General features: G+C 40.6%; 1 protein-coding gene across 14 annotated transcripts; it reads left to right on the top strand.

Annotated features, from left to right (window-relative positions):
• Window positions 1–16,981: 16,981 nt before the first annotated feature.
• Window positions 16,982–54,507, top strand: UAP1 (UDP-N-acetylglucosamine pyrophosphorylase 1). 14 transcript variants are annotated; one of them, XR_010152035.1, is made up of 12 exons: window positions 16,995–17,324; window positions 21,564–21,900; window positions 31,401–31,605; window positions 34,051–34,226; window positions 35,910–36,082; window positions 42,101–42,294; window positions 43,319–43,459; window positions 44,957–45,145; window positions 47,384–47,431; window positions 50,869–50,986; window positions 52,463–52,529; window positions 53,941–54,507. XR_010152035.1 is itself a non-coding variant. In XM_063795967.1 (12 exons), exons 3-12 carry the CDS (start codon window positions 21,621–21,623, stop codon window positions 54,031–54,033), a joined length of 1,569 nt encoding a protein of 522 aa, XP_063652037.1. In that variant the 5' UTR covers window positions 17,417–17,556; window positions 18,020–18,131; window positions 21,564–21,620; the 3' UTR covers window positions 54,034–54,507. The 14 variants fall into 14 exon arrangements, 8 of the variants coding, with proteins under 8 accessions (XP_001174297.2, XP_009435034.1, XP_016786673.1 ...); XR_010152034.1 differs by having other exon boundaries at window positions 47,381–47,431; XM_063795967.1 differs by lacking the exons at window positions 16,995–17,324; window positions 50,869–50,986 and adding exons at window positions 17,417–17,556; window positions 18,020–18,131 and having other exon boundaries at window positions 47,381–47,431.
• The last annotated feature ends 710 nt before the right edge of the window (window positions 54,508–55,217 follow it).

Genomic DNA, 55,217 nt, shown 5'->3' with positions numbered 1-55,217 from the left:
CCCCACCCCTCAGTTGTCCACACCCAAATCCCTGGAACCAAGGAACATGTTGCATTACATAGCAAAAGGGACTTTGCAGATCCAGCTAAGGTTATGAACTTTAAGATAGGCAGGTGATCCTGGATTATCCCTGGTGATGGGGATGTGGGGAACATTCAGTTACAGGAGCCCCTAAAGCAGAGAACTTTTTCTTTTTCTTTTTTTTTTTTTTTTTTTTTTGAGATGGAGTCTCACTCTTGTTGCCAGGTTAGAGTGCAATGGCACGATCTCGGCTCACCGCAACCTCCACCGCCTCCTGGGTTCAAGCAATTCTCCTACCTCAGCCTCCCAAGTAGCTGGAATTACAGGCATGCGCCCCCATGCCTGGCTAATTTTTTTTGTATTTTTAGTAGAGACAGGGTTTCTTCATGTTGGGCCAGGCTGGTCTCGAACTCTAGACCTCATGTCATCTGCTTGCCTTGGCCTCCCAAAGTTCTGGGATCACAGGCGTGAGCCACCTCACCCGGCAAAGCAGAGAACTTTTATGGCCGGCCGTGGTGGCTCATGCCTGTGATCCCAACACTTTGGGAGGCTAAGGGTGGAGGATCATGAGGTTGGGAGTTCGAGACCAGACTGGCCAATATGATGAAACCTCGTCTCTCCTAAAAATACAAAAATTAGCCAGGTGTGTTGGCGCATGCCTGTAGTCCCAGCTGTTCAGGAGGCTGAGGCAGAGTAGTTGCTTGAACCTGGGAGGCGGAGGTTGCAGTGAGCCAAGATTACGCTACTGCACTCCAGCCTGGGCAGCAGAGCATGACTCCGTCTCAAAAAAATAAAAATAACTGGAGTCTCTCTGACTCCAGCTGGAGTCAGAGAGAGGTGGCAGAAGGGAAAGTCAGAGATTCAAATCATGAGAAGAACTCTACTTGCCATTGTTGGAAGAGGCCACATGCAAAGCATGAAAATAAATGTGGGCACCCTCTAAGAGCAAAGCCTGGCCCTGGCCTGATGGCAGCAAGGAAACAGGGACCTCAAGAAACTGAATATGGCCAACAAGTTGAACAAGTCTGGACGTGTATTCTTCCCCAGGGCTCCATTAAGGAGCACAGCCGTCTGCCAACACCTCGATTTAAGCATTTTCTTTTCCTTTTTTCTTTTTTCTTTTTTTTTTTTTTTTTTGAGACAGAGTCTTGCTCTGTTGCCCAGGCTGAAGTGCAGTGGCGCAATCTTGGCTCGCTGCAACCTCCACCTCCCGGGTTCAAGCTATTCTCCTGCCTCAGCCTCCCAAGTAGCTGGAATTACAGGCGCCTGTCACTACACCCAGCTAATTTTGTATTTTTAGTGGAGACAGGGTTTCACCATGTTGGCCAAGCTGGTCTCAAACTCCTGACCTCAGGTGATCCACCCACCTCGGCCTCCCAAAGTGCTGGGATTATAGGCGTCAGCCACTGCGTCCAGCTGATTTTTGCCTTTTTGTACCCTAAGTAAAGGACCCAATTGAACTTACCCAGCTTCCTGATCCAGAGAAACTGTGATATAACAAATTTGTGTGGCTTGAAGCCACTACGTTTGTAGTATTTGTTACAGCATCCATGTAAAATGAATACATCCATCCATAGAACAAAGAGATTTTATAACATTTCTATCTGACAATACCTAATTCGTGATTTCATTAGCTCTTTATCTGTCAGAGATGTTGAAGAAATGATTCATGCATTGGTTGGGAGGTAGGATATGATGACTTAGAAAGTTTCTTCCAGGGGCCCGGCGCAGTGGGTCGCGCCTGTAATCTCAGCACTTTGGGAGGCCGAGGAGGGCAGATCACGAGGTCAAGAGATCGAGACCCTCCTGGCCAACATGGAGAAACCCCGTCTCTACTAAAAATACAAAATAAGTTCAAACAATTCTCCTGCCTCAGCCTCCCGAGTAGCTGGGACTACAGGTGCATGGCACCATGTCCAGCTAATTTTTTGTATTTGTAGTAGAGATGGGGTTTCACCATATTGGCCAGGATGGTCTCCATTTCTTTACCTCGTGCTCCACCTGCCTCAGCCTCCCAAAGAGCTGGGATTACAGGTGTGAGCCATTGTGCCTGGCCCATTATTGTCTTTTTGAGATGTTACTCTGCAATATTTATCTAAATGGGTGCTGGACAGAGTATTTACTATTTTGGAAAATAAATGGTTGGATATATGAATTCAGTGATTAAGAGTATGAAATTTGTAGTAAGAGAGATGTGTTCATATTCAAAATCTGCCACAGTTGAGACCTTGAAAAAGCTACTTAACATTTCTCAGCCTCAGTTTATTGAACTATAAGATGAAAATAATATCAGGGCAGGGTATGGTGGCTCATGCCTGTAATCCTAGCACTTTGGGAGGCTGAGGCAGGTAGATCAGGAGCTTGAGACCAACCTAGCCAACATGATGAAACCCTGTCTTTACTAAAAGGACAAAAATTAGCCGGGTGTGTTGGCGCACACCTGTAGTCCTAGCTACTTAGATGGCTGAGGCAAGAGAATCGCTTGAACCCAGGAGGCGGAGGTTGCAGTGAGCTGAGATCACACTCCTGCACACTGCACTCCAGCCTGCGTGACAGAGCAAGACTCTGTCTAAAACAAACAAACAAACAAACAAACAAACAAAATAATTATTAGAAAATTAACTTTTGTGATAAAAAAATTTAAGCACACAATTGAAAATATTTTACATTGTTAATTTAAATATAGGCTTTCCTTATTCTAATAATTATCCAAATCAGCTATAATCAGGTGCTGTATCAAAGAGTCACTCCAGCCTGGGCAACAAAGCAATACCTTTCTCTACAAAAAATAAAAAAAATAAAAATTAGCCAGGCGTGGTGGCATGCACCTGGAGTCTCAGCTACTTGGGAGGGTGAGGTGGGAGGATCACTTGAGCCCAGGAGTTTGAGGCTGCAGTGAGCTGTAATTGAGTCACTGCACTCTGACATGGGCGATATAGAACAAGAAAAAAAAATTCACAACTGCCATTTGGAAAGTTCCATTTACTGTATATTTTCATATTCCTAAATTGCTTTTTAGCAGTTTACTATTGTGTACTAAATTGTGACCTAAAGTCATGTTTTTTATGGCTAATAATAAATAACAATTTTAGACAGTTATTTAAACAAAATGGCTACCTCCAAACAATCACAACTTTTTTTTAGGAGTTACAGTAGAACCGCATAAAACCTAATATTAATGGAATAATGTTAAATGATAAATAAATAAAGGACAAAGTGATTTTTAAAAATACAAACAAATGCTGGGTGCTGTGGCTCACGCCTGTAATCCCAGCACTTTGGGAGGCTGAGGTAGGCAGATCACGAGGTCAAGAGATCAAGACCATCCTGACCAACATGGTGAAACCCTGTCTCTACTAAAATTACAAATATTAGCTGGGTGTGGTGGCATGCACCTGTAGTCCCAGCTACTTGGGAGGCTGAGGTAGGAGAATTGCTTGAACCTGGGAGGCGGAGGTTGCAGTGAGCCGAGATCACGCCACTGCACTCCAGCCTGGCAACAGAGAGAGATTCTGTCTCAAAAACAAACAAACAAACACCATATATAAAAAAAAAATCTGTAGATTTCCATCATGATGTAATTTAATGAGATAATCTGGTGAGGAAAAGAAAAAAGTCTGTATGTTTATTTCAATCAAAAGGATTTATTTTATTCTTGGGTGGCCTGTTTATATTTTATCATGCATTCATTTTAACTGTTGAGAATACAGTGCAATGAAATATATTCCGTCAAAAGAAGAATCTAAATTGTCTCTTTAAAACAGCCTTCCGATCATGACAAATCTAGTCAGAAGTTACTTCAGTGAGATGCCAGAAAGGTCTGGGCTCATGAGCAAACCCCAGGGCATCTTTTCAAAAACTTGTGGGTGAGAAATGAGCTCAACTGGGGCAGGGTGTGGTGTGCTACGTGAAGTCAAGACTTCAGAGAAGACACTGTTCCTCTCTCTCCCTGGGGAGGAACACTGCCAAGGATAGTAAATAGTCTTTTAAAAGTACTTAGACTTTCAACTCTATAAGGAAAAATACTAGCTTTAATAGGAATTGTTTTATGTGCCAGGCCCAAAAGGTGATTTCCTTCCTTTCTTCCTTATTCCCCTCCTTTCTTCCTTATTCCCCCTCCCTCCTTCCCTTCTTTCTCTCCTTTGTATGTTTCGAATTTTAATGTTTATAATATCGTAAAATTAAAAAATAATCTATTTTTTTCTTTTGAAAATCCTAAAAGCTTCAGGTCTTTAACTGATTTTTTTTTTTTTTTTTTTTTGCTTTTAATCTTTCTTTCATCACAAAAAGGAAAATAAAAAAGGAGTCTCAAGTAACACCAGCTTGGCTACTAAGGGACCCTTTGTGCCCCTGCTGGGTCAGCAAGGCCAATCAGAACAGTTTTATCACATAAGGGGCTGGTATTGTAGGAGGTGCAGGCCTGTCATATTAACTGTCTGTATTTTGTCCTACTTTATAGGCAGAGAAGACAAAATGGTGGCTTTTAAAAACCCTTCAGGGGATCTGGCACAGTGGCTAACACCTGTAATCCCAGCACTTTGGGAGGCTGAGGTTGCAGTGAGTCGAGATCACACCACTGGACTCCAGCCTGGGCAACAGAGTGAGACTCTGTTTCAAAAAAAAAAAAAAAAAAAAAAAAACAAGAAAAAGAAAAACCCTTCAAGGACTCCTCACTGCCCTCAGGACAAATTCTAAGTTCCAGTGTGGCTGGAGTCTGGTGAACCAGGGCAGGCTATGGAGAACATAAAAGGGAGAAGTTAGAGAAGGAGCAGGCCAGGTGGAGTGGGACAGCATAGATGACCTTGTGGGTCATTTGATGATTTTGCATTTTATTCTGGTTGAGACAGGAAGCCATCAGAGCGTTTTGAGCACAAGAGTACTATAAATCCACAGATCATCATTCTGGCTGTTGTATTGAGAATGGCTTTAAGAAGGGCAAGGGGGCCAGGTGTGGTCGTTGACGCCTGTAATCCCAGCACTTTGGGAGGCTGAAGCTGGAAGATCACTTGAGCCCAAGAGTTCGAAACCAGCCTGGGCAACAGTGAGACCCCATCTCAATTTAAAAAAAAAAAAGGAAGAAAGAAAAGAAAAGATAAAAACAAGGGCAAGGGTAGCAGCAAGACTGGTTTGGAGGCCGTTATGTAATCCAGGTAAGAAATGATGATGGGAGAAAGTGATAGTGAGAACTGGTCAGATTCTAGATGTACTTTGAAGATAGAGCCTATGGGATTTGCTGTAGATTGGATCTGGTATGAGAAAAAGGAGTGAAGGATGATCCTAAGATTTTTTTTTTTTTTTTTTTTGAGACGTAGTCTCGCTCTCTCGCCCATGCTGGAGTGCAGTGGCGCAATCTCAGCTCAGTGCAAGCTCCGCCTCCCGGGTTCACGCCATTCTCCTGCCTCAGCCTCCCCAGCAGCTGGGACTACAGGCACACACTGCCACGCCCAGCTAATTTTTTAATTTTTAGTAGAGACGGGGTTTCTCTGTGTTAGCCAGGATGATCTCAATCTCCTGACCTTGTGATCCGCCCGCCTCGGCCTCCCAAAGTGCTGGGATTACAGGCGTGAGCCACCGCGCCCGGTCGACTCTAAGATTTTTGGCCTGAGAAACCATAGAGATAGGGAAGACTGAGGGAGGGAAGCAGGTAGTTTTGGAGGTGTATAGGAATCATTTGGGAATTCAGTTAAAGACATGTTAATTGTATAAGTAAGTATTCAAGGCCGGGCATGGTGGTTTACACTTGTAATCCCAGCACTTAGAGAGGATGAGGCAGGTGGATCACTTGAGACCAGCCTGGGCAACATGGCGAAACCCCGTCTCAATTAAATTTTAAAAAATTAAATAATTCAAGCCCCAGAACGATGTCCTTGAGTGGGCATGAAAGGATGGGATCTAGCACACAGGTAGAGGGGTTGAACCATGGACAGTTTATCCTAAGCACATAGAGATAAGATAAAAATATGGGTGCAGATACAAGTACATGGGAGGGTGTGATGGTGAGAACTTGTAAAAGTTCTCTTCTGATTGCTTTTGTTTTCTCAATGAAAGAAGCAAGGTTATCTGTTGAGAGTGAGCATGGGGGAGAAGATTATAGAGGCCTGAGGAAAAAGAAAAAGATGTGAAATAGTCATCTAGGAGGATGGTAAAATGATATTTCTCTAGACTAGAGAAATATAGCATATTATATTTCTGTGGTGTTCATGAATTTAAAGTCAGACCAGTCAGCATGATTGCACATTTTTCTCCAATATGTTCATCTACCTGAGTATTCTCGTTCAGGGTCTCTCACAAGGTTGCAATCAAGGTGTTGTTGGCCCAGGGCTTACCTGGGTTTTCTGCTTCAAGGTCCCACCAGACTGCAGTCAAGATGTCAGCTTCACTGCATTCTCACCTGGAGGCTTGACTGGAGAAGACTCCAATTCCAAGCTCCCTCTGTTTCCTCGCATTTGCAGGATTGCAAATTTCAGGGTTTTGTTGTTGTTGTTTTCTTATTGTTTGTTTGTGTTTTTGTTGGCTGGAGGCCACTCTCAGCTCCTAGAAGCTGCATGCAGTTCTCTGCCATGTGGTCCTCCACAGGCCATTCACAACATGGCAGCTAGTTTCCTCAAGGCCAGCCGAATTGTGAAAATAGTTTGTTGGCAAGAAGGAGTCTTACACAATGTAACATGATCTTGGGAGTGACATCTACTCACCTTTGTCAAATAGCATAAAGTGTTCAGGGGAGTGAGTATCTCCTTTTCCATATTCTGTTAGAAGCAAGTCACAGGTCCTGCCTGCACTCAAGGAGAGGGGTTACACAAACCCCCTCCAAATGCACACCATTCTATTCTCAATACCTGACACTCACAAGGCCAAACTTAGCAAATATATGTGTGTGTGTGTGTTTGTGTATACACACACATACAGGATTTGTTTTATGTGCCAGGCCCAAAAGGTGATTTCCTTCCTTCCTTCCTTATTCCCTCTCTCCCTCCCTCCCTCCTTCCCTCCTTCCCTTCTTTCTCTCCTTTCTTTCTATCATGAAGTTTTGTATATATATATACACACTCACACACACATATTTGCTAAGTTTAGCTTTGTGAGTGTATATATATATATATATACACACACACACACACACACATATATAGGTGTATATATATGTATATAGTGAGATGGAGTCTTGCTCGGTCGCCTAGGCTGGAGGGCAGTGGCACTATCTCGGCTCACTGCAGCCTCTGCCTCCCGGGTTCAAGCAATTCTCCTGCCTCAGCCTCCCAAATAGCTGGGACTACAGGCACCTGCCACCACGCCTGGCTAATTTTTGTATTTTCGGTAGAGACGGGGTTTTACCCTGTTGGCCAGCCTGGTTTCGAACTCCTGACCTCAAGTGATCTGCTCACCTCGAAGTTCTGGGATTATAGACGTGAGCCACTGCACCCAGCCAACAAATATAATTTTTTAAACAAAAACTTACAGAGCTCTTATTCTGTGTCAGAAACTGCTCTAAACACTTTATAAATATTAATCTTCACAGCAACTCTAGTCGGTAGGTCTTATTATTAAGTAGGTCTTATTTCTTTTTCTACTTTAATTTTTTTTTTTTTTTTTTTAGAGACGGGGTCTCACTATGTTGCCCAGGCTAGCTCTCGGATTCCTGGGCTCAAGCAATTCTCCTGCCTCGGCCTACCGAAGTGCTGGGATTATGGGTGTGAGCCACCACGCCAGGCCTGATAGGTTTTATTTATGACTGCATTTGGGAATCAAGGCATGGAGACATCAGTTAACTTGTTGAAGGTCATAGTAACTGCAGAGCCAAGACTCCAACTCTTGTAGTCTGGCTTCAGAGTTCATATTCTTACCTATTATGTTAAGCAGTTAATGACAAATTAAATGAATAAATAAATGCTTTGGGGGGACACAGGAAATAATTACCCAGCAGCTCTGAGAACCCAAGGAAGTTTTGAAACCACACTTTTGTAATTCAATTTTTTTCTTTTTTTGTTTTTGTAATTCAATTTTGATGTCAAGCCAGTTAGCACTGCCAGAGACTTTTGTTGCAACATCGGTTCTTTCTTCCACTAATATTCAGTAACACAGGCCAAGGGGAGATATGAGGTCTGGAGCAAAAAATGTTGAGGAAGTTTTTGCTGTGCCTAAGATATTACCTGGAAAATAGAAACAAAGTTAATTTGTTGTCTATTCATAAAGAAGGAATAGGTGACCAGGAGATATCTCCAACAAAAATAACTTGTGGTATATCGTATGTGTGAGAAGGATAAGAGATAAAATGCACAATAAATTCAGACATGTTCACTTAGAGTAGAGCTGAAAAACTATATTATGAAAATTGTATTCTGAGAAATCATCCACATCTGAGAAACCATCTTGTGGAAGGTCAATAGCCCAGCAGAGATGGATGGCTGAACAATGACCAAATAGGTGGAGAGGCAGGTTTAGAATAAAGTATGCTGCCCTTCTGGTTTCAATGTAGGTCAGATGCCATTCTAGGCTAGGTTTTTGAGGAATTTCCTTTGCAGAGAGTAACACTGTGTGGCTGCCTGCATTAGAAAGATCCAGCCAAGGCCGGGTGTGGTGGCTCACGCCTGTAATCTCAACACTTTGGGAGGCCAAGGTGGGTGGATCGCTGGAGGCCAGGAGTTCGAGACCAGCCTGGGCAACATGGTGAAACAGTCTCTACTAAAAATACAAAAAATTAACTGGGCGTGGTGGCAGGCGCCTGTAATCCCAGCTACTTGAGAGGCTAAGACAGGAAAATTCCTTGAATCTGGGAGGCAGAATTTGCAGTGAGCTGAGACTGTGCCACTGCACTCCAGCCTGGGTGACAAAGTGAAACTCCATCTCAAAAAAAAAAAAAAAAAAAAAAAGAAAGATTCAGCCAAGTGGGCTCTCAAGAGTATGCATTAAGTATTTGACCTAGGACTCATAATGGTTACAAGCCATTTAGTTTTAAGAGAAGAAAATATATTGGAATAATTGATTATGGTGGTTGAGGTTTTTAATGACTGGATTATTTTTACACTCATTACCTTCAGAGGATCTCTGTTATGTGGCAATAGATTGACTTCTGATCCTCCTGTTTTTTCTTAACTACTTGTTCTTTCCTTTAGTTAATCTCTTAACTTATGAGAAATTTTGTCTCCTTATCTATGAATTAAGGGAGGTGAACCAGGTAATTTCCAGTCAACAACACAGGAATAAAATTTCAAGTCCACTCCTCCACACTATAAAGACCATACCTCAGTGTGGAATCCTGTGGTTGTGTACCTCCTGTAATTATCACACATTGATACTCTCAATTTTTATTTCTTTTCCTTTTTTTTTTTTTGAGACAGAGTCTGGCTCTGTTGCCCAGGCTGGAGTGCAGTGGTACAATCACGGCTCACTGCAGCCTCAAACTCCTGGGCTCAAGTGATCTTCCCACCTCAGCCTCTGGAGTAGCTGGGACCACAGGCATGTGCCATCATGCCTGGCTAATTTTTGTATTTTTTGTAGAGGCAGGGTTTTGCCATGTTGCCCAGGCAGGCCTCAAACTCCTGAGCTCCAGCGATTGGCCCGCCTTGACCTCCCAAAGTGCTGGGATTACAGGTATGAGCCACTGTACCTGGCACACCAATACTTTCTTGCCCACTTTCTCTCCTGTTCATTCCATTTTGTTATTTATGTGATTCTTAGGTTATAATCAGTTTTGAGAGGTGGTACGTTTACTCATCTTTGTATATCATCCCCAGCATCCCACACACTGTAGATGCACAAATATTTTTCTGACAACTTAACCCTCTGAAGGACAGCATATACTTTTGGAGGGTGTGGGAAACACTGGGTAAAAAAAATAAATTTGTCATTTAATAGAGTGTACTCATCATTCCACAGAATTTCACAACACACTTTGAAGTACAGAAAATTTATAGGGTGGAAGAAGTGGTAAGCTAAGTCAGCATGATCTCTTGGGAGAATGAAGTAGTCATGTCCTAGGAAACTGTCAACAGGAAAGTCAAAACCCTAATCCCACCCCACCCGTTTATTTGAAGGCTCTCAGAAACAGTGACCTCATGAATGCTCAGGCCTTGCCTTGAACAGAGCCTTGAGTTGAGCCAGACTTTCTCCTGGTGTGTTGTCTATACTGCTGGGAAATAATTCGGACATTTGCAGAAGTTCAGTGGACTAGCTGAGGCCATTGCACTCAGGACAATGGAGGGAAGGCTCCTCTAGTGTATACTTGCTAATACCAGCCTACTGTTAAAAAATCTTGGTGGGGCAAGGCACAGTGGCTCACGCCTGTAATCCCAGCACTTTGGAAGGCAGAGGTGAGTGGATTACTTAAGGCCAGGAGTTCGTGGCCAGCCGGACAACATGGCAAAACGCACGTTTTCTACTAAAAATACAAAAATTAGTCACACATGGTGGCACATGTCTGTAACCCCAGTTACTTGGGAGGCTGAGGCATGAGAATCACTTGAACCCGGGAGGTGGAGGTTGCAGTGAGCTGAGATCATGCCACTGCACTCCAGCCTGGGCAAGAGATGGAGACCCTGTCTCAAAAACAAAACAAAACAAAACAAAAACAAAAAACCCTGGGTGATGGATCATTACTGGTTGTACTAAGCAAGAGAGTGTGGCCAGACTGGCACATATCTGTCATGACTTCAGAGAAGAACAATCAAGGAAGCAGCTTTTTAAGTTGTTAGCATGCCTGCTCTTCTGAAATTAAAAAAAAATTCTCCTAATTATAAAACAATTTCCTCTGTAGCATATTTAGAAAATAACCCCTCAAAATCATCCAAAAGAATATAAAAATCACCATAATTCTATCATCCCTAAAAGACAAAACACAAAACCTACTCTTGTATGTCTTGAATTTTTTAATTTGTTTGTAGTAATGGCCCACTTAAAACATCTCTCCTGTAATCGTGGTATGATTGTTTGTTTGTTTGTTTTTTTGAGACAGAGTTTCACTCTTGTTGCCCAGGCTGGAGTGCAATGGTGCAATCTTGGCTCACTGCAACCTCCGCCTCCTGGGTTCAAGCAACTCTCCTGCCTCAGTCTCCTAAGTAGCTGGGATTACAGGTGCTCACCACCACTCCTGGCTAATTTTTTGTATTTAGTAGAGACGGGGTTTCACCATGTTGGTCGGGTTGGTCTCGAACTCCTGACCTCAGGTGATCCACCCACTTTGGCCTCCCAAAGTGCTGGATTACAAGTGTGAGCCACCTAGCCCAGCCTGATTCCATATTTTTAATAGAGGACTATTCTATTTCACTTTTTTCTTTCTTTCCTTCTGTCTTTCATTTATTCACCTGACATTTATTTATTATTTATTTTATTTTAATTTAATTTAATTTAATTTAATTTTTTTTTTTTTTTTGAGACAGAGTCTCGCTCTGTCACCTGGGCTGGAGTGCAATGGCACCATCTCAGCTCACTGCAACCTCCACCTCCCGAGTTCAAGTGATTCTCCTGCCTCAGCCTCCTGATTAGCTGGGATTACAGGCGCGCACCACCACGCCCAGCTAATTTTTGTATTTTTAGTAGAGACAGGGTTTCACCATGTTGGTCAGGCTGGTCTCGAACTCCTGACCTTGAATTCACCTAATATTTATTGAATAGCTACTGTGTGCTAGGTTTTTTCTCTTTTAATTCTCTTTCCAACTCCATATTTCAATTTTGTAGATAAGGAAACTGAAGTTCAGGGAATTTAGGTGATTTTTTTCCAGGTCTCACCGCTTCTATATACCTGTTTTATTTTATTTTATTTTATTTTTGAGATGTGGGTCTCACTCTGTCGTCCAGGCTGGAGTGCCGTGGTGTAATCTGGGCTCACTGCAACCTCTGCCTCCCAGACTCAAGTGATTCTCCTGCCTCAGCCTCATGAGTAGCTGGGACCAGAGGTGCACACCAGCACACCAGCTAATTTTTTGTATTTTTGGTAGAGACAGGGTTTCTCCATGTTGCTTAGGCTGGTCTTGACCTCCTGGGCTCTGGCAATCCACCTGCCTCGGCCTCCCAAAGTGCTTGGATTACAGGTGTGAGTCATCGTGCCCGGCTCTATCTATCTATCTCTCTGTCTATCTATCTATCTAGTAGATGAAATATTATCTTTTGGAAAACCAAGCTGAGATCATAATACACTGCTAAAAATACATACATTTTGGTAAATATTCCATTTTGGTGTTTCAAATTTTACAGCTTATTTAATAGCAACCCTTAAGTAGATATCTCACTTTTTTTTTTTTTTGAGACAGAGTTTTGCTCTTGTTGCCCAGGCTGGAGTGCAATGGTGCCATCTCAGCTCACCGCCACCTCTGCCTCCCGGGTTCAAGTGATTCTCCTGCCTCAGCCTCCAAAGTAGCTGGGATTACAGGCATGTGCCACCATATCCGGCTAATTTTGTATTTGTAGTAGAGACAGGGTTTCTCCACGTTGGTAGGCTGGTCTCAAACTCCTGACCTCATGTGATCTGCCCGCCTCCGCCTCCCAAAGTGCTGGGATTACAGGCCTGAGCCACCACGCCTGGCCAGATGTCTTACTTTCTAAGTTCTCAACCTGAGTACAAATTCCTTAGTCTTTTTCATTAAGGAGGCAGCAGGAGTTAGAGAAGGTGATGGTGTTACAAGGGGGGAAACACATGAAGGCCTCTATCCCCAAGGCTGCTTATCAAAAGGCAGCCTCCCATGAGGAGTGAGGCTGTCCCTTGCCTCCTGCCTCTTTCCCAAAGCTTCTGGCTGTCCTTTTGGGAAACCTCTTCATTCCTTCATCCTTTCCCTCCTCTGAGCTCTGAAATCCTTTATTTGTGCATTCACTATGGCGCTTATGACTCTCTGCATTGAAAAAGAAACCTCTTCTATCTCTATTATTGCACTATAAGCCCTTAAGGACACAGAATCTTTTGATTCCCTAGAATGTCTATCACAAAGTCTAGCACAGAGCAGCCAAATAAACATATTTTGAGCAAACATCAGCTTGTTCTTTTTTGAATGCTGACAACACGCCAGTTTGCGCTTAAGAGAATAGTTCAACTTCAGAGACATCCATATATAAACATGGAGGGATTTCAGGCAATGCCCGCTCTGTACAGCTTTCTGTGCTCTTCATCTAAGCCTCCACTGTATCCAACTAAAAGGCTGAGAATCACAGAAAAACATTTTCCTATCATTATTCCCGTACTAAGGAGGCACAGTTGCCACCATAAACAGCACTTACCGGTGGCATTTACAGCTTCTCAGGTGATGTGGCATTCTGACCAGATGCCAGAAGGCTTGCGACATGGTACAGATATGCTGTTCTGTACACTGTCACACCTTTCCTGGATCATTTTCCTTCAGAGCTGTGTGCTCTCTGGGTTAAAGATTTTCTTTTGTGTTGGACTGGTAATGAACAACTCCACTGTTGGTTGTATTTTAAAATTTTATGTAATTTCAATCTTACTTGAAGAACAGTATAAAGAAGTTCTAAATACCCTTTAAATTAACTAATTGTGTTTTCCTCCATTTACTTTACTATTATTTCCTTTGCCTCCCAAATTTCTTTCTTGCCTACCCCCATGTATTTATGCACATATATTTCTTTCTGAGCCTTTTATTTATTTATTTTTTGAGACAGGGTCTCACTCTGTCACCCATACTGCAGTGTAGTGGCATGATCACAGCTCACTGCAGCCTCAACCTCCTGGACTAAAGCGATCCTCCTGCTTCAGCCTTGGGAGTAGCTGGGTCCACAGGCACATACCACCATGCCCGGCTAATTTTTGTGTTTTTTAATAAAGATGGGGTTTTGCCATGTTGCCCAGGCTAGTCTCAAATTCCTAGGCTCAAGTGATCCTCTCGCCTTGGCCTCCCAAAGTGTTGGGCTTACAGGCGTGAGCCATCGCTCCTGATCTTTCTGAGCCATTTAAGAATTACAGACATCATATTCTTTTACCCCTAAATATTTTAGTATGTCTTTCCTAGGAACATAAACATTCTTTTACATAACCACAGCACAATGACCAAAATCAATTTATTTAGTCATTTGTTCACATCCGCAACACACATGAAATAGCTCCAGAATTTTTTCATTTGATCAAGTATCTTGTGTGGCTTTCAGGCATCTTTTATAACTCTCCTTACACAGATTTTGCACATTTTGCGCTAAATTTATACTTAATTTTTTTTATTGCTGTTATAAATGGGATTTTCTCCACCATCGTGTCTTCTAAATGTTATAATGTGTGTATATGAGAGCTATTGATTTCTATATGTTCATTTTATAACTTGCTACCTTACTGATATGGTTTGTCTCTGTGTCCCCACCCAAATCTCACCTTGAATTGTAATAATCTTCATGTGTCAAGGGCCAGACCAGGTGGAGATAATTGAATCACTGGGGTGGTTTCTGCCATAGTGTTCTTGTGATAGTGAGTTCTCATTAGATCTGTTTTTTTTTTTTTTTTTTTTTTTTTTTTGAGACAGTCTCGCTCTGTCACCCAGGCTGGAGTGCAGTGGTGAAATCTAGGCTCACTGCAACCTCCGCCTCCCAGGTTTAAGCGATTCTCCTGCCTCAACCTCCTAAGTAGCTGGGACTACAGGTGCGTGCCACCACACCCAGCTAATTTTTGTATTTTTAATAGAGACAGGGTTTCACTATGTTGGCCAGGCTGATCTCAAACTCTTGACCTCGTGATTTGCCCGCCTCAGCCTCCAAACTGCTGGGATTACAGGCGTGAGCCACCGCGCCTGGCAGATATGATGGTTTTGTAAGGGGCTTCCCCCTTTGCTCAGCACTCATTCTCTCTCCTGCTGCCCTGTGAAGAGGTGCCTTCCACCAGGATAGTAAGTTGCCTGAGGCCTCTGCAGCCATGCAGAACTGTGAGTCAATTAAACCTCTTTTCTTTATAAATTACCCAGTCTTGGGTATCTCTTGATAGCAGTGTGAAAACGGACTAATACACTAACCAAAATTTTTCTGTGGTTTGTTAGTCTTATTGTTGACTCTCAAGGGTTTTCCAGGTATTCTCTCTTGTCATTTGCAAGTCGAAGTAGTTTTACGACTTTTTAAAATTCTTAAAAAATAATTTTTTAATTCTTATATATTTTTTCTAATTTATAAGCCTCTTAGGATTTCTGTTGTCTAACTTCATTAGCTGATACCTTTGGTGTAATGTCAAAAAATCATAGGTAGTGTGAACATCGTTGCCTTGTTTTCTTCAATCAGCTCTTAAAAGACCATGTATATAAAAAGTATTTCGAAGGACAGAAATAACTCTAGTGTTAGACATTTCTGGACATTTAGCTGGCAAGATGAGATTACGGCCCCTCTTATGCCTAGTAACCAGAATAACAAACAAATGAAACGTCAGCAAAAAAGGGTAAAAGTACAAATTTGATTTTATAGTAGTTCATTAAAAACATTGAGCTGGACCTCAGTTCTATCTTTTTTCTTTAAAGGATTGCTAACTAATAATTTTGCTCTTTACTCAGTCATTCATCTACGACTTATAGAATGCCTATAATATTCCAGACATTATCTTAGGTTCTTTCTCATTTTTTACTATACCCATGTGAAATAGGTATTAGCTTCATTTCATAAAAGGACATTGGAGTTTGGAGTGGTTAAATGACTTACCCAAAGTCACACAGTTAGTAAGCGTAGACTGATTTTGAATCTGGGTCTCCTAGTTTGAATTAATAAGTACTCAATAATAAATAATAACAAAAGGTTATTTAGTGTTTACTGTTTTACATACTTCATTTATATCGATTGGTTTAATACAACCACCAAATGGCATTTTCATCTTTATTGTCTGTTTTTTATAGATGAGAAAACTGATAGCACAAGTAGCTTGCCAAAGATCACAAGCAATAAAGCTGAAATTGTCTTCAGATCCCATGATTAAGAAACCAATCACTACACTATAAACCAATCACTACACTATTCTTCTTTCAAAGAAACGAAGGAAGTTCTAGGATCATGAGAGATGGAGAGTATTCAATCTCCTGAATGTAAATCTACCAGCATTACTTACCAAGTTTAAGTTTTTCTGTTGTTACTTGAGGCAGTGGGTGATTATGCAATTGGTAAAGGGAATGAAAAGGCCTTTGCACCCAAAAAAGTAGAAGAAAGGCGCCTGAATCTCTTTATGATAGGTGGTATGTTAAATCTAGGTATTTTCGTATTTCAACGTATTTCACTTCTTGCAAAAGCTGCAAAATGCAACACAACTTTAAATGTAAACATAGCTTCCAAGGGCACAGTGCTGAACATATAATAACCTGTGTGTGCACACCCACACTAGGTTATGTAACAGGACTGTAAACACTGGTCCTGGAATGGCCTGGGAGGTCATCTAGGTCCTCCACCATCTTTCTGCAGAGTACTGAGGCCTAGCGACGTTAAGTCTGCAAACTCACAAAGATGACCCCGGGCTTATACTACCTTAGGTTACCTAATACCTTTGCTTGCATTTCCTCTCTCCTTTCCTGTCTGTTTGTGCAAAAGAAAAAGGGCCTGGCTTCGCCTTCTTGGGAGCCAAAACACAACCAAACAGAGAGCGAGTTTGGAGCCCGGCCAGGCATCTTGTGAACTGCACACAAAATAACTAGCCCAAGGTCAGAGAGCGCGCCAGGCCCGCCCTGAAAGTTTCTCCGCAGGAAAATCCGCCGCCCTTTCCCAACCACCCGCGTGGGTGGCTCGGAAATCCGCCACCCTGGGGACACAGCTCCCTGCCCATCTCTGTGGCCCGCTTGTGCCCCGTGCCGCTGGGCCGACTAAGAGCCTTGGGCTCGCACCTCCCAGTACAACCTAGGGACGTCAGGGGTCCTGGGACCCACGAGCCGCTCTCTGCCGGCCGGCTCCTGGCCCCTCCTAGCAGACCCAACTGACATCCTTCACCCTCAGTTAGTGCGCAGGAGGGACCCGGACGCCAGCCGACTGCGCTCCAGGACCATCCCCATTGGCCCAGAGAATGAGTGACGCACTAGGCCCCGCCCAGCCCCGGCGGGTTACTCCTTTCACGCCCGGCCCCCATCTCTAGCCCCGCCCCGGCGCCCCGGGCCGCGGCCGCCTCCGCGTCCGCGTCGTCGTCTGCGCTCCCGGCGCTGACGTGTCTGGGCGGTCGGCTTCCACTCCTCCAGGCGCCGGCAGCCACTAGTCGTGGCGAGAGGGGCGGGGTGGCCGGGGCTGGCGCTCCCCTTGGCCCCCGCTCCCGGCCCGCCCCGCCGCCGCGGCCCCCCGGATGAGGGTATATATTCGGAGCGGGCGCGGGACGCCGATGAGTGGCCGCGCGGAAGGAGCTGGAGACGGGCGTAGCTGCGGTCGCGCCGAGAAAGGTGAGGGGCTCCCAGCCCAGCCAGAAGACGGCGGGGCTCGGGACCCGGGCGGGCGGAGGGCCTGGCCCCACCGCCCACAGGGCCACGCGCTCAGACGTGGACACGCGTCGCACGAACGTGCACAGCGCGGGCAGCCGAGCACACGCCGAGGAGCCTCCCGCTCGCCCGCACACACACACCCCAGCCCGTGCGCCCCGCAGTCGCACCCCATCCTCCGCCACCCCGCGAGAGGGTGTGTGGGCTGGGCAGCCGGGTGGATGGCGGGGCCAGGGATGGAATGAGCGCGCCCCAGATGGACTGGGGGCGTTGTGGGAGGAGGTCTGGGCCAGTGTCTGAGTCCGAGGGGGTCGTGTAGGCGTGTGGGGTTGGGAGTGGGGCCTCTCCCGGGTGGGCAGTAGAGACCTCGAGGCTCTCAGGCTAGGGCCTTGTGGACAGTTATACCAAGTGTGGGGGCCTGTAGTGGGACAGGAGATCGTTGGCACTGTCAGGTGGAAGCGAGTTGGTGTGTCTTGAATATATGAGGAAAAGAATTGAGAGGTCTGACAAAGACAGGGGATACATTTGGAGGACAGGACAGTGGGACAAAACCTGTCTGCTTGCCACTTTTTTCTTTCTTTTTTTTGGTTTGGTTTGCCATGATACTGGTAGTGAGAGAGAATTGAAATTTCTGGGTTTCCCCTCTCCTGGCCAAGCAGAAGGATGGTATTGGAGGGCTGAGCACACGTATGCTGAACATATGGCTGCTTGAACTTTGGCCTGTCGCTGTGCTACACTTACTTCTACATGGTTTATGAAATCTGAAATCAGGTAATAGGATTATGATCATATGTGTGTGTCATTTGGTATTGCAAAAGTTTAAGGACTTTTAGGTGAAATTCACTGGGTGTGGATCCAAGAGTTCGCCGGAAACTCAAGACAGTTGTCTATTCCTTCACGGTTAGTCAGTTGGCTCACTTAGCTGGAGCAAAGAAAGACTTCATAGGCTGTGCTGCCAAGCATTTATAGGATTCAGTTGGTGGTTATGTCTCAACTCTGGTACTGTTTTTCAAAAGCTTTAAGAGGTTTACTTATTCATTTCGAGGGCATACGTATACCAGCAGAGATAGGGGCTGGGTGGGGGAAGCCAGAAAAGGAGGGAGAAATACTGGATTTCTTTAATACTGGTATTTAAATTCTAATAAAAATATATTTGATAATGGTAGATTATTACCAAATTTGTCATATATTTTGATGCAGATGGATTAGGCTGTGGGCATGTACCAAGTTTTGTCATAATTTCTCGAGCAGATTTTCAACTTTTTCAGATTTCGGTTGTCAAAATAAAAATCCATATCTTTTAACTCTTCTGTTAATTGCTGCTTACCATTACACACACATGCCTCTAAACATCGTTAATGGGAAACATGCTACTATTTTTGTGGCATGAAGGTGCTTATATCTGCCTCAAATAAATATAATAGATGAATTGTGCTTGTCCAAAACTCAAGTATGGTCGTTACATTATGAACATTATACAACATGTAGATGAACACATGTTACCAGTGGTTTAGGCCCAGATATCAAAGTTTAACCTATGAGGTACCCTTTTTTTTTTTATTTTTATTTTTGAGACGGAGAGTCTCACTCTGTTGCCAGGCTGGAGTTCAGTGGCGTGATGTCGGCTTACTACAACCTCCGCCTCCCCGGTTCAAGCGATTCTCCTGCCTCAGCCTCCTGAGTAGCTGGGACTACAGGCGCGTGCCACCATGCCCAGCTAATTTTTGTATTTTTAGTAGAGATGGGGTTTCACCATGTTGGCCAGGATGGTCTCCATCTCTTGACCTCATGATCCGCCCGCCTCGGCCTCCCAAAGTGCTGGAATTACAGGCGTGAGCCACCGTGCCCGGCCCTATGAGGTATCTTATTTGCATGGATTCATTTTCCCAAGTGTCTGAAGGTGGAGGAGTATCTAATGATCTTTTAGGAAAAGTTTGGTTTATATCTTAAAATGTTGTAGTAATATGTTTGTGTATGCCTTTTATCAGACAGAGCACTCTTTACTCTTGACTATCTTGAAGGCATGTGAGAAAGGTTGGTTGTCTTATATTCATGAGGAAATCTATGCACAGGGAGGTAAAAATGATTGCATAGAATCAAATGATAGAGAAGGACCAAGAACAGGGACTTACTATTCTTTGGTTATCTGGTTCCTTGCTGATCTTCCTACTACGATGTACTCCCTTAAATCAGAGGCAAAGCAGGAGCATAACTAAGGTCTTGGGAAAAACTACATTCCTTGGAAAATAGTTTAATATAAATCTGTTCCTCTCAAGTGTCTTTTTTAATGTGATTTTTTAAAATTAAAAAATAATAGCATCATGACTCTTGAAACCTATATAAATCAATAGGAATGCCTTTTAATACCATAATGAACATTGAAAGCTGAGTGTTGTTATTACCACCTCAGGGAACACACAGATGTAGGTTCTCTAGACCTGAGCTTGTAAATGGTGTTTGATGTTTAATGATCCTGGTGAGGTAGATACTATTATTAATCTCATTTTACAGATAAGATAACCGAGGCATGGGGAAATTAAGTGGCTCAGCTTAGCCTAGAATTGTGCTCTGAACTACCATGTGTATTACTTTTCACTGTTCTTATAGGAAGAGAAGATAAGTGTCTTTAGTACCTACTTTTAACCTCTGTCCCTCACATCGAAGCAATTATAATGCAGTGATGATTCTTTACAGTGACCCTCAAATTTATTCCTCTCACTCTCATTTTCTCTGCCACTAATCTGGTTCAGACCTTTGGTATTTCATACCTGCAGTTGTCTTTTAACTTCTTTTCCTGCTTCTAGTTGTCCCTCCTTACAATCTATTGTATGCCATTGCTCCTTTCTCTCATCTCTTTAAAGCATGGTAACACTGCCCTGTTTGAGAATCTACTGTTCGCTTTCTATTACTTATTCTCTGAAGTCTAAATTCTTTTGGTTAGTTTTCAGGCTTTTCACGATCTAGCCCTACCCCAGGCCATTTTATATCATTTGTCATACGTTAACCTTCTTACTGCTTTCCATCCCACACATGCTTGCTCATCATGGCCACCAGGCTCTGCTTGTTTCCTAATCTTTTATTTTTTTGAGATAGAATTTCCTGTCGCCGAGGCTGGAGTGACATGATTACGCCTCATTGTAGCCTCGACCTTCCAAATTCAGGTGTTCCTCCCACCTCAGCCTTCCGAGTAGCTGGGACTACAGGCATATGTTACCACATCTGGCTAATTTTTGTGTTTTTTGTAGGGGTGGGGTTTTGCCATATTGCCCAGGCTAGTCTTGAACTCCTGAGCCCAGGCCTGTGCTGGGATTACAGGTGTGAGCTACCATGCCTGGCCTCTAATCTTATCTATGTAGTCTGCCCAACCCTTAACACATGGCTAGATTGTGCCTGTTTGTGAACTTTCTAGACAGCACCTATCTCCTGTTGCATTTGTCTATATTGGGCAAGTAGATTAAATATTTCCTCATTTTCTTATTTTTTAGCACTATGAAGTTTAACATTTTACTATATTATCACAGAATATAGCTTTTTAGAAAACATTTGTCTTATTCACTGATTGTTATATGTGTATTGCTTGTCTCTTTAAGGAGGATCCAAGTTTTTAGTGAGTAGAGAAAATAGATGTGTTATTGCTTCTTTGCAGAAGTTGCTAATGAAATGAAATGTATTTTTCCTTATTATAGGTTGTTCTGTCTTCCTGAATATTTCATTATACTGACTACAACAACACATAATAGTATTTCTATCATTAGAGATACAAGGAAAACATTTAAATATTAAGCAGTCAGGTGTTCTTTCAGTGGTAGCATAGTGGTCAGAGGACTAATACAGAGACAACTAAGCGTGGTAGAGAGTGTGAACCATGTCATCAGGCTGCCTGGGTTCCTGTCCCAGCTCCACTCACTGGTTAGTTTACTTAGCCTCTCTGCCTGTCTTCTCAGCTGTAAAAGAGTGGTAATAATAGTGCCTATGCCATAGTGTTGTTGAAAATTAAACAAGACCATGAAGGTAAAGTACTTAGAAGTGCCTGGTACATATTATTGTCTTACAGGTTTGATCTCTTACAAATATTGAGTGACGGAAAAGCAGAAGTTAATTTTTTTAACATCGTTTTGAAATATTCTTATTTTTAGAGGGGAAAAAAGCCCTCAATTTTGGAGGTTGGATTTTGACATGTCATTAATTACTTTTCTCTTTTAGGTTTACAGGTACATACATTACACCCCTATTTCTACAAAGCTTGGCTATTAGAGCATTATGAACATTAATGACCTCAAAGTCACGTTGTCCAAAGCTGGGCAAGAGCACCTACTACGTTTCTGGAATGAGCTTGAAGAAGCCCAACAGGTAGAACTTTATGCAGAGCTCCAGGCCATGAACTTTGAGGAGCTGAACTTCTTTTTCCAAAAGGCCATTGAAGGTTTTAACCAGTCTTCTCACCAAAAGAATGTGGATGCACGAATGGAACCTGTGCCTCGAGAGGTATTAGGCAGTGCTACAAGGGATCAAGATCAGCTCCAGGCCTGGGAAAGTGAAGGTACTGGGCATGTACATATTTCTTACTGAAGTTTATTTGAGATATACTAAAATTGTTCAGGTAGCTGGATCATGTCACTAATATTTTGATTCATACTACATTAAACCAGGTGACCTAGCAGAAAGTGACAAAATTGTCTTTTTATTTTTGATGCTCCATTTAAGGCTTCTCTCACTCAAGTCTTAATTTGCCTCCAGTCTCTTTCCCTCCTCAATTTCCATACTTCTGCTAGATGTCTTTTCCTGAAGCACAAGTTAAATACTTAAGTTTAAGCTGGCTTAATTTTTTTTTTTTTTTTTAAGACAGAGTCTCACTCTGTTGCCCAGGCTGGAGTGCAGTGGGGCGATCTCTGCTTACTGCAACCTCCACCTCCTGGGCTCAAGTGATTCTCCTGCCTCAGCCTCCCAAGTAGCTGGGATTATAGGCATGCACTACCACGCCTGGCTAATTTTTGTATTTTTAGTATAGATCGGATTTCGCCATGTTGGCCAGCGTGGTCTTGAACTCCTGACCTCAAGTGATTTCGCCTGCCTTGGCCTCCCAAAGTGTTGGGGTTACAGGTGTGAGCCACTGCACCCAGCCCAGCTGGCTTAATCTTTAAACCTGCCCTAACCTGATCCTAACCCATATTACCAATCAACATTTTAGCTGAACCAAATAATTCACCTTTCCCTGAACATGATACCATGCCTTCCCTGCTTTTGCTCATGTTTATCCTTAGCTTGATGTGCCCTTTGCCCTTTCTCTACCTAGCTAGGTCACCTTGTACGGTCATTTCTTGGAGTTGTGCAGTGCAGTAGTTCTGCCAGTTGGGGAACTTACACTCATTCATTAAGGTTTACCACACATAATATTTTATCTGTGACCTTTTCTTTTGTGTCCCAAGTTAGAATTAGTTGTTCATGCTTTTATTTCATTCTAGCTTATCATAAGAGTTCTTCCTCAATAAATTGTAAATTCTTGAAGAACAGCCCATGTACTAGTTGTCTCTGCATGTTACGTAGCATTTAGAACAAGAGTTTTATAGTTATAAGTTGATCAATAAGTGTTTGTTGAATTGCCCCAATGCTTTTCATTCTAAAGCATGTAAAAAAATCTGTCCCCTTAACCTAATACTAATTTGTGCTTTTGAGAATGGCAAAATAGCTCAACTGTAGCTTTTGGTGGAGTTGAAAGCTGTGTTTTTTATAATCTATTACTCCTCTGTAAGTAAAATGTTGACTAAATATTGTAGCTGATTCCCTCAGTGTTGGTACGTGATCCTTGTCAAATCTGGGCCTCATTTTCTCAACTGTGAATGAGAACTTGGGCAAATACTTTCCTTAGCTTTTTAAAAGACATTATTTTATTGCAAAAATAATATTGAAATAACAGATTGCCCATAATCTCATCAAAGCTATATTTTTATTTGCTCACATTACCACCCAGTACTTGATTGTGTACATATTTTTTTGTTTCTTTGTGGTTTTTTTTGAGACAGCCTCGCTTTGTTGCCCAGGCTGGAGTGCAGTGGTGTGATCCTCACTCACTACAACTTCGCCTCTTAGGCTTAAGCAATACTCCTGCCTCAGCTTCCCGAGTAGCTGGGATTACAGGTGCGTACCACCATGCCCGGCTAAGTTTTTGGTATTTTTAGTAGAGATGGGGTTTCACCATGTTGGCCAGACTGGTCTCGAACTCCTGACCTCAAGTGATCCGCCCACCTGGGCTTCTCCAAGTACTGCGATTACAGGTATGAGCCACTGTGCCCGGGCAGATTGTATATATATTTGATTTCATAGATGTGTAGTAATACTATACATACAATCTTATAGTCTATATTTACAACATGGCTATTTTTATTTTGTTTTCCACTCTTTGGCATCCCCTTACCCCCTGTAAAAAGAAAGATTACTGGCATTATCAACCTGCTGTATACCTCTCTCTGTCTTTCTCCAGGCTGACAAATTTACTGATTTTCAAAGGGTGTTCCAAAGAACCCAAGGGTTTTCACTGTTGGGGAAGCTGCCTCTTATAGGGAGGGAGGGAGCAGATACTAAACTGGTAGGTCTCCAACCCCTTTATCCTCTACTATGAGTAGTTCTGCCTTTTTCTGTTCTGTGTGTTTGATCTTTACATGAGGTTTTATTTAAAAGAGTTTAGAAGTTTAAAAACAGTTTGAAAATAATTGGATCTTCTTCAAGGAGGTGCTTTTCAGATGTAAAATGCTTGGTAGTAGCTAACCTAGCTTTTTGCTTAGGATAGGGCTCTGCCACTAAGATGTGAGAGAATGATGCCTAGGTATGTCCTTGTGAATGAAGAGTTTCAGTGATACCATGACTTCTATTACTTTGGATTCACCAATCCTTCCCTTCTTCCCTGGGTTTCAAAAAGGCTACTATTCCAAACCAAAAGCCACACAGGCCTTTCTTTACCCTCTAGTATCCCAGTTGCCTATATTTTTCCTGGGGATTTTAAGGGGATGAAGTCTTAGTAGTAACTCTTATGGAAAGTCAAAACTTTGACCTTGTGTAATGGGGAACATAAGCCACAATTAAGGTATCCTACAATTTGAGTCTTCTTTATGGCCTTTTTGTTGGACTATGTGGAGCTAGTCTACATTTATGACTTTTCATGTAAACTAAAATCCGGAACTATTAGAACCAAGTATAGCATAACACGGTGCAAACTTCCTTTTGGCTTAGTGTCAAAGGAAAGATATTTATCTGTAGCTTAAACAGTAAGGGTGGAGAAGGAGACTTTATGTTGACATTATATCCTTTTCACTTAGCCAGAAACTACCGTGTGTCTGCAAATTCATAACAAAATGAAGTTTCTGCAGTAAGTTATCAAAGGGAAGAGAAGCCATTGTGAAGATCATGGCATTGTATTTCAGGTAGTAGGAAGATCCTGGTAATTGTATCAGGGACAGTTTTTACTTCCCCACACCCCCACCTCCTCAGAATGGGGGAATGAAAGCATTGTCCAGTAATTGCAAAGTATCTGGTGGTTATTCAGATGATAATGGACATTTTTACAACTAGAGTGGAAAATTATTTATTTCTGAAGGTCGAATATAAGTGACCACTGTACTCCTTGTTGAAGAGAGATCTTGCTTTATTTCTTGAAGTTTTCTGGGCAGTTGTAGAAAATGGAATGTAAAGGAGCAACTAGAAAATCTTTATTTTACAAAGCTGAGATCTTGAAAGAGAAGTAATTATAAGCTTTGAGAATGCTGTGTTAGTAAAGATACACTGGGAAAACCTGTTTGCTTGATAAAAATTCCCATTCTTTATTAAAACAAATGCATGCTTATTTGAACACAGATCTACCAATTTTATATTATAATATCTAATTAGTATTCAGTCTTAGCCTTTTTTGCCTATGAGACATTTTCCTATTAATCATAATGGTGCTTCTCTACCATATAGCACTATAGTAAAGTAAGTGGATTATTTAGAAGTAATGCATTCTTAACATTATCTCCTCTACATTTTTTGAAATCTAGGGTATTGGTGTTTTTAATAGATTTGTTTTATTTTAAAAGTAATACAGCTGGGCATGGTGGCTCATGCCTGTAATCCCAGCACTTTGGGAGGCCAAGGCAGGAGGATCATGAGGTCAGGAGATCGAGACCATCCTGGCTAACACGGTGAAACCCCGTCTGTACTAAAAATACAAAAAATTAGCCGGGTGTGGTGGCAGGTGCTTGTAGTCCCAGCTACTCGGGAGGCTGAGGCAGGAGGATGGTGTAAACCCAGGAGGCGGAGCTTGCAGTGAGCCAAGATCGCGCCACTGTACTCCAGCCTGGTCGACAGAGCGAGACTCCGTCTCAAAAAAAAAAAAAAACATACTTATTTTAGAGAAACTGGAAAATACTAAAAATTACAAGGGAAAAAATACTAATCTCTGTGATTCCACCATACAGAGATACTCACTAGTAATATTTTACAGTCTTTTCTTTCACACACACACATATGCATATATTGGGATTGTGTATAGTTTTGTAGCCTGCACAAGAATTTATCATGAAAAATGTCAAGGATATTTTGAAACAAATATTTAGTGGCAAATTTAGTATAGTGAACCCCCACATAAGCCCCCTTGATTAAAAATTATGAAAGTTTTGCTCCTTTTGCTTTCTCTCTCCCTCTTTTTTTTCCCCCTTTGCTGCAGTATTTTAAGGCAAATCCCAAACATCATGTTATTTTTATCCTCATATAGTTTGGTATCTATGTCTAAATATATGGGCGTTTTCTTACTAATCACATGCCATTATTATACCTAATGAAATTCATCTAATGTAATCTCTGCTATCAAAAACTGGTTCAGATAGAGATTTTCCTGATTAGTCTGCTTTTTGTGCTTACTATTTTGGGGAAATATTGTAGTTTCAGCTACAACGTGATTAAAAATTAAAGACTTAAATTATTCTCTCTAACTTTCTTGGATAGCTTTCCTTTATTCCTACCAGTTGAGTAGCCTGTTTACCCAACTCCACTCGTCCTGGAGTTCTGATAATTTAAATGAAAGTTCTGACAGTGCTTTACTTCAAAAGGACCTGTGCTATCTTCCTTGTTAAAGTGTATAGGAGGAACTAGTCTAAGTAGGAAGTTATCCAGGAAGCATTTGACCTCTGACAGGCCACTGTAAACTTTTCTCTCTGTTTCTTGTGAATGTTATCAGAAAAAGTGCTTAGATTCTCTTGGGCCCACAATGCATGACTCTCCAAGGAGAGAGATACTCCAGCCCTAGAAATGTGTCAGTCTGGCTTTCTTTTTTTTTTCCAACTTCTGATTTTTTTGTTTGTTTGTTTGTTTTTGAGACAGAGTCTCACTCCGTTGCCCAGGCTGGAGTGCAATGGCATGATCTCGGCTCACTGCAACCTCTGCCTCCCGGGTTCAAGCCATTCTCCTGTCTCAGCCTCCCCAGTAGCTGGGATTATAGGTGCCTGCCACCACACCCAGCCAATTTTTGTATTTTTAGTAGAGACGGGGGTTTCAACATGTTGGCCCGGCTGGTCTTGAACTCCTGACCTCAAGTGATTTGCCTGCCTTGGCCTCCCAAGTGCTGGGATTACAGGTGTGAGCCACTGCACCTGGCTGCTTTTTAAAATTTCAATTTCAGTTTTGCCTGTGTTGAGTTCCCTTGTGTAGGAAAATTATTAACCCTTATGTCTTATCATGGAGAGATAGAAAGGGTGATACAGTGTTGAACTTTTCAGTGTTTTTCAGTATTTCTGCAGAGGTAGCTTTAGGATAGAAATTTATAATTTCCTAATTGTCACATGGGTTTAAATACATTTATATTTAGTTAACATTTTTCAGGTGGGTGCTGTGCTGCCCATATAAAATTTATGTTATGACAAAAGCAGTCCCAAAAAGCTTATTGAATTTTATTGGGCCACTTAATTCAAAACAGCATTTTATCTGTCATCATAAGACAGATACTAATTTATGTGTTACATACTTTTGGTAAACATTGCAACTTTATCGTAGTAACAGCTGAAGTAGATGAGTACTGAGTACTTCAGCCAGTGTGCACACAATTTGATACTGTGAACAATAGCTGTAGCTGCATTTCATTTGTGAATTACAGCTGGCCTTGATTCTCCAGGAACTGCTGCCTTTTCTCTTGTTTTTCACTGTTTGCTCATAAGTGAGATGTGTAAACAGGAAGAAGTTAATGAAAAGCCTTTTTATTGCAAATATATGTGGATTGTGTTATAATTCATTATAATAGTTGTGGTTAAATAGAGATGAGTAAGTGGATATCTACCTGGTAGTGTACATCTGATTGGCATCATCTCAGTGCCACTGTTAATTGGTGACTGGACTGGTTATCAGGTTCGGAGATGGAAAGAAGCACTAAAGAGCGAACAGGAGTTTAGGAAACAAGCGCATGCCATTTATCTGAATAAAGAATGAGGCCACTGTGAGCTGCTGGTTAGCAAAACTTTAAATGTGAAGCAACTGGAGAGTAGGAATGAAGCAGTAATTTAGGGAACCCATCTAAGGAAGAGAAAAGTTTATACAGGGCTATTTTGATACCTGGTTAGACCTATAGAAAGCACTGAATTGATGTTGAATGCCATCAGGTGAGCAGGAGCTGAGACATGGAGCTGGCTCTGGGAGTGTAGCTTTTACCTTTTTCAGGTCAGTTAGCTGAGGGAAATAACTTTCCTGGGACTGAGAGTGAAAGTAAGAAGTCAGGAAGAAGGTTGGCACCATGTTAAGAGTAAAACAACTTAAAACACATGTGCCATATGAAGAAAATGTACTGTATAAAAAGAACAGAGATCTCTGTGTCCAAAATGTAGGTATTTGGCACTTCTTTTGAAGATGTTCAGAAATATTTTTTATTATAACACCTTTGATGGTATGCAAGTGTCCAGACAGGAGTTCTTTATCTGCATTTCGAAAATGGTACAAAACCTGACCTGAATAGACATGAGACTATTTGTCAACTTTATTTATCCCACTTAATGTGATTATAGGGTGCTGTTTCATATCTGCTGGGGACATATATAATTATAATATAGCATTTTATATATGTACTATAGTCCTTTTATAAATTTTGAAGAGTTCTGCGTTCTGAAACAAATCTGACCCATGGGTTTAGGTAAGAGATTGTGGACTCGTATTTTAAAACAATGCTTTGTAGGTGACAGCAGAATTAAATTTATTTTCTAGAAACCATAGTTTATTTGATATAATAAAAAAAAAAGAAATAGCTGGAATGATTGCTGAATAATGTTCTTGGACTATACTTACTAATAAAGGAAAAATAGAGTCAGAACTGGCTCTAAATTTATAATGGGGTTATTTCTTTCTTTTTTTTTTTTTTTTTTTGAGACGGAGTCTCACTCTGTTGCCCAAGCTGGAGCGCAGTGGCACGATCTCAGCTCACTGCAGCCTCCGCCTCCTGGGTTCAAGCAATTCATCTGCCTCAGCCTCCTGAGCAGCTGGGATTACAGGCATGCACCACCACACCCAGCTAATTTTTGTATTTTTAGTAGAGACGGGGTTTCACCATGTTGGCCAGGCTGGTCTTGAACTCCTGACCTCAGGTGATTTACCCACCTTGGCCTTCCAAAGTGTTGAGATTACAGGTGTGAGCCACTGCACCTGGCGGGGTTTATTTTTCTTTATGTTGTTGACCTACTAGTGTATTAGCTTTAAGAAAACCCAATATGTCAAAAACAAAGCACAAAGTTGGTAAATGAAATAAACCCACATTACCTAAGGATTTTAAAATAATAATTGATACTTGCCATCACTGCTGCGTCGTCTGGCTTAGCCTATAATTGTGGCCAGTGGCCAGGTTTGTTCACAGAATTTCTAAGAATTCTAATGACAGTGTGAAACTCAGAAAACAAGAATGAAACTGTTTACCATGGCTTTAATTTTATAGTTTTTCTAGCTTGCCAGAGACCCAATTTCCACATAGCCTCTTCTCACAAGCTACTCTGCCTTATGGTACTGAGACTGTCCACTTTTGAATAATAAGATGGGTCTTAGGAATGGATTATGGCAAGATTTTTTTTTTTTTAATTCAGACTGAGAGCTCTTTTGTAGCTTTTATAGTTACATTTATTTGCATTTGGATCTCAAATCATCTTGAATTTATTTTGGTTTGAAGAATAACATTTTTATTCAAACATTATGCTTGATGACTACTTATTGCTGAATATTCAACTGGCAAAAATTGACGGGCTTCCAGACCAAAGAAATAAATCAGTAATGAAGATAGTCTGAGTCTTACATTCTTCTTAGCTGGTATAGATGGCCCATTTTTTAAAAAGGCATTTTATTTATTTATTTATTTTTGAGACAGAGTCCCGCTGTGTTGCCCAGGTTAGAGTGCAGTGGCACGATCTCGGCTCACTGCAACCTCTGCCTCCCGGGTTCAAATGATTCTCCTGCCTCAGCCTCCTGAGTAGCTGGGATTACAGGTGCTTGCCACTGTGCCTGGCTAATTTTTGTATTTTTAGTAGAGATGGGGTTTCGCCATGTTGGTCAGGCTGGTCTTGAACTCCTGACCTCAGGTAATCCTCCCGCCTTGGCCTTCCAAAGTGCTGGGATTACAGGCATGAGCCACTGTGCCCAGCCTACAAAAGGCGTTTTAATAAATTAATATATATTTACATATAATAAAATGCATTAGTTGTACCTTTTGATTTTGTTTTGCTTTTGAGAAAGAGTTTTACTGTCACCCAGGCTGGAGTGCAGTGGTGCAGTCTTAGCTCACTGCAACCTCTGCCTCCTAGGTTCAAGCAATTCTCATGCCTCAGCCTCCTGAGTAGCTGGGATTACAGGCATGCACCACCATGCCTGGCTAATTTTTGTATTTTTAGTAGAGATGGGGTTTCGCCATGTTGGCCAGCCTGGTCTGGTCTGGAACTCCTGGCTTCATGTGATCTGCCTGTCTTGTAGTTTTATGTTTTTGTATTTTGTTTTTTTTTTTGAGTCTCGCTCTGTCACCCAGGCTGGAGTGCAGTGGCGCGATCTCGGCTCACTGCAACCTCCGCCTTCTGGGTTCAAGCAATTCTCCTGTTTCAGCCTACAGGTGTGTGCCACCATGCCTGGCTAATTTTTGTATTTTTAGTAGAGACAGGTTTCGCTATGTTGGCCAGACTGCTCTCAAACTCCTGACCTCAGGTGATCCACCTGCCGTGGCCTCCCAAAGTGCTGGAGTGAGCCACTGTCCAGCCAATTTTATGTTTTAACAAATGTATACTCATGTAACTACCATCCCAATCAACATAAGCACATTTCCATCACCATACAAAGACTTCTGATGCCCTTTGCAGGTGATACCCCAAGCGCATTCTTTTGAGTTGGGTTTCAAACCAGAAATCCTAACTTCAGAGCCTGAGTTCTCACCCATTATACTTTACTACTTTCCTAACTGAAGATTTATTTTCTTTATGTAGCTTACCTGCTATATTTGCATGCTCATTGATTATTTATTATAGGCTGGAGGTAATTTGATAGTGTCATCATTCATCCTGAAACTTTGGTATTTTCTTTATTCTGTCTTTTTTTTGACTTGCCACATCAATTAGTCATCAAATTTTTGCGAAACATTTATTATATCTCTTGGTTCTTACCTCCTGACATTATCAGCAAAAAATATTTAGTTCATTAAAATGCATCATCGTTCATTGTTTGGTGTTCGGTTGGGTTATATAAATTTAATTGTTTTAATAATAGAAATGTTTTTATTAGCAAGGTAGTCATCCACGATTCTATGTGGATTCTGTGTTCTCTGTGCCTTACATTGATAAGCCCCTATCTTGTTATTTCAGTCCCGTGTGATCAATAAAAGCAGCAAGCAGGCTTTGGTCCAAGCCAGATTCTCCACCACTAGCCTGTACCCCAAATCAGCAAATGGCCTCAGGACAAGGCAGCTGTATAGCCTTACTTCCTTTTTGATGAGTCTTTGCTGCTACCTATGTATGTTTAATACTAAAGTGTTGAATTGTAGAGGTTTTGTGATACAAGTGTCTTCTTTTCTAGGACTTTTCCAGATTTCTCAGAATAAAGTAGCAGTTCTTCTTCTAGCTGGTGGGCAGGGGACAAGACTCGGCGTTGCGTATCCTAAGGGGATGTATGATGTTGGTTTGCCATCCCGTAAGACACTTTTTCAGATTCAAGCAGAGCGTATCCTGAAGCTACAGCAGGTTGCTGAAAAATATTATGGCAACAAATGCATTATTCCATGGTAAGATACGTCTCATTATTGGAGTGTGTCTGAACATATATTGTTTTGTAATATTCAAAATGCATATATACTTTATGCACTCACAGACATATTTCTTGTTACTGTTGATTTTCTTGGGAGGTATAATTTACTATATATTTTAAAAGTGCTATATATTATTGCTTGATAGATGGCCACTATTGACTTAATAAGCAATATATACTCACCGCCAACTTTTACATTCCTGACTGAGTACCTTAAAGTACTCAGTGAGCTCTCTGCATCTAGAAACTCATATTTTCAGGTACCAGGTTATTTAGCTCTCCCACACCCATGCGCCTCTTCCGCATACACACCAGGTGAAGCTGCATTGACTTCTGTGCTATGGGCCATACTTGTGTCCTCAGCCTTTACTAGTATGCTGTATTCTCAGGTTCTCAGGGGCTCCACCTTGGTCAGTGTTAGTTCCTTCCCTTTTTTTTTTTTTTTTTTTTTTTGAGACAGGGTCTGTCTCAGTCACCCAGGCTGGAGTGCAGTAGTGCAGCCTTAGCTGACCGTCACCTTTGCCTTCTGGTCTGAAGCCATCCTCCTACCTCAGCCTCCCCAGTAGCTGGGAATACAGGCACCTGCCACCATGCCTGGCTAATTTTTTTTTCTTTTTGAGAGGGAGTCTTGCTCTGTCCCCAGGCTGGAGTGCAGTGGCGCAATTTCGGCCCACTGCAACCCCTGCCTCCCGGGTTCAAGCGGTTCTCCTGCCTCAGCCTCCTGAGTAGCTGGCATTACAGGCACACACCACCACACCTGGCTAATTTTTGTATTTTTAGTAGAGATGGAGTTTCACCATGTTGGTCAAGCAGGTCTTGAACTCCTGACCTTGTGATCTGCCCGTCTCAGCATCTCAAAGTGCTGAGATTACAGGCATGAGCCGCCGCGCCCGGCTATTTTTTTTGTTTTTTTTGTAGAGACAGGGTTCTGGTCTCAAATTCCTGAGCTCAAGTGAGCTGCCCCCCTCGACCTCCCAAAATGCTGAGATTACAGGTGTGAGCCACTGTGTCCAGCCAGTGTTAGTTTCCTAAGGACCAAGAGATTACAGAAGATCCTGCTCTGCTTTTTATAAGTTTTTGGTTCAGCTCTTTAATCTCTTTCCCCGAGCAGTTTTGGAAGTTAGCATGTTTTGAGGGGAAAATCAGCTGTGTGTTTGAGGTCCCCCAAGTCCCTATCTTGTTATTTCAGTCCCACGTGATCAACAAAAGCTCTACTAGTTTCTGTCCCCGAGCAGCAGCCTTTGGTCCAAGCCATATTCACCACTAGCCTGTACCCCAAGTCAGCAGGTGCCCTCAGGACAAGGCAGCTGTATAGCCTCAGTTCCCTTTTGAAAGATTCTGTCTCTGGACTTATAGTTCCAATCTATTTGGCCTCTGAAGCTCTCTGATGCCTTTAAAAAACTGCTTTTTGTAATTTTCATAGCTCTTCTAGCTCTTCTCACCACGAGTACTGGCCTGCTGTGAACTGTTTTGTTCATCTTGATTCCTGTGGGGAATTTGGAGGAACATCTGTATTCTAAGTGGCCAACATTCTACTTACAGCCCTGGCCTCCTACTATCATATTGAATTTTCTTCTCTCTCTTTCTTCCATCTCTTCACAACTCAGAATTTCTGTTCTTATGCAGAGAAGTTTAGCCACTTCTTCTGTCATCTTCTAAATATATCCAAATCTTTTGTACCTAAAGTTCAAAATATCCAGGATAATTTGTTAAACAGACAGATACCTCCTGTGGTATGAAATTATACCATTTTGTTTATTCATTTAACAAATATTAATTGAGTGTCTTTTTCTAGGTGTTGAGGATAAATCAGTAACCCAAACAGGCAAAAATCCCTTCTTATATGTAGTTTACATTCTAGTAAGGGCAAAAGCTACCACAGTCACTAATTATAGTTTTAGAAATAATTTTTTTCTTTTTTGCCACACTAGCATGGGTTGGATTTTTGTGACAACAGAAAGTATAATTATACTTTTATGATTTTTAAATGGAGGGTTAACAGAGCCCAGACTGCATTTCAGATTTCAATAAAAAGAACCCCAAGAGATCATTAAACTGTATTGCAGTTACCTTTTTCTTCCTGTTTTATTCAGAATAGGCATTTCAAATTTAAAATACACTTTCACAGAGTTCTAAAATGTTTACTTAAGCCATTTTATAGGTTCTCTTGAAGGAGGTATGTTTAGTATGTTTAATATTGTAAGTAGATTTATTTCATACGTAAGAGTTGATGAAATTACTGAAAGAAATTCTCCTTGGGTAACAGCTAATGAATGTGTCTTACCCAGGAAAAATATGAAGGAAGTCAAAATAATAAGCAAGTGCTTTCAAAGATATCTTTAGCTTAGGAAATAGATGAAACTTTATTTTGCCCTAGTCCACCTAGCACGGTTGCTTAGAAGATCTGATTTTCTCTTGTAAGGTATATAATGACCAGTGGCAGAACAATGGAATCTACAAAGGAGTTCTTCACCAAGCACAAGTACTTTGGTTTAAAAAAAGAGAATGTAATCTTTTTTCAGCAAGGAATGCTCCCCGCCATGAGTTTTGATGGGAAAATTATTTTGGAAGAGAAGAACAAAGTTTCTATGGCTCCAGGTTTGTAATCATCCTTATTTAATGGTGACTAGAAAGGATAACAACATAAATCATCAAATGTTGATTTTCTTTTTAACATGGTGATTTGGATATTTAAACATTAATATATATGTGTTTTTTGCAGCTTGGAAATGATTTAAAAAGATGAAAATGCCCGTTGGTGTAATGGATACACTTTTATGCTTGTTGTGGGTGTCTGCTCTATGGAGCAATTTGAGGAGCATTCAGGGTATTCTTTCTCTATAACAAGTATTTTATTTTTTATTTTTTAAAATTTTTGAGACAGAGTCTCACTCTGTTGCCCAGGCTGGAGTGCAGTGGTGCAATCTCGGCTCACTGCAACCTCTGCCTACTGGGTTCAAGTGATTCTCCTGCCTCAGCCTCCTGAGTAGCTGGGATTACAGGCACGCGCCACCATGCCCAGCTAAGTTTTTGTATTTTTTTGTAGAGAAGGGGTTTCGCCATGTTGGCTAGGCTGGTCTCAAACTCCTGACCTCAAATGGTGTACCTGCCTTGGCCTCCCAAAATGCTGGAATTACAGCCGTGAGCCACCGCGCCCAGCCATATAGCAAATATTTTATGTATACTGCAATGTTCATGGCTACGTTGTTTATTATAGTGAAAACTTGGAAACCATATGCTATTTAATAAATGAGAGGCTAAATTATCGTTTAAAAATAGCATTAATTCTTAAATAGCATTAAAATAATTGGTGGCATTAAATGCTAAACATTATTTCAGCAAGTTAAGTAAGAGAATGCAAAATGAAAAACTGCATACAGTCTATGATTAGGGCCACTGCTTTGCACAATTCCAGGTAGTGCATACAAATCATGGTTTATTAATGGGACCCACTAGAATTGGACAGTGTATTGCCTGTGTAGCCACATTCAGTGACCCTGAGTACAACCTCAGTCTATAAAAATAGACCTACTGACAGTTTTATATTTATGAGAATCTGTACTTGGAGGAAAGGCTGAAAAGAAATTAATAGTATTAACAGTGGTGCTCTCTAGATGTAGGCTTTTATTTCATCTTAATTCTTTTGGTTAATGGAATAGTTACTATTCTTAGCTGTATTTTGTGAAGTTGTCTAATTTTTCATCACTTAAGCTATGGTTAAGGTTGTTATTGGACAAAGTACATTAAAGCAGCATTATAAATAGATGGAGAAAGAAGAGGCTTTATTTATATCTCGTTTAAATCACCTTAGGCCTTCATATCAATCTGTTTTTTTAACAAATGATTTGATACAAAATACTTACGTATTTTTGAGATGGGTGAAATTGTCAGCGTTGGGGTTATAAATACAGAGCTAACTTGAATCATACAAATGTTAATGAAACTTGAAATGTTATGAAATAATCATTGCCTGATAAAGGATTTTATATCATACAATATATTACTAAAAGGGGCTGAGTTAAAAAGAAAGATATGGTTTTTGGGGTTGCCTGATCTTACATTGATAGTGTTATTCTCTGGATAGTTAATGCTAAGTAACCTTCAAAATCCTATAGTTCAATTTTTTTGACACCTGATTCCTTCCTTATGGATATTCAGTTTTCTTGCCTTTGTAAAGCGAATTTTGTTTTTTAGGGATCTTAACCCTAGTTTGGAAACAATCTTTGTGTTACCTTTATGATGGATTTTGATATGCTACTAATGGGCTATTTTGTTTTCCAGATGGGAATGGTGGTCTTTATCGGGCACTTGCAGCCCAGAATATTGTGGAGGATATGGAGCAAAGAGGCATTTGGAGCATTCATGTCTATTGTGTTGACAACATATTAGTAAAAGTGGCAGACCCACGATTCATTGGATTTTGCATTCAGAAAGGAGCAGACTGTGGAGCAAAGGTAATGCCTTTCTCAACTATGGTGAGGCTTTTGATGGTCTTGCTCTGTCATATATGCGTTCCAGAAGTCAAACCAAGTTTATTAGGGTGATTTGAATATTTTAGAACCATTTATCTCTCTAAAGTAACTAAACGGTCCCACACCCACTTTTTTTCTTAAATTGGCAAGACTTGATTCTAGATGTAATGTTGTATACTTATCACAGGTAAGAGTTTAAACTATGTGAGGAGGATTTGTAAGTACTTGGGAAAGTGGTCATCACTAGACCTGGGTTGGATTCATTAATATCAAATTGTGTTCAATCAGATTAATCCAACTTTTTTCCTGTGACAAAGTTATTGGAGTAGGTAAGGAAAATGTGGTAGAAATAACAGATTTAGACTTCCTAAGTCAGGTGACAAGGTATCTTATGATGTTTTTTCGAATAAGATAGAAATATGCAAGTTGGGCATAAGGACAATTAAAGAGATGAATAACTGCTTGAATGACCACACACAGACTGATACTAAGTTGGAGGGAGGTTTGTAATGATATGTAATGAGTCTGTTCTTGGCATTGTACTTTTCAACACGTTTTTAGTTGTATAGGTGATGGCATGTCTTTATGGTAGCAAAAAATATATATATTATAGCTAGAAATAAAATAGACAGCAAACATGCAAACCTTTAAAAACACTTTGGAAGACTTAAAAATGCTGATATAAACATTACTAGAAGTCTGTATAGGTATCCATTCTCATCAAAAACAGTATAATAAAAGCCCAGTCAAAATCTCAGTGAGACTATTTTGGGGACACTTGACAGAATGATTGCAAAGTTTAGAATAAACATGTAAAGGTGGCCAGGAAAATGTTGAGAAAGGATGAAGATAAGGGAGGAAAGGGGGCTGAAGACCATCTATCAAGCATTAAAAGGAATTGTAAATTAAAAGAGTGTGGTACTGGAACCAGAATAGAATGACAGATTAATGAAAATAGAGTAGGTCAGTCAGAAACACATCTGTGTATGTATAAGAAGAACACATTTTATAAAATATGGCCTTTTGACTCAGTGGAGGAAATGAATGAAATAACTGGCTAACAATAAAGTAAGATCTCTCTGTCAAAGCTCATACAAATATCAGTTTTAGGTGGATTACACAGTTAAATATTTAAAAATGAAATCATAAAGGTATTAGAAGAAAATTAGAAGAATTTTATAATTGTGATGCAAAAGGAAGACCTTTCTACCGAAAGCAGTAACCATATAGGCTTCTGACAAAAACAAATTCGATTTCAAATTATTTTGAAATATCTGTATTTAAAAAGAAGATCTGCCAAAGAAGTTATTTCTCTCAAAGTTAATCTAGAAATTTTATGCAAAGTCTCATTGGAAGCTGAAATCTTAAATTTACTGATACAAGTTTTGAGAGATTAAGCTGATAGACCTAATAAGCCTCCTCTGGACTCTGAAAATAAGCGTTGGTTTAGTTCAGTTATTTAAGACTTCTATCTGTTCCAATACTCTGTGAGTATCTGAACTGTATTTTTTTGTTTTTTTTTTTTTTTTAGCCACAGACTCACTATGTCATCTAGGCTGGAGTGCAGTGGCAGGATCTTGGCTCACTGCAACCTTTGCCTCCTGGGTTCGAGTGATTCTCCTGCCTCACCCTCCCCAGTAGCTGGGATTATAGGCACACGCCTTCCACTTGGTGTCACTCTTTTTTTTTTTTTTTTTTTTGAGACGCAGTCTCGCACTGTCGCCTGGGCTGGAGTGCAGTGGCATGATCTTGGCTCACTGCAACCTCCGTCTCCCAGGTTCAAGCAATTCTCCTGCCTCAGCCTCCCGAGTAGCTGGGATTATAGGCACCCACCACCAGGCCCAGATAATTTTTTTGTATTTTTAGTACAGATGGGGTTTCACTATGTTGGCCAGGCTGGTCTCGAACGCCTGACCTCATGATCCACCCGCCTCAGCCTCCCAAAGTGCTGGGATTACAGGCGTGAGCCACCGTGCCCAGCCGGTGTCACTTTTTTCCTAAAATAGAAACTTAAAATTGTACTGTTACGAGCTTCAGAACCAATTTAAACTTTATGCAATCAGAGAGTGTTCAACCTGGAAGGGACCCCAGAGATCATCTGGTCAACCCCTTTGATCTCAGAAATGAGAATCCTGAGTTCTAGTACTTTGTTTGTTTATTTATTTATTTATTTATTTGACAGGGTCTGGCTCTGTTGCCTAGGCTGGATTGCAGTGATGTGATCTTGGCTCACTGCAACTTCTGCCTCCAGGCTCAGCAATTCTCCTGCCTCAGCCTCTGGAGTAGCTGGTACCACAGGCGTGCACCACCACACCTGGTTAATTTTTCTGGGTCTTTTTGTATTTTTAGTAGAGACAGGGTTTCACTGTGTTGCCCAGGCTGGTCTTGAACTTCTGACCTCAGGTGATCTGCCTGCTTTGGCCTCCCAAAGTGCTGGGATTACAGGCGTGAGCCACTGCACCTGGCCAGAGTTCTAGTACTTTATAAGACTCAGGCTCAAGGTTCTTTATCACATTAACAGAGCCAGGATTAGAGTTCATGTTTCCCAACTTCCTAGTCTTATATTATATTACATTATAGAACCATACTCTTTAGATTAGTTTTTGCTGACAGTTCAAAAATCTTTAAACTGGTGTGCTAACTTTTGTGAGTACACTAATCACGCAAAGATGCAAGTGTTAAGTCACTCCTCTCCATTACCTGTGGGCTCTGTAGGATAAATCCAGACTCAGTCTTCCTTGCAAAGACACTCACTGTTTAGTCCTGTGTCTGGCATGTAATGTAGTAGTCATTCAGTGAATGAATAAGTAAATATTCAGATGGAACCAAAATATGACTAGACTGGCATATATTAAAATCTTTTAGAAATGTTAGAAGCCGTTTACATAATTGCTCCCCTGCCCTTTTAAAATAAGAAAATCAAAGCATTAAAATATATATCTTAAAACACCTAAGTTAGGGGATGATTCATACTGTGGTAGTAGAATTATTTGCAGTACTTTATTTTTATTGTAATTATTTATTTTGAGACAGGGTCTCACTCTGCCACCCAGGCTGGATATGCAGTGGCATTATCATGGCTTCACTGCAGCCTTGACCTCCTGGGTTCAGGTGATCCTCTCACCTCAGCCTCCTGAGTAGCTGAGACTACAGGCACCCGGCACCATGCCTGGCTAATTTTTGTATTTTTTGTAGAGGTGGGGTTTTGCTACGTTGCCCAGGCTGGTCTTGAAATCCTGGGCTCAGGTGATCTGCCTGCCTGAGCCTTCCAAAGTGCTGGGATTACAGGTGTGAACCACTATGCCTGGCCTGCAGTACTTTAATAGGCCCCTGTCTTGGTGCATTAAGTATTTTTTATGGAGTGAAGAACATGAGAAAAGACTGAAAGAGTGAGGTAGTTTGCAAAAGTACAAAGTTAAAAAGGTAGGAACCATTGTTAACTGAAGATCATTTTGTAAAGCAATTATAGTAACTCTGAGGTTAAAGTGTTATTTTGGACTCAGCTTTTCTCTCAGCTCACTGCAACCTCTGCCTACTGGGTTCAAGTGATCCTCCTGCTCAGCCTCCCAAGTAGCTGGGATTACAGGCATGTGCCACCACACCTGGCTAATTTACCATGTTGGCCAGGCTGGTCTCTTAACTCCTGACCTCAAGTGATCCACCTGCCTTGGCCTCCTGGAGTGCTGGGATTATAGGTGTAAGCCACTGTGCCTGGCCCTGGACTCAGTTTTTCTGGATTAAACTTAAGAAATATTGAGTACACCTTTTAAGTTTATACTGTATATCTTTTTTTTTTTTTTTTTTTTGAGATAGAGTCTTTCTCTTGTTGCCCCAGCTGGAGCGCAATGGCGCAATCTTGGCTTACTGCAATCTCTGCCTCCCAGGTTCAAGTGATTCTGCTGCCTCAGCCTCCTGAATCGCTGGGATTACAGTGCCTACCACCATGCCTGGCTAATTTTTTTTTTTTTATTTTCAGTAGAGATGGGGTTTCACCATGTTGGCCAGGCTGGTCTTGAACTCCTGACCTCAGATGATACACCCACCTCAGCCTCCCAAAGTGCTGAGATTATAGGTGTGAGCTACCACGCCTGTTCTATACTTTATATCTTTTCTGTATAATATAAATGGATTCCCACTTCATGCAGTTTACAAATGCTTTCTTCTGTAATGTAGACTTTTAAAATATTTAGAGGTTAATAGTTGCCATAGAAGTAAACCTTTGGGAAATGTAAAATGTGAATATGTATATTTTTATTTTTATGGCTGGTTGGGAGTAGGAGTATATAGTGGTGACTGGAAAATAAACCTGTGTGCGTTAAAAAAAAAGAGAGAGAGAATAAGGGGAATCTATCCCAAATTCCCTGCCTAGTAAGATACCCACTGTAGGTAGAGTACATGAAGTAAGAGGTGGTGATGGGTTGGTAGATAAGAATTGTAAATAGGCCCGTGATTGATTTAAATAATTTGCTGCATAATGTTCCCCTTCAGTTTAATCTACTTCCTCGGTAGAAAGTTTCTTTTCATTAAGAACTGTGTTCCTTTCAGGGTGGCAAACAGTGAACCACACAACAGGCTTACTTATCCAGCAGTCCTGCCTCACTGAGCTGGACTCAGTGCCTATATCTCTAATTGCTGTGTAAACGAAGTTCTCAATAGTGCCTTTAGTTTTCTGGATGAGACTGTTACTGACTGTATTTATTTTAAGAAATCAGTTGTTGAAGAAAAGTCTTAACTTTATTAATATAATTTCATGTCTACTTAGGATAGACTTGTCAAATTGGGGACAGAGTTTTAAACATATTTTGAAGCATGCTGAATTGATAATTAGACTGGACAAACAAAACAATACCTTCAAATAGATAGGGATTTTTGAGGGTCTTACTCTGTTGCCCAGGCTCGAGTGGAGTGCAGTGGCGCAATCACGTTTCACTGTAGCCTCAACCTCCCCAGACTCAGGTGATCCTCTTTCCTTAGTCTCCTTAGTAGCTGAGACTCCAGCATGCCACCACGCCTGGCTAATTTTTTTATTTTTTAAATAGAAGCCAGAGTTTCACCTTGTTGCCTAGGTTGACAAATATTTTTTATTGTTTGTTTCTTCGGTTGGATATTTATCTTATCTGAACCTTGATTTTATATTAGTGCATTGCATATAGTTCTTTTATAATTTTCTTCTAAACACTTAAGTCAGTGATATGTGGGATTAGTGTGGTGGCATACCAAAATCACTTGTGAGGTTTTTAAAAATTACATTCTTAATTTTCCCTCTGATTTTAGTATACCGTCTTTTCTCAGCTCCCCATCAGCCCAGAGCCATTGATAAATTATCACATCACTGGTTTTCAGAATTATTTTTTTGAAGTATAGAATCACTTATTTCAAACAAAATTGAGTATACAAAACAGATAAATATGGGTGGGTTTTCTGATTAAAGTTGAAGTGGGAGGCTAGTGACCTGCCTGCTCTAAACCCCTTTACCTCCTACTCAGGTTCCTGAAAAACAAGGAAAATGCCAAAATTAAAGAAATGCTATTTTCAAATGAAATATCGGGCAATAGAAAATGAGAGACAAAATGCCTAACTTAGGTCTTTTGTCTTGTGAATCCCAGAGAAATTTCATTTTATTTATTATCAAAGTAATTGAGGTGGTTAAGGATAAATTAAATAAAAAGTACAAGATACATGGGGGATGTTGACTCCTGATGTAATTATTCCCACTCCAATGTGATTTACTCTGTGCTAGATATATGTATATGATGGAATTTCTAGCCCAAGGTTTAGTTAGGTGATAAATAGGAAGGAAATAATATACCTCATTTCCAGTTGGAAAGTGCCTGTCAAGGTATATAAAGATGGATAGTTGATTGTCTAAAGTTAAAGATTCTTCTTGGCTTTATACCTTTTAGTGTAAGCAAAGTTGTAAATGTCATCTTTGACAATAGCAAATCTCCAAAGAAACATTTAATGCAATTTCCTCCTCTACTATTTTTCTCTGGTGGACAGGTGGTAGAGAAAACGAACCCTACAGAACCAGTTGGAGTGGTTTGCCGAGTGGATGGAGTTTACCAGGTGGTAGAATATAGTGAGATTTCCCTGGCAACAGCTCAAAAACGAAGCTCAGATGGACGACTGCTGTTCAATGCGGGGAACATTGCCAACCATTTCTTCACCGTACCATTTCTGAGAGATGTTGTCAAGTATGGGCAAGATGGGGGCCTTTTAAAATTATATTTATTGTTAATCAGAAACTAAGACACTTGAGAGGGATGCAGACACCCCAAGTCCATATCCCACAGAATTCATCTTTCCTGAGGATCACTTATCAAATGGACATTTATCTCATGTTGTGATTGTTTTTAGTAAGATGTATTGTAAGGTGGGAATCATCGGAGCCCATTCCCCAGCGCATTAATGGGAGGCCAAAGCATTTCTCCCTTCTCACCCTCCCACCCCCAACTATGTGCTAGGTTCTGTTGAAGCAAAGCATAAGAAATGAAACTTTCTTTACCACAACTGTGAGCTTTTTAAAAATACAGATGTTCACCTTACACCAACTGAATTAGAATTTCAGGAGGTGGGTTCGGGGCATCTATATTTTTAGAAAGCTGCCCACAAAGTTCTAATTCAGCTGATTCCCAGGCTGGCATTTAGAAACTAGTGTGCTAAAGAGTGAAGAAATTACTTGACACCTGCATGAAAATTAGCGGGTAGTGCTACAAAAGATAAAATAAGAGCTATTTTATCCCACCATAGTTTTAAATGAAGGACATTCTCACTATCGATTTCACTTAGCTTTTAGACATTCAAGATGACTTGTCTACTTTTTAAAAAGTTAATATGCATTACTTTAGAATATCAACTCCAGTTCCAAAATATTTCCCATTCTATGCCATTTGTAGCTGTGTTACTGTTTCATCCATAGTAACTTAATGCATTTTTTAATGTACATTTATACAGTTTTAAGGCATTTGTAATGAATACAGTTTTAATGCACACGTACACAGTTTTAGTGGAGACTGTTATTTGATTTTTTTTTAAATATAAAGAGATGATTGGGGGAAAGCTATTCATTTACTATTTAAATATGAACTGAAACTTAAATGCTCTTCACTTTGAAAATCTTAGTATTGGTTGTTGACACATTTGCTCCTGAGTGTTATAAGATTTTCTGGCATTTTAAATCTGGAACGTGATTACATCTTTTCTCCTCCTGCTTCTTAGTGTTTATGAACCTCAGTTGCAGCACCATGTGGCTCAAAAGAAGATTCCTTATGTGGATACCCAAGGACAGTTAATTAAGCCAGACAAACCCAATGGAATAAAGATGGAAAAATTTGTCTTTGACATCTTCCAGTTTGCAAAGTATGCTTTGAATAGTACCAATAAGGTTAAATAAATGTCTTAAAATGCTGCTTTTCACTCTCTTAGGCATAAAACTGTTTTCAGGAAACATTTGATAGCACATATCTCACATGGCATTTTGATTGTGAGTATGTAGTCTAGATTCATTATGGTTCTCTAGAATAAAACCAGGAGTGTGATCTGAGTTGCCTATGAGTACAACTTTTTTTTTTTAAATCAACTAGTTTCTGGCTCCTATAAAGTTTTTTTCATATATATTAAATATATATATAAAATATATATAATATATATTATATAAATATAATTTATATATTATATATTATATATAATTTATATATTTATATAATATATATATAATTTATATATTTATATAATATATAATATATATAATATATAATATATATTATTTAAATATATATTATTTATATATATTATATTTAAATATATATTATTTATATATATTATTTAAATATATATATTATATAAATATATATTATTTATTTATTAAATGAGATGGGGTCTTGCTATGTTGAGCAGGCGGGTCTCAAACTTGTGGCCTCAAGCGATCTTCCCATTTCGGCCGCCCAAAGTGCTGGGATTATAGGCTTGAGCCACTACGCCCCGCCTTGGTCTCCTGTAAAGTTGTTAAAGTCATTTATTTTGGATGAGAAACTGAAAAGGTTAAGATAAAGAATTATCTCGTTTTGTATTTAGGATATCTTCTTACTGCCCTGTGAATAGATGTTTCAGTAAACATGTTTTTAGATTATATAGCTCTCTATAAAGATCACATTTGATGTTGAGATGCTTGTCTCAGAATTTGATGAGTGCAAAAATGAGAAAGACAAATAAGCTGTATAAAGTTAATGCGTGGTGGCTCACGCCTGTAATTCCAGCAGTTTGGGAGGCTGAGGCGGGTGGATGACTTGAGGCCAAGGAGTTGGATACCAGCCTGGCCAACATGGTGAAACCCTGTCTCTACTAACAGTACAAAAATCAGCCGGGCGTGGTGGTGCATGCCTGAAGTCCCAGCTACTCAGGAGGCTGAGGTGAGAGAATCTCTTGAAAGCAGGAGGAGAGGTTGCAGTGAGCTGAGATTGCGCCACTGCACTCCAGCCTGGGTGACAGAGTGAGACTCCGTCTCAAAAAAAATAAATAAATAAAATGAAATTAATCTTTCCATTTCTAAATCATTTTTTTTTGCCTGTTTTTTTTTTTTCCAGAACAGATACTAATGTGATCTTTGTACATTAAGATTTCTAATTTTTCCGACTTAAGATGAACTGTTCTATAGTTGAGGGGGGAAATGATTTCTCATTTTGCATTGAAAAAGAAAATGTCAACTTTCTTTAGTCCAAGGGTGAGCAATATTTTATTCATCATTCAAATTGGAATAGGAAAGCCTATTGTTGAGACCAAAGCCTTAGCTATGTTAAAGGGTTAGAAGCTGTGTATGCAGTTTCATAATAAAGAGGTCTTTATATGGTTTCGCTCTAGGAAGTTTGTGGTATATGAAGTATTGCGAGAAGATGAGTTTTCCCCACTAAAGAATGCTGATAGTCAGAATGGGAAAGACAACCCTACTACTGCAAGGCATGCTTTGATGTCCCTTCATCATTGCTGGGTCCTCAATGCAGGGGGCCATTTCATAGATGAAAATGGCTCTCGCCTTCCAGCAATTCCCCGGTAAGTCAGTATCTTTTCTCTTTTGTATGAATCCTTTCTTGGACTTTTCCTCTTGGACTTCTTTCTCTCTCTCTCTCTCTCTCTGTATTCCTAGATCTTTTTTAAAAAGCAAAGTTTTGATGTGTGAACAGTTCCTGATGTGAAATAACAGTAGCTTTGCCTATTACAAAGAGAATGATTGTTTTACTTTCTTGTGAAGAGGAGTCTTTCAGATCTCTCTTTTTTTAATTTTTATTTTTTGGAAACATTGCCACCATGACAGCAAAAAGACTTCTACTAAATAATGATCAGAAGATATTTTTTTTTTGGTGTGCCATATGGTTAAAGCCCATCAGTAACACACTATACCACAGGGCAAGTCCTTCAGCCACAGAGGATTGTTTGTTGTTGCCCATATATCTGTGGCCTCGCCACTATTTTTTTTTTTTTTTTTTTGAGACAGAGTCTTGCTTTGTCACCAGGTTGGAGTGCAGTGGCGCAGTCTCAGCTCACTGCAGCCTCCACCTCCCGTGTTCAAATCGATTCTCCTACCTCAGCCTCCCAAGTAGCAGGGACTATACAGGCACATGCCACCACACCCAGCTAATTTTTATATTTTTAGTAGAGATGGGCTTTCACCATGTTGACCAGAGTGCTCTCGATCTCCTGACCTTGTGATCCGCCCGCCTTGGCCTCCCAAAGTGCTGGGATTACAGGTGTGAGCCACTGGGCCCGGCTGACCTCACTACTGTTAATAGTACTGTCTGTGAGACCCACTCATAGCCCCACCACCCCCAGGCTACCTACAAATTGTAGTCCAATGGCAGTTTTCACTGTAGCACTTTCAGGTCACTGAGGAATGTGTCTAGAAGAGAAGTAAATGTCAGTTACATTCACTGATACTTTAGAAATGGCCTTGGTTTTGAGAAGTTAAAAAAAGAAGGTATTGTAGTTATTTAAATCCAAGATAAAGTACTTTTCAGCTAAATCTGGTTTTTTTTGTTTGTTTGTTTGTTTTTTGGAGACAGTTTCACTCTTGTCACCCAGGCTGGAGTGCAATGGCACAATCTCTGCCCACTGCAACCTCTGCCTCCTGGGTTCATGTGATTCTCCTGCCTCAGCCTCCCAAGTAGCTGGGGTTACACTCGCCTGCCATAAAGCCCAGCTAATTTTTGTATTTTTAGTAGAGACAGGATTTCACCATGTTGGTCAGGCTAGTCCCGAAATCCTGACCTCAGGTGATCCGCCCGCTTTGGCCTCCCAAAGTACTGGGATTACAGGCGTGAGCCGCCATGTCTGGCCAATCTTTTTTTTTTTTTTAAGACAAGGTCTTGCTCTGTCACCCAGGCTGGAGTGCAGTGGCGCGATCTTGGCTCACTGCAACCTTCACCTCCTGGACTTAAACAGTACACCCACCTCGGCCACCCAAAGTGCTGGGATTACAGGTGTGAGCTATTGTGCTCAGCCTAAATCTTTTATTTTATGATGAAACCTTCACTGGCACCTAGAATTTCCCTTTCTGAATCATCTGGTATATCTGTACTTATGTAAAAAGCATTCTGCCATTTAATTTATATTTCTAACGGATAAGATGGCTGGCTGCAAGAATGCCTCAATAAATGGTAAAATATTGGGCTGGACACAGTGGTTTGTGCCTGTAATCCCAGTATTTTGGGAGACTGAGGCAGGCAGATTACCTGAGGTTAGAAGTTCAAGACCAGCCTGGCCAACATGGTGAAACCCTGTCTCTACTAAATATACAAAATTAGCTGGGCATGGTAGCGCATGCCTGTATCCCAGCTACTTGGGTGGCTGAGGCAGGAGAATTGCTTGAACCCGGGAGGGAGAAGTTTCAGTGAGCTGAGACTGTACCACTGCACTCCGGCCTGGGTGACAGAGTGAGACTCCATCTCAAGAAAAATAATAAAATGTTAGAGAACACTGAACATTGGAATTTACTGGTACATAACTGGTTTTACAAGAAGCAGCAGTGGTAGCTTTCATCTCCCAGTCCAAGGCCACTTTTGGGCTCTGTATTGTCAACAAGCTTGCTCTTGGCATGTCACATTGTCCTCATGTTTCATCTTTGGCCATTGAGTTTTATTTTTATTTTTTTACCCCCTTTTGGTCTCTTGGGACGAATTTATGATTTACCATAAATACATACCATTCAATCAAGTATATTTTGCAACTCCATTTCATTGTTATTGTTTGATTTGCTTCCATTCCCATTAATCCTTATTTATTCCCACATAGCAGTGCTACAAATGGGAAGTCAGAGACCATCACAGCTGATGTCAATCACAAGTAAATATACCAGCCTGCCTACAGTGCATGGTGATGGGGCTGTGCTTCCCTCCATACTAACTGGCATCGTAGTTTAGTGCTCTGCCTTTTGGGGGTCTGGAGGGAGGATGGTTGAAGCTTTGGTATGGGTGCACTGCTTACTTGGTGGCAGGTATCTCTCTGGATCACACTAACTCAGAATCTTGTTGCATGCTGGAAATGGGGAGCATGCTTTACTAAAGAATCTGACCACAGGTGTTAGAGCTGGAACTGACAGATTTTCAGATGATAGGTAAGATCCAGAGCAGGTTACAGGTCAGGGAGAACACATTTTGCACCTTTAACATAAGCTTATACGGGGTTAAAAATACCATTCTGAAGATGTGTCTTGTGGAATTGGGTGTATGCTCTCAGTATAAAGGCTGATTGTTCCTGTCATATTTGATGGCCCTTAATATGGAGAAAACTGTTCTGTTGATTTATTTTCACACTAACAGCTTTCCTTTTTGGTCACTGCGTTAATTCTAGTCAGTAATAATTCTAGTCAGTTACTTTCTTGCTTCTAAAGAATCTTTTTATCTTAATGGCAGATCATTTTTAGTTAGAAGTAACACATATCCTCTCCCATCTGGGAACTGACAGAGTTTGGAAAAGCCATTATCTTTATAGTTTAAGAGACAGCTTGATGTTATTGTTACACTTTGAAAGTTAACGTTTTTAAGGTTGGGTGCGGTGGCTCATGCCTGTAATCCCAGCACTTTGGGAGGCCAAGGCGGGCAGATTACCTGAGGTCAGGAGTTCGAGACCAGCCTGGCAAACATGGCGAAACCTCATCTCTACTAAAAATACAAAAATTAGCTGGTGTGGTGGTGCACGCTTGTAGTCCCAGCTACTCAGGAGGCTCAGGTGGGAGAATCACTTGAGCCTGGGAGGCAGAGGTTGCAGTGAGCTGAGATCGCACCATTGCACTCCAGCCTTGGTGACAGAGCAAGACTCCATCTCAAAAAAAAAAAAAAAAAAAAAGAAAGAAAAAGTTTTTAAGGTAATTTGGGAAATATATGCAGGGCAAAAGATCTGGAGATGGAAGTTATCTCAGAAATAGAGTAGCACCTTCATCAGTGTCACCCACGTGCTTTTTCCTATCTGTGCCATTCCTCTGCCCAGACAAATTCCTGTGAGTATCAGTGTTTCTGGGATGTGATTCTGCAAACAAGGAAGTGGACTCAAAGATCTGATCAATTTCTTATAGGTGCTGTAGATCAGCGGTCTCCAACCTATTTTGGCACCAGGGACTGGCTTTGTGGAAGACAGTTTTTCCACAGACTTGGGGTGGTGAGGGTGGTTTCAGGATGATACAAGCATGTTACATTTATAGTACACTTTATTTCTATTATTATTACATTGTAAGAAATAATTATACAACTCACTGTAATGTATAGAATCAGTGGGAGCCCTGAGCTTGTTTTCCTGCACCTAGGTGGTCCCATTTGGGGATGATGGGAGACATCATCAGGCATTAGATTCTCATAAGGAGCACACAGCCTAGATCCCTTACATGGGCAGTTCATGATAGTGTTCACATTCTTAAGAGAATCTGTTGCGGCCACTGATCTGACAGGAGGTGGAGCTCAGGCAGTAATGTGAGTGGTGGGGAGCATCTGTAAATACAGATGAAGCTTTACTCACTTGCCCACTGCTCATCTCCTGGTGTGTGATCCAGGTCCTAACAGGCCACAGAGTAGTACCGGTCCATGGCCCAGGGGTTGGGGACCGCTGCCATAGATGACTGTTGTCTCTCCTGCCTTGGGAACTGGGATGCAGAGCCCTTTGTCACTTTCTGTCTCATCCACCATTTTTAATATATGGAAGCAAGCTGCTTTTATATTTAAGAAATAAAACTTTGACTAAATTTCTTTGTCATTGAACCATAGCTTTTAACCTAACAGTGTAATAGATTGTTAATTATATAACTGAAGACAGCATCTAGCTATCTTAGTTAAGATACAAAAAGCTTTAAACATTATTCTTACTCTTTTATTTAATATCCCCCATCGCCCAGTTTACTTCATTTTAGCCATTTGTAGAATAATTAAAGTGAAATCAAAGTTTGGCTTTAAATGATACCATGCACTGAAAAAGAGTTCCTGCATAATCCTTAGCACCAAAGGATGACCTTACACAGCTGAAGAACATCATGTAATAGTGAGAGATGAAAAGGAAGTACATTATGTAAAAGAGGGAAGAAGCAACTAGGAGGTATTCTGAAAGAATGGAAACAACCATGCTGAGTTTTGACTCGATATTATTTTTATTTCTCACCTTAATGCTTACTGAATAGTGTTAGCTACCAAAAGGATACATGGCTAAAGAATTGTGGGGCAGTAGGTTTATTGGGCTAATTTGCTTATATCCTGAGATTTTACATTTGGTGATGGTAGCTTCTGTTTTCCCTCCTTCAGGGCATCCAATTTTGTTTACTGAAGGTGACTCCTTAGTTTCTTGGGGTATCTTTGTGGTAGTAGAATGGAAGTTACATATTCAGGCCAGCTATATATGTGTTTCTTGGGTTCACAACCACCTTCTGTTCCTGCTACACTGAATCCTTCAGGGGTTTAGGTGGGACTGGGCTATATACATCATAATGGGGTGGGCCCTCATTTTTTCCTTTTTTTTTCCTTGGCATGCCTACTCAAGATTCATTTGGTTTTGTATGACTTTGAGTTGCCCCAGAAGGTCTGGACTAGACCTCTTGAGCTCTTGTGGTAGAATCTGGCATGTATGTAGAGAGGTGTGTGCCTCACTATGCCTCCTCTTTTCCCTTCATTAGTTTGTCATCATTTTCATAGTGTTATTTGTTCAGACAACAAGCATTCGTAGGCCTGCTCATAGGTTTATAGGTGCTATTAGTATCCTAGGTGCTGAAGTATCTTATACAAGAGAAATAAGTCACTTCTTACAGACTACTGGGATGTTCAAGATGCACATACATAAAAGTTAAGTAACATTTTCAGGCAGTATGTGATTATGTGCTAAATGTGTGCTGTAGCAATAATTACTCTGGGAGGCAGTGACTTAGCAGGTGTCTAATACATTTATTTTTTATTTATTATTGTTATTATTATTTTTGAGACAGTGTCTTGCTCTGTCGCCCAGGCTGGAGTGCAGTGGAGCGATCTCAGCTCATTGCAACCTTCGCCTCCTGGGCTCAAGCGATTCTCCTGCCTCAGCCTTCTGAGTAGCTGGGATTACAGATGCTCGCCTCCATGCCCAGCTAATTTTTTGTATTGTTTAGTAGAGATGGGGTTTCACCATGTTGGCCAGGCTGGTCTCGAATTCCTGACCTCAAGTGATCTGCCCACCTCGGCCTCTCAAAGTGCTGAGATTATAGGCATGAGCCACCACACCCGGCCACATTAATTAAATTAATTAATTAATGTATTTATTTATTTTCGAGACAGAGTCTCGCTCTGTCACCCTGGCTGGAGTGCAATGGTGCAATCTCGGCTCACTGCAACCTCTGCCTCTTGGGTTCTAGCGATTCTCCTGCCTCAGCCTCCGGAGTAGCTGGCTTTACAGGTACGTGCCACCACACCCGGCTAATTTTGTATTTTTATTAGAGACAGGGTTTCACCATGTTAGCCAGGCTGGTCTCAAACTCCTGACCTCAGGTGATCCACCCACCGCGGCCTCCCAAAGTGCTGGGATTACAGGTGTGAGCCACTGCACCCAGCCACATTTATTTTTTATATGAATAAATGGATGGAGACAATCACTATGAAATGCAGTGGTCAAGAGAAGATTGGGGCTTGAGCCAAATCTTGGAGGATGAATATGGTTTTTATGGGACCATAGTTGAGAATGACTTGGAATAATCCAAAGAGTGTGACTGATCTGGTTTGAGTGGAGAGTCTCAGGATAAGTAAGGTGAAGTAGGATAGAGAGTGCTTTGAATGCTAGAGAAAGGTTGACCTGTAGCTAAACTCAGAAGCCCTCTGATTTTTATTGACTCCAGCAAAGTTTGAGACTACGTACTTGGGGAAAGCACAGAAAGAGCTATGGTTTGACAAGAGACTAATATTTTTGTGCCCTGTGTCTTATTGGTAAGATTCTTGAAGTGGCAAATAACAAAGAGGTCTAATGACTGCAAACTCATTGACTATTTATTGACTTTTGTGTTAGATAACTTAGAAATTCAGAATTGCTATAAATGTTAGGTTGTGACCTAGATGAAACAAATAAGGACTTTGACCTTGCCTTTGCTTGAGTGCATTCTGCCTTAGCTCTTTAAAAAGGGACTTTTGGTAACAGAGAAGTACTTTGAAACATATTGAATAAATTAGCTCAGCTAATCTAGGACATTTGGGTTGTACAGAAAAAACATGTACTGGGAAATAATTTAACTGTCTGATAGAACTTTCTGCAGTGAAGGAAATGTTGCATATCTTTGTTGTCCAGTTTTGTAGTCATTGGCCATTCATGGTTTCTGAACACTTGAAGTGTGATTATTATGACTGAGAAACTGAATTTTAAATTTTAAATTAGTTTTAAAAATTTTAATTAAATTTAAGTAGCCCTGTGCAGCTATTGGCTTCTGTATTGGATAGTACAGCTTTAGAATGTTTGTCAACATTAATAGTACCAAGGTAGTGGTGAAGATTAAAATGCAATATGAAGGCTTCAGAGCACCTAGCACTGGGCTTGGCATATAGTATATACCTAGTAAGTAGTCACCTTTTTATCAAATTGAAACTTGGAAATGGTAAAAAATGAGATGTATGTAAGGGGACAGTGTGTAAAAACTAGTGAAGTGCTGTAAAGAGCTACCAGTAATTATTGGCACTTGCCCCAAATAGTGTCCTTCTGACCTGAGAATTTCATATTAACTTAATCCTCAGGGAATTTAGTGATCATCAGGGTAGCATCTATTCCATTTGTTTAACTGGAAGAATTGTTATCTGCAAGCTTCTCAGAGGAAAGTTATGGTTTGTACTTTTGCTCTGGCAAGTAACATGGGAAGCAAAGTCTTTAACACATACTTGTTTTTTTTCTTAGCTTGAAGGATGCCAATGATGTACCAATCCAGTGTGAAATCTCTCCTCTTATCTCCTATGCTGGAGAAGTAAGTCTGCTTTACTTTTTCCTCTATTCTTTTACAAAGCTTTGTATATTTCAAAATAATGAAAAAGTGGATTTTAAATGTTCTCACCATGAAGAAAGGATAAGTATTTGAGGTGATAGATATGTTAATTGGCTTTGATTATTCGACAGTGTATATATGCATCGAATCATCACATTGTATCTGAAAAATATATACAATTATTGTCAATTAAAAATGAAATAAGGTTGGGCACAGTGGCTCACTCCTGTAATCCCAGTACTTTGGGAGGCTGAGGCAAGAGGATTGCTTGAGCTCAGGAGTTTGAGACCAGCCTGGGCAATATAGTGAGACCTGTCTTTATAAAGAAAAAAAAAAATTACAAAAAAAGAAATAAAACTTTTTTAAAAAGTAGAATTCTGGCATTGTTTTATGTTTAAGTAGGGATGTCCTTAGAGAAGATGCAACATTTTCTGATGGTCCTGCCCTGAGGAGCTCTTCCTGGGAACAAGTTGAGAAGCTGCATTTGTTCTGAATTCTTCTCTTTGAGAATTCGTGTTATGGCTTTGCATCTATCCCATAAGTGGGTTAGTTGCCATTAACAGACATCTACAATATCTAGTCCATTTCACCTACTCATTGAAAGGTAGTAGGCTTTTGAAAAATATATAATCAGCCTTGTTTTTTAGATGAATCACCTGGCTTTTTTTAAATGCAATGTAAGTTTTCTTTCAAGGAGTCTAGTTTGTTCAAGTACTTAGTACTGTCACTTTTAAAACTTGGGGATTTAGAGGTCTCTACTCTTTTACTTATGTAATATTTTTCCTGGAGATCTTTGTATTGCTTTATTGTAGCATTAGAGATAGCTTTCTTGCTTAGAAAGTTAACTCTACTGGCCGCTTGCAGTGGCTCATGCCTGTAATCCCAGCGCTTTGGGAGGCCAAGGCAGGTAGATCATTTGAGGTCAGGAGTTCGAGACCAGCCTGGCCAACATGATGAAGCCCTGTTTCTACTAAAAAATACAAAAACTTAGACGGGTGTGATGGCAGGCGCCTGTAGTTCCACCTACTTAGGAGGCTGAGGCACGAGAATTGCTTGAAGCTGGGAGGTGGGGGTTGCAGTGAGCATAGGGGTGAGACTACTCCGTCTCAAAAAAAAAAGTTAACTCTGTGAGAGATGATTATAGGAAAAATGTTTATCATCTTGTTAACTGTAGAAATGATCAGAGTAATTTTCTTTTTATATTTTTGTTTTATGCTTTTACAAGTCAGTCATTAAGTCTACTCTAAAATGTCTATTAAATAGATTTTGACTTTTATATTCTGCATCTCAACCTTTTTTGGCATTTGTGCTTTAAATCATCATTATAGCAAGTCCAGCACTGCATGACAAGTGCAAATTTTCTAATTGTGTTTCATTTCAATCCTCTTTTTAGGGATTAGAAAGTTATGTGGCAGATAAAGAATTCCATGCACCTCTAATCATCGATGAGAATGGAGTTCATGAGCTGGTGAAAAATGGTATTTGAACCAGATGCCAAGTTTTGTTTGCCACGATAGGAATAGCTTTTATTTTTGATAGACCAACTGTGAACCTACAAGACGTCTTGGACAACTGAAGTTTAAATATCCACAGGGTTTTATTTTGCTTGTTGAACTCTTACAGCTATTGCAAACTTCCCAAGATCCAGATGACTGAATTTCAGATAGCATTTTTATGATTCCCAACTCATTGAAGGTCTTATTTACATAATTTTTTCCAAGCCAAGGAGACCATTGGCCATCCAGGAAATTTCGTACAGCTGAAATATAGGCAGGATGTTCAACATCAGTTTACTTGGAGCTGGAAGCATTTGTTTTTGAAGTTGTACATAGTAATAATATGTCATTGTACATGTTGAAAGGTTTCTATGGTACTAAAAGTTTGTTTTATTTTATCAAACATTAAGCTTTTTTAAGAAAATAATTGGGCAGTGAAATAAATGTATCTTCTTGTCTCTGGAGTGTCATTTGTACTTGAAGAAATTATTTCATTGAGAAAATATGAAACTTGGGAGAAACTTTAAGATAATGCATAAAAACAAATTGATGCTTCAGTGAGGTTGCAGAGTCATAGAACTTCTTTCAGTGAATATCTAACTTTGGGCTTTATCTTCTTATCACTTTATAATAGTAGCTCTCACCCAAAGATTATTTTGTCCTCCACCCAAAGGGGCATTTGGCAATGTCTGGAGATATTTTTGGTTGTGACAAGTGGGAAAGTGAAGTGGTACCACTGGCATCTAATAGGGATTAGGGATGTCACTAAACATCCTACAATGCACAGGACGGTCTCCTACGACAAAGAGTTATCTGGCCTAAAGTGTCAATGGCGTCAAGGTCGAGAAGCCTTGTTTCAAATTATTCATTTACTCTGTTTTGCCCAAATATTTGGTGGCACTTAGGAATTCAAAAGAATGTAGTTTCTGAAGTTTCTCTGGCAGGCTATTCCAGTTTTTTGTTATTGTTGTTATTTTAGAGGATTAAAAAAATAAAAAGACAAAGGTGGTTCTTTAAATATGGGCCATAGATCATTGGTCATTAGTAAGGGTTCTCTGTGTCTAAAATGCTGTTTGCATGAAAAGACTGAGCTTTATAAATGCATCTTAAATAATATTTAAGTATTGACCAAAAGTATAAAAAGGAAATCTGGATAAATGATTCTAAAAATTAT

Source organism: Pan troglodytes, chromosome 1 (assembly GCF_028858775.2).
Source record: "Pan troglodytes isolate AG18354 chromosome 1, NHGRI_mPanTro3-v2.0_pri, whole genome shotgun sequence".
NCBI lineage: Eukaryota > Metazoa > Chordata > Mammalia > Primates > Hominidae > Pan > Pan troglodytes.
This window is presented reverse-complemented; position numbering and strand designations above follow the sequence as displayed.

What these genes read in the sequence shown, in the direction of transcription:
- UAP1 (XM_016931184.3), top strand. Translation starts at nt 21,621, where the DNA reads ATGAACATTAATGACCTCAAAGTCACGTTGTCCAAAGCTGGGCAAGAG. An exon ending in CCAGGCCTGGGAAAGTGAAG is followed by an intron (nt 21,901 to 31,400) that starts GTACTGGGCATG and finishes CTTCTTTTCTAG; the next exon opens with GACTTTTCCAGATTTCTCAG. An exon ending in TTATCTCCTATGCTGGAGAA is followed by an intron (nt 52,530 to 53,940) that starts GTAAGTCTGCTT and finishes TCCTCTTTTTAG; the next exon opens with GGATTAGAAAGTTATGTGGC.